This window comes from Pyrus communis, chromosome 8, assembly GCF_041283825.1.
Source record: "Pyrus communis isolate YQ-2024b chromosome 8, ASM4128382v1, whole genome shotgun sequence".
Lineage (NCBI taxonomy): Eukaryota > Viridiplantae > Streptophyta > Magnoliopsida > Rosales > Rosaceae > Pyrus > Pyrus communis.
In genome coordinates this window covers 10,807,959-10,880,047 of record NC_142572.1, presented here as the reverse complement: position 1 = coordinate 10,880,047, position 72,089 = coordinate 10,807,959, and the positions used below count along the sequence as shown (strand labels likewise).

The following is a 72,089-nucleotide window of genomic DNA, read 5'->3' as shown; positions in this document are numbered from 1 at the left end:
ACCCAGAAAGATGTGTTCCACTTGTTTGCTGAGAAGATGAGAGACAATAAGGATTTGGTGGCTTGGTGGGCTGTTTTATAGGAGACACGCGTGGAATATTTCAGGGGAGCTAACCTCTTAATTGCTCTTGTACAAGTAGCTTGTTGCCCTTGCAGTTGCAGGCTCTGCCTTTTAGTTTTTTTGTTTCATCTTGGGAACCACTTAGGCCTCGTTTGGCAGCTCGAATAGTACTGACTATTTCAGTCAGATAGGATAAATAGTCATCGGATAGTACTTACTAAATTAGTCGGACGTTTGGTGCAATATCAGACTAATAACCGTATTATTTATGGGATTGTTATTGGCACTCCAAATTCCTCATTCTACACTCCAAACTTTCTATATTTAGAAAGAAAAATACACTTGTGAGGAGTGTAGAATGAGATTTTTGGAGTGCCAATAACGCTTCCCTTATTTATACTGTGTTCTCGATAATGTGATGGATTATAGAACTTGAAACTATAATTGATGATTAATGGAAACGCTGCTAAACATCACATGTTAAAAAATCAACAAAAACTGTTAATTTAGTTTTTTTTCTCTCAATTATCAAACCCAAATTTCAATCCAACCCAACGAAACTCAATTGCAAGAGAATTGTTGAGGAAGTACACCAAGCCAGTGAGAGCAGCAAACATGGAGGGTAATTCCAAAAGTTCAGCTCCACTCCTAGGTCCCCCACTCGATTACAGTTGTCTAAATGTTGTAGAGGGAATTGGATTGGACAAATAGATAGGAATAAAGAAGTACAATTTTAATATCATTCAACGAAATTGTTCATAATTTTCGTCATCCAGCCAAAACCAAAATTGGGGAAAACGAAAAGGGGTTGGGTTTGGGCGGAGCAAATAGAGAAGAAGAAGAAATTTGCAGGTGGGGTTGGATGGAAAAATTGGGGAAAACGAAAAGGATTGGGTTTGGGCGGAACAGATAGAGAAGAAGAAGAAATTTGCAGGTGGGATTAGATAGCAGAATTGGGGAAAACAAAAGCTCTTCGGTTTGGGTAGAACAAAGAGAGAAGAAAAAATTTGCAGGTGGGGTTGGATAAAGAAATTGGGGAAAATGAAGATGGGTTGGTTTTGGCAGGAGCAGGGAGAGGATGAGGAGGAGGAGAAAAAGACACAGGGCGCAATGCGAGACGAGAAGGAGAGAGCAGAGAAAGCGAAACTGCTCGACTAATAAATACAGAGGATTTTGGGAGGATAATTTAGCGGGCGTACACCGTATAAAACGTGTGGGGCCAGTTTAATTAATCCGGGTACCATTTAGTACAAAATTGCACCAAAACACCTTCATTTGTACTATTTATCCTATCCGGTGTGTTATACGGGCTGCCAAACGAGACCTTAAGGTGACTAAATCTGGCTTTTCTGTTTCAGTATATCTGCATTGCCTATATACTCCTACTCTTTATGATCATACTACGCTTTTTATGTTGACTTTGTATTTGTGTACTGTTTACATGTGGTGATATTATCATACCCATTTGTACTTTTTACTTTAGATTGCAATGTTTTGATTTTATATTTATAGAACATTGAAAACTATGGAGGAAATGGGTGAACTTACTTGAAAGTGTTTTGAAATGCCCCTTTAGTAGGTTTACTTATGTTTAAATCTTTTCTTTCTGTATGCTTTCTTCTCTTTATGTATTTTCTAACCACCACTCACTACATTTGGTAAATGGTTTATTGTTATTTGCAAGACCAAGTATTTTCTGAGAATGATGCCTTCTTTGCATAGACTTTTGTCAAACGAAGGCCTCTCTGGCAAACCCTTCTTTCATTTGTCTAGCCGATGGTTACATTGGCAATATGTTTGTTTCTTGTTCATCCGCATCGGTGCAAGCTACTAATACTCTACTCATGTCTCGGGGTCCTGCTACTTTTTTTTTTTCTCTACTAGTTTGTAAGTTCTGAACTTCTGGTCATTTGTTTTTAGTTTAAAATATCATTAGGAACTTTACATTTTCTTAAGTCTTATTGGTTTACAGTGATGTGGATATTAGAGTATAAATTATGTTCATACCACCTCTATTCAAAATGGTCACTATTTTATTACACTTACTATTGTGTTGGATATAGCGACAATTTTGCACATTAGTGATGTGGTGGACAACAATATGCCTTGCAATTGACAAATCGAATTTCAGGGTATCATAAGGTAGCTAAAGGGAAATCTAATCTCTATGCACTTATTTTTACTCAGGTACTCAATTTCTCTCCCTCTCTCTGTCCCTATTCAATGTTGTCTCTGTAATTTCTTGAACCATTGGTTTTTTAAGTAATCTTGTATTGAAATATCATTGCTCTAATTAAACAAGTTTAGTTATTTTCTAAACATTGTATTTAACTGGGTTAATGGACATGAACTTTTCAAGTAATTTATTAGTGAATTTTGTAAATACTGTGAAGTTCTGGATGTATTTTGTAAGGGATGTTGAATTGGATGAAGGTGTAGCGCAATTTGTAAGTTTGCAGAGCCTGGAGATCCTGAGTATAATCCCCCTGTCCAAAAGGGCGAAACTCCTATAAGTTTTTTACTTGAAGCACTTGTATGAGGACTTAGCGTCATGAAATCTTTGTTTGTATTGACATGTACATGTTTTGCTTTGTGGGATTCAAACACAAAGTAGGGCTCGAATACACCAGTTAAGGCTTTGTAGAAGTTGAATGGTTGTGCAAGCTGTTCTAATTTCTGTTTTAGATATATTTCATGTCATCTGATTTTGTTTCAAGTTTTAAATGTGTTTATGGGTTTGCATGATGCATGCATTATCTGTTTATCTTTCTTTAGCTACATGCTTGCTCGAGAGTTATTAGAGGATGAATTTTGTCTCATATTTGCAATGCGCCTATGTCGTAAGATACACTTTTAGGATTAATAATTGGATTAAGGCAGATTTCCAATATATTGTCAACAATGATGACCTTTTATCCTTTCAAACTTTCTCTCTACCTTAGCTCGCTAGCTATGAACTTGATGATATTGTCATGATTTCAATCAATTTAATCATTGAATTACTACTTTTATTTCAAATGGTAGCTACAAGCCAACCTTATCTTCCATGTACTTAAGCTTTCAATTTGCTTTGAGAACTATTAAATGTAACGAACTTTGGTATTGCCTTTGTTCCCTTAGTCTGTATATTGCTCTGTTTCCTCTATCTTCTCTGCAACCTATTGGAGTCCAAGTGAGAAATGGCTCAATTATTACGTTTTATCACATGGCAACTCATATTTAGAACCAAGAGGGTGTGTGGTTTTGGTGTAGTGATATTTGTATCATAATTAAACTTGTGATTGTGTGGTTTTGGCATAGTGAGATATGATGAATGATGAAGGAGCTATATAAACTGTAGCGAGCTGCATGAAGTAGTGAGATACATGAAGGAGCTATATGAAGGAGTGATGAAGGAGCTTCAAAAGGAAGATGCTTTTATCTGCACGTCTTCGAAAGAATTCAAGTTTGTATTTTTGGAGTTTGAGGAAGTGTGTTAATATATTCAAACACATATCTTAGGTTTGTAATGAATGTATTGACTTTACCGCATCAATTTTATATGCGTTTGTTTTTATTAATGATAATACAAAATATTCATTAAACAATGCATCGTGGAAATTTTACCGAAAAGCATATATTTCTTGCCTTAATTTCCATTGGTTGACTAATTATTGTTTATAATTTAATTACAATATTTATTAAAAATTAAATAAAAAATATTTTTGCCAAAAAACAAAAAAGGGGTTTGCGCGACGCAGGACCTGCATCGTGCAAAGTGGTTTTGCGCGACGTAGGTTACTTCTTCATCACGCAAACCCTACTGTCATTGCCTTGGCGTGATGGTTGGCGCGTGATGAAGGTTCGTTGGGCTAAGTTTTGCGAGACGTTTATTTGACTTTGCGCGACGAAGGACATGTGTCACGCAAAGTGTTTTTTGTACTAGTGTGTATTAGTATTTTGGTTTATTTGAATGTTTCGTTTCCTAGGCTTAGCTCTTTAACATTAGGGTTTTGATTTCTTACCTTTTAGGATTAGGGTTAGTTTTTGATACGTGAATTATACGCACACAAACTAAACCCTATTTGTGACAATTGTAGTAATGATGTAAGTAGGGATCGTTCTAACCGAGGATTAACTAGGGGTGCTAAACACTTGATTCAAATAAATAAAACTAATTTTTTAAAACGCTTAACTTACTTAACAAGAACTCAAAACAAGTACACAAGACTTCAAATACTTGAAAACACAAAAATAAAACAAATACGAATGATTAAGACTTAACAAAAGATCGGGGGGGGGGGGGGGGGTTTGATTTGACGAAATTAACTAAATTGCACAAATTGTAATTAAAGGCAAAACTTAAATATGAATGTGATGAAAATATGGATGATGGAATAGCCAAGGGGTTCTTCTCCACACATGTTACACTTGCATACAAGATTGATTCTCAATTGGTCTTTCGATAAATTATGAAACTCAACACTCCGGGTTAATTAGGTCCGCTTAAATTAACCGTCAAGTTTTCCTTAAGTTAATGAATTGGATGGGTTAGCGCAACGCAATTCACAACATTCTCCAAAAGTCCTTTACGTGAACAGCACAATAAAGATACAATCAAAGATCATTAAGCATTATGAAAACTATAAGTGTTGACGAGGCATTCGTTACTATGATGAGCATGAAACTCGTGCCAAGAATTCATTTAACGTGATTGTTTATAAGCAACCTCCACTACTTGTGAATATAAGTTCATAACGATTAGGTGAAACTCACTTATATTCTAGCGTCATATTTATGCATGAAAATTAAGCCCGCATTCTCAATAAACATACATAAATAAGTTATCAATCAAACGGTTAAACAAATTGAATCCACAACTTATGAAATTCCAACGAAAGTTAATCAATTCATATTGCAAATATAAACATAGTTTCGAATCACCCCCTAGCTAAAGGGGGTTTAGTTCCTCATAACTTTGAAATCAAAGAAACACCTAAACATTCCAACAACTCAAACTTGAATTGTATGAACGTTTAGGCACTCTTCTCTTCCATTCCTCATACGTACAAAACAAAGAGAATTAAATTTAAACTTTGAAATCAAAGAAACACCTAAACATTCCAACAACTCAAACTTGAATTGTATGAACGTTTAGGCACTCTTTTCTTCCTCGTTGTTTTAGCACAAGGTCTAAGGTGAGCTTTGGGGATTATGTGAAGTGTTTTGGAGGGATGGGAAGTGGTTGGATAGTGGCTGCAATGGAGGAGAAAAACTGCACAGAAATGGAAGGATATGCACGGCAAATGGGGAGTGTTTGTGTTGTGAATTGTGTTGTGAATGGAATGAATTTCTGAAATGGAAGAGTGTGAGAGTGAATCGTCTCAATTGAATGAAGTGTGTGTGGTTTTTATAGGGAGAGAAAGGGTGAGAATGGGGCTGCAATGCATGTGAAAAACAGCTAGGAAAGTGGGTGGAAAGCTGGAATTGCACAAGGGGAATGCTGGAAAGTGCAAGGGAACCCACGGCAATGCTTGTTTTGGTGCATGTGTTGGCTGTTTTGTTTGTTGGGAAAGCATGTGTTTGCATGTGAATGTTGTTTGTGTGAGGTGTGTGTGAATGCATGTGAAATGTAAAGGGAAAAGCTGGAAATGCTAGGAATGAAGGCCACGGCAAAGGTTTGTGGATGAGTTGGAAAAGCATGTGAATGCTGAAATGGGAATGAAGGCCACGACAAAGGGTGAAGTTTTTGATGATTTAAAATGTGGATGCATGATGAAGAGTTAATAAATAATGCATGTAGGGTTAGGAAATAAAATCATAACTTAAAAGGGGGATGATTAAAGGATGTGGCTAGGTTGGAAAGGTGTGGAGGATGGATGAAATTAGGGGGAATGCACGGCAATGGTGGGGAATTCTTTGGTGATGAGTGCAATGATGAAGAGTGAATAAATAATGCATGTGTTGATGAAATTGCATTTGGAAAGGTTGGAAAGTGGAAGGGAAAGGCACGGCAACAAGGAAGTGTTTGGGTGCATGTGTGTGAATGGTGGTTTTGCATGTGAATTGATGGATTGTTTGATTGGGCTAGGGGTTTTGCATGGCTCAAAGGATTGTTTGATTGGGCTAGGCCCTTTGTTTTATGTCCTAAAGAGCATGCAAGGCTTCAATTTCGTCCATCTTCTTTGCTCCATGATTAAGCTATCCAATCCATGCCCAAAAATGCTCCAAATAGCCTCAAAATGCACTTTCTTGCTCCCTAAGCCCTTAGAACCTGAAAACACGCAAAAGAAGCATAAAGGACTAAAATAACTAAAGAAACATAACGTAAATGCACGAGAACTAGCCATTTAAGTAGCATGAATATGCTCCTATCAAATTCCCCCACACTTAGCTTTTGCTAGTCCTCGAGCAAAACAAAACAAAAGAAACCAAAAACAAAACAAAACGAACAAAACACAACCTACACCTTCCAACGTTGCCTCAGGGATTTCCAATGCACATGACAAGTTAAAAATCATTATTCTCACAGATTTTAGCCATCTTTACACTTAAGTACATTCTTAATCATAGTCACCACATACTAGTTCACAATTAAGCATTTAAAACACATTTCAAATGTAGTAACATGCTTTAGAGAATTTCCTCAATTCCTTACTAGAATGCACTCTATTTTCACACAGATTTTCTGACTACACACCCTACACTAGTTATATGTGAGAGATTGATGTAAACATGAAAGACTAGTATCTCACATATGTTATAACAAAGAAAGCATTTTCTGGATTTACGATAATGACATGAATATGATCTCATGAATGGAATGCTACTACTTAGAATGAGAACCAGTGATTCCATAAGCTCATATCAATTCCAAACTCCACATTATTGAACACATAACGATCAAGATAGAAGTCAAAGGGGTGTAACGGGGCTAGGGTATTGGCTAACAATGAAAGGTGAAGGATAAACAAACATTCTTAAAGCAATAGTGAGCAAAGTATTGAATTAGGCACTTAGAATTCCCTTTAGAGCGCGGAAAACAACTTTTAGACTAATAGGGGAGATTCAAACAACTCTTATTTTTCTTTTCTTTTTCATTTTTTTTTTTTCAAAATTTTTTTTTTTTTCTTTTTTTTTTTTTTTTTAGCCGTGCCTAGGGCACAACAACTCTCATCAATAATCCTTCCCCCACACTTATTTTCTGCAACATATTAATCAAAAGGAATTCATTTTCCGTCATGCTTACTATGCTTTAAGAACAAAGGCATGGATGGTCCTATTCTAGGCTAGGTAAGGATAATGTGGGTTAACAAAGAATAAAGGCTAAACGAGGCTCAACGGGGTTAAAACTTACAATATATACGAAATATGGGAAGTAAGGCTATTTGGCTATGGTGGCAACTACACAACTTCATCTTGATATATGTTATGCAATTCCAATGTCATGCTTTGAATGAAACGGATATAAGTTCTAGCATTTAGTTCTATCATGATACAATTGCATTCTAAGTAGCAACCAAGCAAGGAATAATGAGATCATGCAACAACTTTAGAAAACAAAGAATCACAGAAAATAACTCTCCAAAGAAGGTAATGGCTCGAGTCTCACAGGGTTGTAGCGTTTGTTTGAGTTCCTTCCTTCAAGCATGTTACAAAAACGAATTTTTCTTTTATGATTGCATGTGAAGTCATACATTATAACCATAACCAAGCATATACCAAGAGTAAATCAAACTTTTCTCCATGTTTATAACTCTTTTTAACAGTCATGCAATTACAAACCAAATCCTTAACATTGTGTTGGAAGGTACCCTAAGACACAAACACACAAAAACGACTCAAAACACTCTTTTTAGGCTTTTCAAAACATGTTTTTTTCAAAATTTTATGTGATTTTCGGAGTTATAAAAACAAAACATACTAAAACACTCTAAAACAACTTAAAAACACCTTAAAACAGCAAGGACCAACATTAGTTACCCCCCCCACACTTAAATGAAACATTGTCCTCAATGTTTTAAGCATAGATTCACACAAAACATAAGTAAACACACAAAAAGCACTTAAACGTACTAAACATGGCAGAATGTAACTAACAAAGAGAAGAGTTTAGGGACGCAAATCTGGTTATGGAGTGTAAATTCCCTATTCTCCTTGGTGATTGCATTGAGGCTTTGATCATGGTGATTCCACAAGCTTACTCTTGAACTGGGCTGGAGGATTCTTTTGGTCTCCTCCAACTCGTTGATTTTCCTTTGTGCTACTCTTGAACTGGGCAGCAGGATTCTTTTGGGTCTCCCCCAAAGGTCTGAGCTTCCTCCTTTTATCTGTTTCTTTGTTCAATCTTTCCAATTCGTATTGAAGAGGGTTAGAGGATAGCTCAGCATTTGCTTGTCTCTGCATGCTTTAATGTATCTTTTTCACTTGCCTTACTCGCTCCCCTTTGCAGAAGTGGTCCCTTCTCTGGAAGTGTATCAACCGTTGAAGATGACTACTCGAGAGCAACGCTAGGTAAGCAATCAGGAATAGATTCTAGGCAGTTGGCTCCAGATCAGAAGACTGACTCCAAGTGCCGGCTGATTGCTTCTTTTACTTTGCCATGCGAGTAAGAACAAGGACAAAGAAAAAGACAGGGAAAGAGCATGATATGAGATACTTTTGCTTTTGACCTTGATGATATGAGATACCTTTGCTTTTGAAGAAGCGGTGAATGAATCAGCACACTTCAATCCGCCGTTTCCTCCTAGGTCATCTGTACTCCAGGCATCTGGTATCATCGTTGGGGAAGAAGAAAGAATTGAGTATTTCGAAAGGCTTTGCTGGGAGTGCGCCCTCAGAGGTGAGGGAGAGTTGGGCATTTTCTTCAGGTTTGTCTTGCCATAAAAGACGAAGGTCGACATATATAGAGATAATATCAAGTGGTGGTACTGTTCTGTTACCATTGTCGACAAACGTTTTGATCCCGCAAATCCGGCTTTTTGAAATAGTGGCGCCTCTTTGATTTCTGAACGACGCCCCTTCGATTTCTGAACGACACGTAGTAGTGCGGATGCGGCTCCTTTTGACAAAGCTGCACGCGTTTTCTGAAAAGCAGAGAAAGCGTCGCCGAACTTTGCGCTTGTCGGCTAAAGATGTGTAGTTGCGATGATGGCCTCCACGTGTTGTCTGAAAAGAAGAAATCTTTTGACAAAGTTGAACGCGTATTCTGAAAAGCCGAGAAAGCGTCGCCTAACTTACACCGGAAATTCCGGCTTTTTGAATCGGTGGACGCGTCGCCTTGGCTTTTTATAGAGGTATCGATCACCGCCAACAAACACACTCTGAAGATTTCCCATTCTTGAAAATCGACTCCTGCCCTTTGAAATTTAACTCCATCCCTTCTCTTTGAACACTTTTGAAAAATGGCAAACCCATCGAACCTTAGCTTGGAATTGAGCCTTAGTAGTGATACGGGCGCGCCGCGTCAAGGTAACGTATGGCGCCCTTCTTTCTTATCTTCTAACGGTCTTCTTACAGGTGAAGACTCCGTGATGCAGGACGCCACAACAGCTACAATAGTAGCTAGGAACCTCCTCACTCCAAAAGATAGTAGGCTGCTGTCAGGACGGTCCGATGAGTTGGCCGTTCAAGAATCCCTCGCTCTTAGTGTTCAGTGTGCGAGCTCTGTGTCCAACATGGGCCAACGCCTGCTTGCCCGCTCCCGTCAGGTGGAATCATTGATGGCAGAGGTGGAAAGTCTTAAGCAAGAGATCCAGCAGCTTAAGAACGAGAATAGAAGTTTGCATGTGCTTGCAAATAACTATTCGTCGGGCATGAAGAGGAAGCTTGATGAGCTGCAAGAATCTGAGGGTCGAATTCAAAGTGACCGTCAAAGGCTTGCGGCTTGTCTCCAGAGGCACCTTTTTCCTGGGTCATCCAGCGCTTGGCCAAGTATTGAGGCCTGGAATGCTCTAGCTCCGATGGCTTCCGCTCCGATGGCTTCCGCTCCTATGCCTCCCGCTTCTATGCCTTCTGCTTCGACGCCTCGTAGTGGGGCTTCACGTAAACATCCTTTGTGAAGGCTCCATCTTTCTCCATGTTTAGTCTTTTTTTTTTTTTTTTTTTTTTTTATTTTTTATAATCAAATCGAAGATCAATGGACAACTTTATTTTATTCAGTGTATTGGGTTGCCTCCCAAGTAGCGCTTTCTTTTACGTCTTGCAGCCGGACGAAACCTTCATTTCTCACTTAGAGCCCACGGCATGCAATGGAATCTCCTCCATAACATGATCCTTCATTTCTTTGCCATTTGTAATGACCGTTTCGCCATGTATTTGATCAATGTGTGCCTGCGCCAAAGAATCAAGAATATCAATAGAGAAACATGAGTGATCATCATTCGGAAATTTCATAGTTTTAGAAATATTAAAATCAATCACTTCCCCATCGAATTCCATTGTTAAAGTGCCTTTAAACACGTCTATCTTAGTTCGGGCCGTCTTCATGAATGGCCTCCCAAGAAGAATCGGCAAGGATGGAGCATGGGTGGTTTCCTCCATTTCAAGGACATAGAAATCCGCCGGGAAGATCAAATTATTCACCTGCACTAAGACATCTTCCAATACGCCCTTTGGATAGGCATTAGATCTATCGGCCAACTGAATAATCACACCATCATTTTTCAATTCACCAAGGTTCATTGAGGCATAAATAGAGTATGGCATGACGTTAATTGAAGCTCCTAAGTCTAACATAGCATGTTCGAACTTAGTTTGACCAATAATACAAGGGATTGTAAAGCTACCTGGATCTTTGCACTTTGGTGGTAACTTTCTTTGTAAAATAGCGGAAACGTTCTCACTTACCCTTACCATCTCCTTGTTTGAAATCCTCTTCCTCGTTGTGCAAAGCTCTTTTAAGAACTTGGCATACTTAGGGACTTGCTTGATTGCATCAAGGAGCGGAATGTTGACTTGAACTTTCCTAAAGGTTTCCAGAATGTCCTTTTCACTCTCCTCCTTCTTTGATTGCCTAAACCTGCTAGGAAAGGGCACGTTTAGTGGAATAGAACTTGACAAATTCGAATTTGGACTTACCTTAGGCGTGTTGGACGGTTTTGGCACAATAGGGGGCTGCGGCAAAGTTTCTTTCACCCTTGCCGTGGCCTTCTTTGCTTGTTCCTCCTCTTCTTGTAGTAACATGTCCTCTTCTTGACTGGATTTTGGTGGTTGTGAGGTAGTTCCAACTTCCTTGCCACTTCTTAAGGTGATTGCATTGGCGGTTTCGAAACCACCCTTTGGATTGACTACCGTAGTGCTTGGTAACTTACCATTTTCACGGAATTGTCCCAAAAATTCGGCCATTTCACCCATTTGCTTTTTTAGCTCATTAACCTCATTTGCTTGGTTCTGCATTCCCTGCACCATTGTGGTTAGTAACTGATATGTTTTATCGTCATTCATAGACGTACCTGAGTTGGTTTGGGATGATTGTGCTTGAGGAGGTGGTTGTGGTGCCATTGGCCTTGGAAAGAAACCTGGGGGTTGTCGGAATCCACTTTGTTGGGCAGGTTGTTGTGCATCTCTCCATCTGAAATTTGGGTGGTCTCTCCAACCTGGATTATATGTGTTAGAATATGGATCGTTCCTCGGTTGGTTTTGATTCCCATAACCCATGGCATTGGCAGATTCCCATCCTCCGTTCTCAATTAATTGAGGGCATTGATCAGATTGGTGTCCTTGAATGAAGCATACACCACAAATTGTAGCTCCTTGCGCTTTGGGGCCCTCCACAAACTGCGACAACATAGATGTAAGGTTAGCCATTTGGGATTGTAACTCAGAAATAGAACTTACCTCATTTACATGATGTGGCCGTGGGGTGTCTCTCTGCCCAACACCTTCATATTGTTGTGCATTGAGTGCTCGATTAGCAATGAGAGTTTTGGCATCCCTAGGTGTCTTGTCCACTAGAGCTCCTCCCGCGGATGCATCCAACATTTGCCGTTCAAGTGGTAGAAGACCTTCGTAAAAGTATTGAAGGAGAAGCTCCTCCTTCATTTGATGTTGAGGACATGATGCAACAAGGGCTTTAAAACGCTCGTAGTATGTCGGAAAAGATTCTCCTTGACTTTGTTGGATTCCGCTAATTTTCTTCCTCAAGAGAATGATTTTTGAAGTAGGGAAGAACTTTTCCAAGAACGCTCTCTTCATGCTTTCCCAAGAAGTAACGGTCCCGGGTGCCAATTCATAAAGCCAATCCTTAGCCTTTTCCACAAGAGAGAATGGAAAAGCTTTTATCATCAGAATGTTCCCATCGACATTTATGGGTGTCATGCTCGAACAAACAACCTCGAACTCCTTGAGATGCTTGTTGGGATCTTCCATGGAAAGCCCATGGTATTTCGGAATGTGGTGCAACAAGCTTGACTTCAACTCGAATTCATCGGTCTTGCCTTGGGCAGCCGCGGGGTATTGAATGCAAAGAGGGGCTGCATTGGCCAAACCCGAGGCAGAAAGCTCTTTGATGGTTCGATTGTCCACGGCCATGGTTGGTACTTCCTCTTTAACCCAATCCGTGGCTTCCTCTTCTACTTCAGGTTCGGGACTAGGAGGATTAGAATCTTGCAATTTCTTGTTCCTTCTCAAAGTCCTCTCGAAATCACCGTCAAAGTCGGAGATATGCTTACGAACAGGTTGTGAGCTACGGGTCATAAACTAGTACCTACACACAAAAGTAAACAAGATAAGTAACCAACTTAATAGACTTGGCACAAGTAAGAAAACAAGTTGCCACACACGGCACAAAAACAAAACATATACACACGGTGCAAAAATTAAAACAAAACAGAAACTAAACAATTTAAACAAGACTCAAGACAAGGGATTAGCAACTTTGCCAATCCCCGGCAACGGCGCCAAAATTTGATACGTGAATTATACGCACACAAACTAAACCCTATTTGTGACAATTGTAGTAATGATGTAAGTAGGGATCGTTCTAACCGGGGATTAACTAGGGGTGCTAAACACTTGATTCAAATAAATAAAACTAATTTTTTAAAACACTTAACTTACTTAACAAGAACTCAAAACAAGTACACAAGACTTCAAATACTTGAAAACACAAAAATAAAACAAATACGAATGATTAAGACTTAACAAAAGATGGGGGGGGTTTGATTTGACGAAATTAACTAAATTGCACAAATTGTAATTAAAGGCAAAACGTAAATATGAATGTGATGAAAATATGGATGATGGAATAGCCAAGGGGTTCTTCTCCACACATGTTACACTTGCATACAAGATTGATTCTCAATTGGTCTTTCGATAAATTATGAAACTCAACACTCCGGGTTAATTAGGTCCGCTTAAATTAACCGTCAAGTTTTCCTTAAGTTAATGAATTGGATGGGTTAGCGCAACGCAATTCACAACATTCTCCAAAAGTCCTTTACGTGAACAGCACAATAAAGATACAATCAAAGATCATTAAGCATTATGAAAACTATAAGTGTTGACGAGGCATTCGTTACTATGATGAGCATGAAACTCGTGCCAAGAATTCATTTAACGCGATTGTTTATAAGCAACCTCCACTACTTGTGAATATAAGTTCATAACGATTAGGTGAAACTCACTTATATTCTAGCGTCATATTTATGCATGAAAATTAAGCGCGCATTCTCAATAAACATACATAAATAAGTTATCAATCAAACGGTTAAACAAATTGAATCCACAACTTATGAAATTCCAACGAAAGTTAATCAATTCATATTGCAAATATAAACATAGTTTCGAATCACCCCCTAGCTAAAGGGGGTTTAGTTCCTCATAACTTTGAAATCAAAGAAACACCTAAACATTCCAACAACTCAAACTTGAATTGTATGAACGTTTAGGCACTCTTCTCTTCCATTCCTCATACGTACAAAACAAAGAGAATTAAATTTAAACTTTGAAATCAAAGAAACACCTAAACATTCCAACAACTCAAACTTGAATTGTATGAACGTTTAGGCACTCTTTTCTTCCTCGTTGTTGTAGCACAAGGTCTAAGGTGAGCTTTGGGGATTATGTGAAGTGTTTTGGAGGGATGGGAAGTGGTTGGATAGTGGCTGCAATGGAGGAGAAAAACTGCACAGAAATGGAAGGATATGCACGGCAAAGGGGGAGTGTTTGTGTTGTGAATTGTGTTGTGAATGGAATGAATTTCTGAAATGGAAGAGTGTGAGAGTGAATGGTCCCAATTGAATGAAGTGTGTGTGGTTTTTATAGGGAGAGAAAGGGTGAGAATGTGGCTGCAATGCATGTGAAAAACAGCTAGGAAAGTGGGTGGAAAGCTGGAATTGCACAAGGGGAATGCTGGAAAGTGCAAGGGAACCCACGGCAATGCTTGTTTTGGTGCATGTGTTGGCTGTTTTGTTTGTTGGGAAAGCATGTGTTTGCATGTGAATGTTGTTTGTGTGAGGTGTGTGTGAATGCATGTGAAATGTAAAGGGAAAAGCTGGAAATGCTAGGAATGAAGGCCACGGCAAAGGCTTGTGGATGAGTTGGAAAAGCATGTGAATGCTGAAATGGGAATGAAGGCCACGACAAAGGGTGAAGTTTTTGATGATTTAAAATGTGGATGCATGATGAAGAGTTAATAAATAATGCATGTAGGGTTAGGAAATAAAATCATAACTTAAAGGGGGGATGATTAAAGGATGTGGCTAGGTTGGAAAGGTGTGGAGGATGGATGGAATTAGGGGGAATGCACGGCAATGGTGGGGAATTCTTTGGTGATGAGTGCAATGATGAAGAGTGAATAAATAATGCATGTGTTGATGAAATTGCATTTGGAAAGGTTGGAAAGTGGAAGGGAAAGGCACGGCAACAAGGAAGTGTTTGGGTGCATGTGTGTGAATGGTGGTTTTGCATGTGAATTGATGGATTGTTTGATTGGGCTAGGGGTTTTGCATGGCTCAAAGGATTGTTTGATTGGGCTAGGGGTTTTGCATGGCTCAAAGGATTGTTTGATTGGGCTAGGCCCTTTGTTTTATGTCCTAAAGAGCATGCAAGGCTTCAATTTCGTCCATCTTCTTTGCTCCATGATTAAGCTATCCAATCCATGCCCAAAAATGCTCCAAATAGCCTCAAAATGCACTTTCTTGCTCCCTAAGCCCTTAGAACCTGAAAACACGCAAAAGAAGCATAAAGGACTAAAATAACTAAAGAAACATAACGTAAATGCACGAGAACTAGCCATTTAAGTAGCATGAATATGCTCCTATCAGTTTTTTTATAAATAGCATGCTTGTTATTCAGTCGATAACAAGTCAGTCACGATGTAGCTTCTTAGGGTTTTGTAGCCGTTTCGGCATTCTTTTATATTAATAATATTCTTATTATTTTGCAGTCTTGTTTCTTCCACACTCTGATATTCAACTTGGTATCAGAGCAGTTTAAATCTTTCGGGAATTAATCTGTTTTGGGGTTGATATTGATTTGTTTGTATTGAGAGTTACCAACCCTATACAGATTATGCAATTGTAGAAATCATGGGTGCAACATGGCTGCATGGCACCTTCTGTGTTTCCTGACAGATTATGTGTAAATCACTCCTTAGTCTTATAGTTGGTTTCTTCCAATTAATAAGTATGGCTGATCTCTAGTGTTTAGTATAATTTCCTTCAATTAAGGAGCATAGCCAGTCTCTAGGGTTTAGTATAATTTCCTTCAATTAAGGAGCATAGCCGGTCTCTAGGGTTTAGTCTAAGGACTTTTTTATATATGTGTATCCTTGTACATTCACAATATTGAGAAATACAAAAAAAACTTAAACCAAAACTGCAACAGTTTGTTTGTTCAGTATTAGTTTTGTTTTAATTAGGGTTTTTTTGTTTGAAAACAAAGAAAAAAAATTGAATATGTTTACTTGGGACTTGGGAGGCACACCGCGCTGAACCCAGAACCCCAAACTCATTACGATCGTTCGCCGTTCATTATTTGCTAGAACCCAAACCTGCACCGAAGTTGCCGTTTGCATCCACTCCACTCCGTTATCGACCTGCAAACCCGTTGTTCCTGTATATCATCTCGCCATCCACCTGAACCACCGTGAAGCCCAGAACAGCACCTGCCTAACCAGATTTGTTAAATCAATCAACCTGCATCAAACCCGCCATCACTGATGCGAGATTTATACGCACACAAATTAAACCCTCTTTTCGTCAAATTGTAGTATATGTATAAGTAGGGATCGTTCTAGACCGGGGATTAGGAAGGATTGTTAACCACTTGGATTTGACTCAAAAACGTAAAATAACAATATGAAACACTATACTAGACTCAAAGAATGCAAAACTAAACTTTAAAACACTAAAACAAACGAAAAGACTCAAACATCACCCAAAACACTCAAAACTGCCTTAAAATCACTTTCTGGGCAGTTTTGAGCACTTTGGTGAATTTGGACGAAATTGGGAAATAAATTTAATCAAAACTCTTAAAAACACAAACTAAGACACTTTCTAACTAAATTAGACAATAAAGTAAAGGGGGATTGAGTTTTGACGAAATTAAAACTAATGCACAGATTCTAATTAAAACAGAATGTAAATATGAAAATGATAAAATGGAATGAATGGATGATGGAATAGCTAAGGGGTTCATCTCCACACATGTTACACTTGCATAATAAAATGATTTCCAATTGCATTTCAATAAACCATGACTTCTCAACGCTCCAAGTTAATTAGGTCCGCTTAAATTAACCGTCAAGTTTTCCTTAAGTTAATGAATTGGATGATTGCATACGACAACCCAAAGCATTCCCCACAAGTTCCCTACATGAATTGCATAATAGAGATACAAGCAAGAATCATTAAGTTCTTTGAAAACTATAAGTGTTGACGAGGCATTCGTTACTATGATTGCATGAAACTTATGCCAAGAATTTATTTAACGCGATTGTTTATAAGCAACCTCCACTACTTGTGAATATAAGTTCATAACTATTAGGTGAAACTCACTTATATTCTAGCGTCATATTCATGCATGAAAATTAAGCGTGCACTCTCAATAAACATACATAAATAGGTTATCAATAAAACAGTTAAACAAATTGAATTCACAACTTATGAAACGTAATTAGAAGTAATCAAATCAAAATGCAAGCATAAACATATATTTCGAATTACCCCCTAGCCAAGGGGGTTTTAGTTCCTCATGGTACAAAACAAAGAGAATCAAAGAAACACCTAAACATTCCAACAACTCAAACTTGAATTGTATGAACGTTTAGGCCCTCTTCTCTTCCATTCCTCATTCGTACAAAACAAAGAGTATTGAAATTAAACATTGAAATCAAAGAAACACCTAAACATTCCAACAACTCAAACTTGAATTGTATGAACGTTTAGGCACTCTTCTCTTCCTCTTCGTTGTAGCACAAGGTCTAAGGATAGTTTGATGGTGTGAATGGTTTGGGGAGTGGTGAAAATGGAAGGATGGTGTTTGGATTGTAAGGGAGACTCACGGCACAAAGGGGGAAGTGTTTGTGGTATGTACAATGGATGAATTTCTGAAATGGAAGAGTGAATGAATGTGTGTGAATGAGTGTGTGTGAATGAGTGTGTGTATGGTGGTAGCTAGGGTGAATTATGATGAATGCATGTGAGTGACAACTAGGTTAGTGGGTGGAAATCTGAAAATGGCATAAGGGAATGGGAGCTCACGGCAATGAGGGAAGTGTTTGGTGATGGGTGCATGTGTTGGTGGTTTTGCATGGCTTTGATGGATTGTTTGATTGGGCTAGAGGTTTTCCATGGCTCAAAGGATTTGTTTGATTGGGCTAGGCCCTTTGTTTTATGTCCCAAAGAGCATACAAGGCTTCAATTTCGTCCATCCTCTTTGCACCATGATTAAGCTATCCAATCCATGCCCAAAAATGCTCCAAATAGCCTCAAAATGCACTTTCTTGCTCCCTAAGCCCTTAGAACCTGAAAACACCCAAAAGAAGCATAAAGGACTAAAATAACTAGAGAAACATAACGTAAATGCACGAGAACAAGCCATTTAAGTCGCATGAATATGCTCCTATCAATCACGCTTACCAGAATCAACATCGCTACTAACTGCCTGACCAACCCTTTACCCTGTAGCCTCTTGATCATCGTACCAGATCATCACCATCTCGTTGCCGCCTGAAACCACTTGCCTAACGAACCCAACCAACGTTGACCACCGTATCTGCTTGAAATCCCGCTGGTGCCCATTCTTACTCGTCGCTGTTGCACCACCAGTTTGACCCGATTACTGCTTGTTTTGTTGGTATTACTGTTTATCTCTACTAATTAATAAAACACTTATTGTTAACCAAAATCCTATGAAATTACCAGTTTAACCCTCTAATTAAAACAAAACATGAATAAGAAATATTGGGTAGAAATGTAATTTCACAAAATCAAATTTTGCTATTTCTTTTTTCAAAGCATCACACCTACATGTAATCCTAACATATCTCTAATTTAAAAAAAAAATGAAAAAAAATAAAAAATAAAAACTCCCCACTTCCACATTCTCTATCACTTTCTTCCTCTCTCCTTCTATTTCAAAAACAAAAATAAAAAATTTTCTCAAGTGTGCCCATATGCTAGTAGAAAATAAAAGAAGGGGAAGGAAGAAAATACCAAAAAAAAGGAAAAGGTTAAGAGGTTTATGTTGGAAGTATGCCCACAAAGCCACTCATTTGATGTAATAGTTTTTTGGAATACTTAATGTATTAAACTTTTATATGTTTAATGGAGGGCAAAGCTTATTGTTAATCACTATTTATTGTATCTTGTGTTTAAGCAATAAGGGAATCCAAGGAATGTATTTGATCTAAGAGATAAGTGATCTAAGTAAGTTAGATTTTCGAGACCTTTCTCTTATGTTCATTCCTAAAACGTTCCTAGCCATAGGGTTGCCAATTGGGCATTGACAATCCGCTAAGGTTAGTATGTTTTATGTCGACTCAAGTATGGATATGACAAGTCTCAAGTCATTTAGTGTTGGACACTAAGACAAACACATAGGTGCTCGAAAGAGTAATCGAGTACACTGAACTATGATCAAAAGAGAGTTCAAACATACATGTCATGTAAGAACTCGATGGTTACAATATGCAAAGTAGTCCTTTGACCTGAGGCATCATAGATGTCTAATGGTTAGGTCCTTGATCTATGATCGTGTCAAATGGCATTCCTTTGGAGTGTCCACGGCATGGTTGGGGTCAAGCTATCTAGTCATGTAGGCATATGAATGCACAACAAGGGATCTCTAACCTTCCATGGTGGAAGGAGAATACTCTAAGATATGATTCGAGAGTCTTTGGCCAAAGCATATGAATATGACTTAGGAAGTTTGTTCCAAATCTTATTCAAGCGAATCATATAGGGAAGTATCACATTGGATAGTAGACATGAAACAAACTATCACTTCAACAATGTGATTAAGAGTATTGTATTAGAGAAGGACCGTATTGCATTGTAGTTGTAACTGGATAGGTTCTCCAACCACTTCTACTTAGCTTGGGTAACCATGACATGCTGCTAGGTGTCACTCATGGTTTGTGGAAGCCCTAAAGATTAGCAAACACTAATCTTAAGGGAGAATTGAAATATGGTTTCAATTCACAATCGATAGTTAAGAGTAACATCGCCCACTGCCTCGCTAATTGGAACCTAATGGATCGTACACCGAGTAAGGATGAAAGTGAAGTAATTAAATGAAATGGATAAGCAATTAAATGGTTAATTGAAGTATGGTCAAAGTTAATTAATTAGTTAATTAATTATACGAAACGTTCGTATTGGACTTCTAAGTTGGTTTTGGGTTTAGGGGCCCAAAAGTGTTTTGGTCCACAAGGCCCATTATGTTTAAGTTGTATGACAACTAAAACAAAATGGGCAATTAGCCCAAACACTTAGAGAGGCCGGCCATGAATAGTGAGGGATACCAAACTTGTGTTAATTACAAGTTTGCCACTCACAAGAAATGAAGTATAAATTCAAAATTATAACTTTATTTCATTAAGGGTTTTTCTTGATGAAATTGGGTAAAATTATTCTCTCTATTTCAACAAGGGAGGCCGGCCACTTAGGGAGGGATATCTAGCAATTTCCTCTCCCCTAAGTCATCCATTTTTATCTTCACAATTAATCTTTGGTGTAGAGACTTGGAGACATCAAGCTTTTGGTGTTTTGGAGAACATATCCTCAAATCCTCAAGGAAGCAAAGGAGGTGACTTGAAGGCCCTCCACTTGGGTGAATCCCTTGTGTAATCAAGGATGAGCTACAAGGGAAATGATTCTCTAAATCCTTTCTTCTCTTTAATGTTGTTAAAGAGTTATGGTTCACCATATACTAGGCTTTGAAAGTCATGGGTTTTATGAATTGTTTTTGGATGCATGCCTACTTTAATTTGTTAATAGTTTGCCTATGTATTCAAATGTTCTTTACATGTTCTTAGCTAGGACATAAATTTTCCTTCAGTTTAGGCCCACATGGACAAAGAAAAAAAAAATATAATATGGTTAAGTTTGTTTTAGGCTCGCATGAATTGTTGGTTGGCCTGTTTGGAATTGGTTTTGTGACCGTCACTCGATTGTTTGGATATGTGACCACTCGAGTGGTATTACTTTGTTTTTGTTTGTTCGTAGTTACAATTGAGATATGAAAATCTCTTCTGTTTAGTGACGAGTTCTTTTTATACTCTCAACACTAGCCAGTCAAAATCAGAATCAGTTCGCCAGCTCGCTAATTCGCAAAGTTTGCCAATCAAGTCAAGTCAAGTCAAGTCCAATTAAGTCAAGACATGTCAAGTCAAGTTTGCATTCCTGCCAGTCCACATCTGCTTGTTTGCAGACCCATGTCGTATACCGCCATGAGTTTGACAGGGGGTGTTGGAAAATATTAGTATTTTGGTTTATTTGAATATTTGGTTTTCTGGGGTTAACTCGTTAGCATTATGGTTTTGATTTCTTACCTTTTAGGATTAGGGTTAGTTTTTTATAAATAGCATGTTTGTTATTTAGTCGATAACAAGTCAATCACAATGTAGCCTCTTAGGGTTTTGTAGCTATTCCGGCATTCTTCTCTATTAATAATATTCTTATTATTTTGTAGTCTTATTTGTTCTGCACTCTGGTATTCAACTAAACATCAGTGACCACGACCCTCGATGTGATATAAAATAGCACACAAACTTAAACCCTTTTTATGTAGTTGTAGTATGAATAAGTAAGGATTGTAATAGGCTGGGGATTAGAAAGGATGCTAATCTCTCTATTTAAACTCTAAAACACTAAACTAGACTCAAAAACAGAAAACTAGACTTTAAAACAGAAAACTATACTCTAATGAGTCAAAACAAAGTAGAAAGACTCAAAACAGCACAAAACAAGCAAATTGACTCAAAACAGAAACTAAGGATGATTTTGGACGAATTTTGACCTAACTTTGACTCAAAACACTAAAAGAAACAAATTTAAACAGGTTCTAACTAAGTAAACACAAAATATTAAAGGGTGATTGGTTTTGACAAATTTAAAACTTAAACAAACAAACTTGCAGAAACTAAATAAATTGATATGGATTTGGGTGAATTAATGGGTGATAGGCTAGTTAGAGGATTCTTCTCCACACATGACACATACACATACAAATCGATTTCCAATTATTATTCCAATAAACTATGAATGACAATGCCCCAAGTTAATCGTGAATTGCAGAAATTAACCACCAGATTTCCCTAATTTCATTGAATTGGACTCAGCGACGCAATCAAATTATTCTTATCAAGTTCCCTATATGAACAACATGATAGAGATACATATCAAAGATCATTAAGTTCTATGGAAATCATAAGCATTGACATGACATTCGTAACTATGAAAAGCATGATACTCTTTCCAGGAATGTACTTAACATGATCGTGACTAGCGACCTCCACTACTTTGCAAATATAATTTCATAACGATTAGGTGAAAATCCCTTATATTTTAGCATCAAATTCATGCATGCAAACTAAGTATGCATCCTTAATCAACATACAAGAATAAGTTATCAATCAAGCAGTTAAGCAAATCACATTCATGTTTTACGAAACAATAATTGGATGAAATCAATTCATATCACATATATGTTCATGGCTTTGAATTCTCCTCTAGCCAAAACAAGTTTAGCTCCTCATGTTCGCACTTAAACAAAGATAACTTAAATTAAACATTGAAAACAAAAGATTGAATACACCTAGAAACGCTCCAACAATCCAAAAGTCTTGAATGGCAGGTATGGCTCCAAGGTCTCCTTTCCTTTCTCCTTGCAAGGCTGCAGCACAAGGTAGTTGTGGCTGAAATTGGGTTATTGTGTATTATGGATGGGTTGTGTGAATTGTGGTGTGGTATGGATGAATGATTTTTGGTTAGGAATCCTTTTTGTGCGGCAAAAAGCATATAAACAAAGTGAAAAAGGACACGGCATTAATTAATGTTTTTAGGAAAGATTTGCACTCCAAATCCTCAAGGAAAAAGGTTAATTAAAATCAGAATCCCAAAGGAAAAAGGGAAAGAGGTTGCAGCATATCCTAGAAGGAAAGGAAAAGGGGTTTGCAGCAAGGAATTGTTGTTCTAGAATGAATAGGTGCGGCATCCCTTAAGGAATAGGATTAAGCCTTCTAGAATCATTTATTTAAATGTCCTACTATAATTAGGGATCCTTCTTGCAGTTGGAACCTAGGTGGTGTAGGATTAGAATAGGGTTACAACAAAATAAGGTGACTTGTGATAGGAGCATATTTAGGTGACTTACTTAGCTTGTTTTCGTGCATTTATATTGTTAATTCCTAGTTGTTTTAGTAGTTTAAGCCATTTTCGTGTGTTTTTAGGTTCATATGGCTAAGGAAGCAAAAAGATGCATTTTGGAGCATTTTGGAGCAAAATTGGGCTTGGAATGGATAGCATATGCTTGGAGCCAAAGTGTTGGACGAATTTGAAGGCCTTGCATGCACTTTGGACATAAAACAAAGGGCCTAGCCCAATTAAACAAGCCTTTGAGCCATGCAAAACCTCTAGCCCAATCAAACAATCCATCAAAGCCATGCAAAACCACCATCCACACACACTTCACACAAACCACAACCCTTAGCCGTACCTTCCCCTTGCATTTCCAGCATTCCACTTCATCATTACACCACATTCTCCCTCTTTAATCCACATGCATTCATCATCATTCACTCTAGTTTCAATTCACATGCAAACACATGCATTTCCAACACCAAACACACCTTGCCGTGCATCCCATTCCATTTTCCAGCTTTTCTCTTTCTCTTTGCAGCCACACTTCCACATGCATTCCCTCTTTTCCTAGCTGTTTTTCCCATTTCATTATTCATTCACTTTGCATTCATTCAATTCAGCCACATGCACTTATTCTTTCATCATTGCACCACCAATTCAACACATGCACCCATCACCTAACACAAACATCCCAATGCCGTGAGTTCCCATCCCATTTCCAGATTTCCACAACTTTTCCTAGCTGTTTTGCACATGCATTCCCTTCACAAATCAGCCACATGCATTCCCCTTTGCATTTCCAGCTTTCCACCAAGTTCCTAGCTGTCATGTTCCCTCTTTTTCACCTATAAATAAGCATCCATTGCAGCCACAATTCACACACTCTTCCATTTCAGAAAACCATCCCTTGGTGCCGTGCCTTAAGGCACCATTCCATCAATTCCCTACTAATCCAAACACCATCTTCATTCACACACCAAAAACTTACCATTGCCGTGGCCTCCCCCTTCCATTTTCACCACTCCCCAAACCATTCACACCATCAAACTATCCTTAGACCTTGTGCTACAACAAAGAGGAAGAGAAGCGGGCCTAAACGTTCATACAATTCAAGTTCAAGTTGTTGGAATGTTTAGGTGTTTCTTTTCCTTTGAATTCAATGTTTAATTTCAATTCTCTTTGTTTTGTACCATGAGGAACTAAGCCCCCCTTGGCTAGGGGGGGATTCGAAATATATGTTTATGCTTGCATTTTGATTTGATTACTTCTAATTGCGTTTCATAAGTTGTGGATTCAATTTGTTTAACTGTTTGATTGATAACTTATTTATGTATGTTTATTGAGAGTGCACGCTTAATTTTCATGCATGAATATGACGCTAGAATATAAGTGAGTTTCACCTAATAGTTACGAACTTATATTCACAAGTAGCGGAGGTTGCTTATAAACAATCGCGTTAAACGAATTCTTGGCATAAGTTTCATGCAATCATAGTAACGATGCCTCGTCAACACTTATAATTTTCATAGAGCGTAATGATTCTTGCTTGTATCTCTATTATGCAATCATGTAGGGAACTTGTGGGGAATGTTTTGGATTGTCGTATGCAATCATCCAATTCAATAACGTTAGGAAGATTTGAAGGTTAATTAGTGCATCACGGTTAACTTGGGGTGTTGAGAATTCATGGTTTATTGAAATGCAATTGGAAATCGTTTTATTATGCAAGTGTAACATGTATGGAGATGAACCCCTTGGCTAGCATCCATCCATTCAATTCTATCACAAATTCATCTTTACATTCTGCAACTTTTGGAGTTCTTTCTTCTTTTGTTTCTGTTTTCATGTTTAATTTAACTTGTTGTTCAATTATGTTAAACATGTGGAACTAATTTCTTTTTAGTTAAAGGCGAATTTGAAGCCATGGACATATGTTGGTTATGATTTGATTTACTCCAGTTATGAATTCATGAACTTTAGATGTGGTTGACTTTTCTGTTTTGATTAAGAACTTGTTTATGTATGTGGGTTGAGGGTCGACACTTAATTTGCATGCCTAAACTTGATGCTAGGATATAAGGGAATTTCACCTAATCGTTATGAACTTATATTCATGAGTAGTAAAAATCGCTAGTCACGATTGTGTTTAGTAAACCCTAGGCTGGATTATCATGCGTATTCCATAGTTATGAATGCCTAGTCGATGTTTATGATTTCCGTTGAACTTAATGATCTTTGTTGAATGTCTCTATCATGCGTATTCCATAGTTAGGGACTTTGATTAGGAATAATTTGGTTGTAATGCGTATTCCATTCAATCCAATGAATCTAGGGAAATCTGAAAGTTAATTTAAGCGGACCTAATTAACTTGGAGCATTGTCATTCATCGTTTATTGAAGTCATAACTGGGAATCAAATTATATGCATATGTTCATGTGTGGATAAGGAACCCTCTAACTAGTTTCTCATCATTCATTAAATCCAATTTCGTTTTACAATCTGTTTTAATTAGAATATGTGCATTTAGTTTAATTTTCGTCAAATCAAAACCCCCCTTTACCTTATTGTTCAATTTAGTGCTTAGAATCTGTTTAGTTTGTGTTTTTAAAGCATTTTGAGTCTTTGGTTTGTCTTAGTGTTTTAAAGTTTAGTTTTGCATTCTTTGAGTCTAGTATAGTGTTTCATATTGTGTTTTTACGTTTTTGAGTCAAATCCAAGTGATTAACAATCCCTCCTAATCCCCAGTCCAGAACGATCCCTACTTACATACTTACTACAATTGTCAAAAAGAGGGTTTAATTTGTGTGCGTATAAATTTCGCATCAACTTGGCTAACATTCCTTCTTTCTTGCTGAGCTTCATATCTTCTTTGTCTTGAATTAATTCTTCCATCTCTTTAGCATATTCTTAGCCCTTCTTGAACTTCAAATTTGTCCATCCACCTTACTTCATACATATGCTGTCCATTCCAAGCCCAAAACTGCTGTAAAATGCTCCAAATTGCCTTTTCTTGCCACTTTAGCCAATTGAACGTACAAACACACGAAAATAGCTTAAATCACTATAATAAATAGAAACTAACCCACTAAATGCAAGGAATTAAACTAACAAAGTCGCATAAATATGCTCCTATCAACCCTAACTGAGTATGTTGATCATTGAATTCAATGTATATATAAAGGTGAGTTCTATCAGCACTAATATTTTTTGACGAGAAATTGATGGTTGATGTGGAGCTTTACAAACTTGAAAATTAAACGGAAAAGAGAGTGGCTCCAGTACTCCACAATTAACTCAACTCAGGCTGAAGATATGTAGGGGGTACTATCAGTGATAGTTGGTGTTTGTTTTGGTGGTGTTGGTGCTTGTTTTGGTGGTGTTGCTGATTTCGGCGAAGGAGTGGCGGGGACTTGTACCTTGGGCCTTGGGGTATAATTTCCAGTGAAACCGGTCTTCATCACAATGAATGAACTTCCAGTGTTTTCTGTACCGAGTAAAGAAGATGCGGGATGGTTGGAAGAACTTTTGTCTGAGCAAGCCAAATAAAAAATTGTTAAGAGCAAGGTTCTATTCAATTCTTTCAATTAATTAATGTTGCTGAAGTTGGTAATTCTAGCTAAGGCATTATAAATATGCTATATGCTGGCCGGAATAGTAAGAAATATACTATGTGGAAGAATATTTAAGCTTCTGACTGCAAGTCGTGCTATTTCTTTGTTGACATATACGTACATTCTCTCCTGCAGGAAGTTGTAATATTTGTCACACTGTGAATGATACAGTTGTGTTCTCTCTGCAGGACATCCTGCCTTTAATTCGTGGACAAAATCTCTCGACACGTAATTGACATGTATAGCGCCCGTAATTGAAAATCCAACCTTGAATAATACACGAATTTCCAGCTTACCAGAAACACATGTTAACCGATTCAATATGTTTGGTGATATAATCACTACTAAATTAAACAGTTTGCGCGATGAGGAAGATTTTGACGCTCAAATCATTATTAGGTCGCACAAAAACTATGGTGACCAGAAAATTGTCGCGCGTATTTTGTCGCGCAAAGGTCGTGAAAAAAGACATTGTGCGACAAACAATTTCAAACTCATCATGAAAAAGAAATGGGGCGACGCTTTACTACTCGTCGTGCTAAAGTTATACGGACGAAGGTTTTCGTCGTACGATATAAAAGGGTACAAGTTCGCTTTGTGACTAGTTCGTCTCGAAAAGTTTGTGCAACGAAAAATGTTAGAGGTGCATGGTAATGCGCAACAAAGTTATAAGTCATGCTTAATTTTGCGCGACGACTGGTTGGCTTCACGCAAGTGTAATTTTTATTAAAAAAATAAACAGAATAAAAGGAAAATTATAAAAAAAAACCAAATTAATGAATAAAAAACAATTTTTATTTATAATATAAATAAAAATGTACGTACAAATACATAGTTTTAAAAGAAAGCAGGAACAAAACTATGAAAAAAAAAGCGGAAAAAATCTATAGGAATGTCGTTCGAAGGATCTTGCTGTTGGTTTGGGACGGGGTCGGAGGTCGACGGGCCTGATTGTTGTGCTTGCTCGGTGTGGAAGAGCTGTGAGGGCAATGGCACAAAAAAACCGGGGAGATGTATTCCGGAGAAACGAAGGGCTTGTACAAGCATCGACATTTGAGACTTGTACAATGCCAGCTCACTCCTTAGGCCACCGTCTTCTTGCATCAAAGTCATAACCTGGCCCTTTGACTGCAAGGATGACGAGGCTCTACTCTCCCGCTGCCTGGCATTTCCCATCCCACAACAATAAGTACCTGGCCTCCAACAGAAAGTTTGGTCCAATGTCTCTGTCATGATGTGAAACCCTGCATCCTTAGGGGGATCCACGGACTCAATCGGCATGTCCGAGGGAAGCTGGGAGGCGGACTCTTGAAGAACCGACTGACTCTTCTCCACCATAGTCGCCTGTGAAAAAAATCATGGATTATTCATAGAAAGCAATTTGAAATAATTAGTATAAATGTCAACTCATCCCCAGGCCGAACATAAACGTCAGCAAAGACGTTGATCTCCGGAAATTTTGAACCCTCCTGAAATGGAAAAAGATAAGGGCAAATGCCAGTAAGAAAAAAAAATTATTAGCGACATTTTAAAATTGGAAACGAAAGATGTAATATATACACTTTCCATCGCGCCTCCATCATATAGAAGAAAGGCTTCGAACCCGAATGGTGGAGAAGAGTCTAGCCTTCGCCTTCTTTTGTTATAAAAAAAAAATAAACGTATTAGTTGTAATGCTTAAAGAAAATTAAAAAACATTAATAATAAACATTAGTAAAAATAAAAACAAAGTAAAATGAAAGAAGTCGTAATTAAAAACGCACCACATAGCTTGGCTCCTGAAAATGACCGCAAAGCCAAACCTAACTATCTTGTCGGTTCGCCAACTCCTTCGGACAACCCTCCTCGAGAGTGACCTGCGGATCATCAAATTGCTGGAAACATTGTTGCAGGTCACTTTTCCACTGCTTGTAGCGTTCGGAGAAGAGCTGATTGAAGTACGCAAACATGTTCTTGTCCATGTCCTCCAAATTGTAGTTTGTCTACAATGTAACAAATATTTTGAAAGTATTAGTAATAAAAGACAATAATAAATATAAATATATAAATGTTACATGAAAAGCATTAATAAGGCAATGCTACATACGGACAATTGGTTGCGCACCGTGTTCTTTGTCTCCTCCGACATCGCCTTCCAAGGCTTCCACCGCATAGGGAAAAAGGTCCGCACGACATACCCAATGTCATGGGCCCATGCACTATGCTGCTCCGTTGTTGGTGCTGCCCGATGTCGCTCATCGTATCGGATTGGGAAACAACCGTTGGTCACCCGGGTGACCAACACCATCTTCAATTGCCAATAAGGAGCCTGGGTGTTTTTATTCACTGCAAAGAGATGAAAAATAAAATCATTAACCCAAAACTAATAACACAATGATCACAACAGTTTAATAAAAGGTTCGGAATGATGACAACTTTTTAATGCTTATATGACATAACTTAACAAATTGAACCTAAAATAACAAAACTGATCAGTTAATATTCGCATACATTTTCTTCCTCTATTTCTCCTTAAAGTTACTTATTGAGCATCATAACTACTTCTTTGTTTGAGACCACTATTTCCTTTCTCCTAATTAGAATATATTTCCAATTCAAGCGTTTATACCTGTTTGGGCCCGAAATATTATTGCTGGGCCGAGCAGCAGGATGTGCTCGGCCCAAGGAGATGATAAATACTATGGGCCGAATAATAAGGCCCGGGCCAGCTGGCAGGGTCGGCCAAATCCCATCAGAGGTAATCCGGATAAATAGAAAGGTCGAGGAAACCTGATGCAATTAGGATTCTCGACCAGCAAGGAATGAAGTCCCGAAAAGAAGGAAAATTCAGAATCCCAGTAGGAGTAGGATTGTTCGAGGAAGAGGCGAATTGGGAAAAGGACTCCCGATCCAAATCGGAGTCAGATTCAAGGAATGGGGGACTATAAATACAAGAAATCATGCAACAGAAAAGGACCTTCAACTCAGCATACAATTGCCCTGCGCAAAACCTCTCAATCACCTTGAGATTTTTCCTTTTCTTTTTCCTGCCGACACACCTTCAGTTTGGATAAACAGCACTGTGGAAGCAACCGGCGAGCACCTTCAGTTTGGATAAACAGCACTGCTGCCGCAGGATCAGCCGACCAAGAAGCATCTTCAGTTTGGATAAACAGCACTGCGTCGAGGCCGACCGATTATCTATCCAAGTCTCGGTCGAGGAAGGTTTTCGAACCTTTGTTGGCAGAGGTCACCTTACTAAGCTTTCTCGGCATAGTTAGGTGTTACGAATTACATTGCTCGGCGTACTGGTTGCCGAGTGGTTTTATGATTGGATACTCACAGGTGAGTTTCAGGGTTCGGCATTCCGACGGCCGAACTACGTTTACCATCAAGACATATATCACGTTCGAGTACCTGTGCCCATACACCTTGGTCTCGATTCGACGTGCTTATACTCTCACGAATATAATCACAGTGACCGAATCGGGCTCCGACGATTATTGAACTCCGCAGAATTGGCAGCCTTGTCTTCAGGCTGTAGAACTCAGAGACCGAGAGCGTTCCTTCCTCGGTCGCAATCGCAAGATACAGAAGTCAACGACGCGCTCCAAGCGATATCAACAAATTGTACTCCTCGGCCGAGCTCGGCCGACGAGTTGGCACGCCCCGCATTCAACCGAAGGACGTAGTTAGCTTACTAGTTGCTCGGCCTGCGCGCCACGTAGGTCTTGTAATTATTAGGGTCAACATTTTGGCACGCCCAGTGGGACCATTTGTGCTAAACCTTCGGAGTTCATGACCATTGAGACACGGTCTACGAAGCAGAAAACAACCATGGGAAAGTCAACGACTGACTTGCCAGTGCAAGGCCTTGGGCAGGATTTGCACTCTACAAAAAATCCGATCATAATTGCGCCGCCCGAGGCCACAAGTGTAACACGCCGAGAGAATGAGGTCTGTCTCGGCGGGCAACCTTACAACCCCGCAGTCCCGAATCAAACAGCTGGGATGTTCATGGAAGGGATTGTGGAAGATTGTGATGACGATGGTGGGGAAGGTTCCGATCCACCAACTAGGACATTCCTTCGGAGACGACTAGATGAACAATATCGTCAGGTCGAGCAGTCGATTGGTCAGAAGATGAATGATTTGCTAGACGCAATACGTAGTAACAGCGATACACAGACCAGAATGCTTGAACTACTGGTTAGTAAAGCCTTCGAAGATGGCCAGGTCGGCCAGCCTCGGCAGCTCCCGACGAATTTGCCCATCCCAGCCGAGAGAGGGTCCGCTCGGCCACAACCAGTCCTCTTGGAAAGAAGAGGACCAGGAAATAGAGCCGAGGGACCAAGCCAGGGAGAAGAAGCCGCTTCCGTAAACATCACCGAAGTCCAGAGAATGATTGACTCGGCCCTGAAGAAAGGGCCGAAGTTTCCAAAATTTATCCATCCATACCCAGCTTATGTAGAAAGGTTTGAATACCCACGAGGATTTAAGATCCCCGATTTCAGCCTCTTCGCCGGAGAATCATCTTTATCCTCACTAGAACATGTGGCTCGGTTCACAGCGCAGTGTCGGGACGTCAATAGCGATTTCTACAAACTACGGTTGTTTAACTTTTCACTGACAGGCTCAGCTTTCGCCTGGTACATTAATCTTCCACCCAACTCCGTGCAAAGTTGGGAAGAGTTGGTAGAAAAGTTCCATGAACAATTTTATCGGCCAGGGATGGAGATGTCCGTATCGTCGTTGGCCAGGATGGCTCAAGCATCTGACGAATCTCCAATGGAATACCTAACAAGGTTTAAGTCGGCCAGGAATTGGTGCCGAGTACCACTCCCGGAGGTGGAGTTCGTCAGGATCGCCCTTAACGGATTAGACGTGGAGTACAAAAAGAAGTTTCTGGGGGCAAATATTCGAGATATGTACGAACTTGCTCAACACGTCGAACAATATGAGTATCTGCTCCGAGAAGAAAAGATATCCAAGTCACCATCCCGGGGGACGTTGTATAAGAACCCCACGGTGAGCTATGCATCGGCCGAAAGTGAAGACCCTCAGTATGTTAGTGTGGATGCGGCCGAGATAATAATAGACAAACCCTATGTTTGCAAGGCCTTGGCGCAAGTAAATACCAAAGACGCCAAAACCCGTTTGGCCACCGAGGAAACGAGTAAGTCATCAAAAGTATACACTTTTGATATCACCAAGGCTGATGCAATTTTCGATCAATTATTGGCAGCAAAAATCATCAAGCTTCGGCCGGGACATACTATCCCTAAGGCCGATGAATTAAAAGGAAAGATATACTGCAAATATCATAATTCTAATAAGCATGCAACCAATAATTGTGTTGTGTTCCGGGACACAATTCAAAGTTGGATCGAAAAAGGAAAGTTGAAATTTCCGGAAAAGATGGCGGTCGATGTTAATCCTTTCCCTTCCACAACGATTGGTATGGTGGATGCTCACCTTCCCAGAAACAAAGGGAAGGCCGAATATGTCCCGGTGCAGCATATCCGTAAAGGGAATGGTCAAACAAGACTAAAGCTTGATATATTTTCAAATGCACCACCAACGGAACAATCGGTGCGACCCGCCGATGAGCCGATGACGAGGTCAAATTCCGACGAAACTTGTGGATCGAAGGTTTTATGTGACCATTGTAAAACAACAGTTGAACCTGGGAAGAAATCTTCAACCCCACCAACGGCCCCTACGGCGTCATCAAAGGGATTAGGTCCACGACGTCAAGTGTTCGACCGACTCGGCCCACAAGTAAAGCCGAAAGAACAGACCTCGGTCAGGCGGCGTCTTGACTTCGCCGCACCCTTCTACAATGAGGATTATTATTCGCGCAATGCCAACAGTTCGGGCTCGCCAGTTGATCGCAAAACTTTCAAACCACCAAGGACATCGGATCAACGCTGGTACAGTTACAATTCTCCGACAGGTTTGTATACGGCGCTATCCAAATCCCAAAAACGTCGTCGTCAACGGATAGATTGCATGGCTCGGCGACGAGAAGCGCAGGCCAGCCCGGCCAACAAATGGCAACCAAAAAAGGCCGTGGAAGATAGTAGCGAACGGCCAAACCCGACTATCATGACCGAGTTAGCCGAAGGCAAGAAAGTAGCGGATGCTAATTTCGAAACCACCATTGAGGAGGCTGAGAAACGTATTAAGATCCTTCTCCGGCCTGGGGAAACGAGAGCTCGTCTAGAGTACTTTACACAAGAGGCCGAAAGGAAACTGTCTCCGTTACCACCGCGCGAGCCGTTTATCAAAATACGGCGCAACTTACACCCTCCATTCCTCGGTGCATCCATGGAATACATGCGAGAATTTCATAAGAAATACTCCGCAAATGATTTGTACGGACTCCCCAAGGCATGTCAGGAAGCCCTCGACTTAGCGCTGACTTGTCCCGATGCCGAGCAAATTATCCAGAAAACTTCTGATCCAGCCATTAAAGCTCGGTTTCAACATATACGGGAGGCTCGGGTCCTGGGTTTTGAGGTCGATCCTTATACAGATATCGACACCGCCGAATTACCCTTCTCGCTTGAAGACCTCCAGCATTTACGTTATCATTTCGAAGTTTTCTCGGCTGTATCGCTTTTCGGCCTCACGGCCGACGAGGAACAACGGATAGCACGGTTGGATACGTATCTAGACACGAGGAACGCCCGTATTGCCTATGAAAAACAAGCCCGTGTAACCAAGGATCAACATGAATCTTCGGCAGTCAACATTGTCGAAGGAAATCGCCCACCCACATTCGATTTGGTTCCTACTTCTCAGATACCGGCTCTTACCGAGGAACTCAAAAGTTTAATTCAGGATGTTCCGCCAACTACTACTGAGGCTAGTTCTGCAGACGACGATGACCACGAGCCAATGGGTCCCTCGGTCCTCGAACATATGGAGATCAGTATGGTTCACGTCCTACCAGCCGAATTCCAGCCAGGTACCCACCAGTCGAATTTCTTGGACGGGGACGTAGTTACCGAGGAAGCAACGCAAGTAGACTTCGTCGCAAACGACGACGATAGAGAAAACCGAAGCGGGGACAACCTTACGGCAGCTTTGGCCGAGCTATTTCCCCGCTCCCCTTCGGTTAATCTCCAACACCTGAAGCCGTTGTATGTCACGGCTCATATCGAAGGATTCCCCATTTCTAAGGTGTTCGTCGACTGCGGCGCCACAGTCAACATTATGCCAATCTCCGTCATGAAGGCTTTACGCCGTTCTGATAGTGAACTCATTCCGTCAGGGATTACTATGAGCAGCTTCGTCGGTGACAAGTCTCAGACCAAAGGCGTACTTCCGTTGGAAGTTAGCATTGCCGGTCGTCAACATATGACAGCTTTCTTTGTCATTGATTCCAAGACCGATTATAACGCATTACTTGGTCGCGACTGGATCCACCAAACCAGTTGCATTCCGTCATCACTATACCAAGTCCTCATCTTTTGGGATGGCAAATCGGTCGTGGTGCACCCAGCCGATAACCAGCCATTTGAAACCAACATGATTCAGGCTCGCTATTACGATGATCACGTCGGCTACATCACCCTCCAAGGCCTTAGTGAGGATGGGCGGCCGACGAGAATTTCGGTACAGAAAGTAATTGAGGTCGGCGCCGAGACTGTCCAACAGGATTCGGCGAGACTTGGCTTGGCAGATCTAGTCACCAACGCCGATGATTGAGCACACCACGCAAGAAAGGCGTCAGGCCGCGGTTTCATCTACAATGGAACGTCTGCTGGCCCATTGGTACGCCATTACCAAGCAACCGCACTCGGGCGTCAATTTAATCGAATTTCTGGCCGAAGCAGATAACGGCCCCGTTCTTTCTTTCGATAAAGTTCAGGCTGCGCCGGCCGAACTCGAAGACCATCGGCCTCAAGTCAAGGACCCGTTGGAGGAAGTTAACGTAGGCACGGCCGAGGATCCTCGAACATTGTTTATTAGCGCGTTACTCCCACCGTCCATGAAGGTCGAACTACGGAAGTTACTCCACGAATTTAAAGATTGCTTTGCGTGGAGCTATCATGAAATGCCCGGCCTCGACCGAAACCTTGTAGAGCATGAGCTACGCATCAAGGAGGGGTGTAAACCTTTTCGACAGCCTCCTCGACGATTTTCGAACGAGGTACAGCTCGGCATTAAGGAAGAATTAGTTCGGCTTCTGAAAGCCGGATTTATTAGGACCGCACGGTATGTCGAATGGTTGGCCAATATCGTCCCCGTGTTAAAGAAAAGCGGTGCCCTTCGCATTTGCATCGATTTCCGTAATCTAAATCTGGCTACTCCCAAGGACGAGTATACAATGCCGATTTCAGATTTATTAATTGATGCCGCAGCTAATCATGAACTGCTCTCTTTTATGGACGGTCATGCGGGTTATAACCAGATTTTCATCGCCGAAGCTGACGTCCACAAGACGGCTTTCCGATGCCCGGGGGCACTTGGTACTTATGAATGGGTCGTCATGCCTTTCGGCCTCAAGAATGCCGGCGCCACATACCAACGAGCCATGAATATGATCTTCCACGACTTAATCGGTACAATCGTCGAAGTTTATATCGATGATGTGGTCGTGAAATCCAAACGTCGTCAAACACATCTGGACGACCTGAGGCAAGCGTTCCTTCGCATGCGCAAGAACAAGCTCAAGATGAACCCGGCCAAGTGTGCTTTCGGTGTTTCGGCCGGTAATTTCCTAGGATTTTTAGTGCACCACCGCGGTATCGAAGTCGACGAAAATAAAGCTCGCGCCATCATTAGCGCCCCACCACCAACGACAAAGAAGCAGCTCCAGTCGTTACTCGGGCAGATAAATTTCCTCCGTCGCTTCATCGCCAATTCGGCGGGTAAGATGAAGGCATTCTCTACGCTCTTGAAACTTAAGGATACCGACAAATTTGAATGGCGCGAAGAACATCAAATGGCATTTACACAAATCAAGGTGGCTCTTTCAACCCCACCCGTGCTCGTTCCACCATGTCGCAACAAACCCTTGAAATTATACATTTCGGCAGCTACTGAATCCATTGGTTGTCTCCTCGCTCAAGACAACAATGGAGGGCGTGAACAAGCGATCTTTTATCTTAGCCGAAATCTGAATTCACCAGAGCTCAATTACTCCCCTGTCGAAAAACTGTGCTTAGCTTTGTTTTTTGCTGCGTCCAAGCTTCGGCATTACATGCTCCCATCAGTAACGCAGGTCATCGCCCAAACAGACGTAATTCGGTACATGCTCACTCGGCCTATTGTCAAAGGCCGAATCGGGAAATGGACGCTCGCGTTATCCGAGTTCAGTCTTCAGTATGTACCCCAAAAGGCCGTCAAGGGGCAAGCTCTCGCCGATTTCTTGGCCCAACACCCTTCTCCTTATGGTTCTGAGGGAGACAACGTCGATATCGGTTTCATCACCACGCGCGATAGTCATTGGACTATGCATTTTGATGGTTCCAGCACTTCGACCTCGGCGGGTGTGGGAATTGCAATTCAATCGCCTGACCACTGCCGATGGTATTTTTCCCTCAAGTTGGATTTCAGCTGCACCAATAATCAGGCCGAATATGAAGCCCTCATTATCGGCCTCCACGTTTTACACGATCTACGGGCCTCCCGCGTTCTCGTCCTCGGTGATTCCGAACTGGTGATTAACCAGATAAACGGCCTGTTTCGTTGCATGAGTTGTACTTTAGCGCCCTATCACATGGTCGCCACCTACCTGGCCGAGTCGTTCGAACGGATCACATTTGAACACATTTCACGCATCCACAACACAGACGCCGACGAACTCGCCCAGATCGCCTCCGGAGCACAACTCAAGGGGGGCAAGCTAGGCCGAATTGCAGTCACAAGTCTGCGCTCATACCCAGCCTTGATTAATCGGCAAACTCTCCAGCGCGCACACGTAATACGCACAAGGGTAATGTCTCTCCCATCCTTACTAGAACGAGGAGATCCCGTGGAAATATGTGCTGTCGAAGTAGAACCAGATGATTGGAGAAGGACGATGTTACGATACCTCGATAACCCCAATGGGAAACATGACCGAAGAACGAAGGTCCACGCCACGAATTACGTGTCGTACCAAAATGAGTTATACCGCAAGGGCGAGGACGGGTTACTACTATTGTGCCTCGGCCCACAAGAGGCCACCCAAGTAATGGCCGAGGTACATGAAGGAATTTGTGGGGCACATCAGTCCGGACGAAAGATGCGTTGGTTGCTCCGACGACACGGTTATTTCTGGCCCAATATATTAAAAGATTGTATCGAATATGCACGGAGATGCGTCCCATGCCAAATTCATGGACCTGTACAGAGAGCCCCGGCCGAATTACTACACTCGGTCACTAAACCTTGGCCGTTCAGGGGTTGGGCAATGGACGTAATTGGCAAAATCACGCCATCATCAGGGGCAGCGAAACACGCGTGGATAATGGTAGCAACTGACTATTTCACCAAGTGGGTCGAGGCAAGGTCATACGCCGAATTAACTGCTAAAGAAGTATGCAACTTCGTAGAAGAGAATATTGTGACCAGATTCGGCGTGCCAGAAACGATCATAACTGATAATGGCACTATATTTACGGCCGATAGGTTTAGGGAATACGCGGCAAGTTTGAATATCCGACTGGAGCAATCTACGCCGTATTACCCACAGGCAAACGGGCAGGCCGAGGCAAGCAATAAAGTGTTGATCGGCATCCTTGAAAAAATGGTAAAAGAGAAACCAGGGTTGTGGCATTTGAAGTTAAATGAAGCATTATGGGCATACCGAACTTCACCCCGGTCGGCTACTGGAACCACTCCCTACGCGTTGACTTATGGACACGACGCTATGTTACCAGTCGAATTGAGTATAAGCTCGTTGCGAGTAATTGAGCAGAATGATTTGTGCAGTATTGAATATAGTCAAGCGATGCGACAAGAGTTAGAAGACTTGGAAGAAAGTCGAATCGACGCGGGTAACTTGTTGATAGCACAAAAGAAAATTGCCGAGCGAGCATATAATCAGCGTGTAAGACAAAAAACGTTCGGCGAGGGAGAACTGGTTTGGCAAACTGTGTTGCCTGTTGGAATAAAAGACCCCAGATTTGGCAAGTGGTCGCCAAATTGGGAAGGGCCATTCATCGTTCACAAAGTCCTCGGCAAGGGGGCATATCATCTAAGAGATCGGACGGGTTCAGTTCACAAATTACCGATTAATGGAAAGTTTTTAAAGAAGTACTATCCAATTACATGGGAAATGCAAGAGTAAGACCATTGTATTGAGAGCAAGACGACCATTGTATAGCAAAACGACCATTGTATTGATAACAGAAAATCATTACAAGTACAAATACAATGATGAACTCCTAAGGGGTCGAGGGGAGGTAAGTCTCAAGGGCAGCTTTCAGCTCCAGCCACTTCGCCTCGCTCAAAATTATCTCAGCCTGCCGCGTTTTCTTGTTGCACTGCAGTTGCTGGATACGCCGTGCACCGGCAGCGAAGGCCGTCAGCCGAGACTTGTTAGCCTCGAAATCCTTCTCAAGCTCGGAAGCAGCAGCCGACCTTTGACGTTGAAGGTCAGAAATCTGACGCTGGAGGTCAGAGATCTGGAGATCAAACTCGGTCAGCTTTGCTTTCTTTGCTTTGAAAGCCTCCATCTCTACTCGGCCAGCCTCATGCGCAACCTTGGCCACCTTCAAATCGTCCTCGGCCTGTAGGGCACGCTCAAAGATAAGAAAGTGTTGCCGAGTCCGCTCCAGGAGGTCGGTCAGGAAAGAGATGCCCTCCGGGCTCAGGTGACCACCGCTGGCAAGGTCATTAAGACACTCCCCAACAGAGTCAAGGCCCTTGCTCCGGAGAGCTTGGGAAGCAGTCAGAGATAGGACTTCGTGCAGCTTCACGAAGACTTCGACGGGCGTGTCTTCTGCCGATTCGGCCGGAGCTGCAGAGGAGCCGACCTCCCCGGTCGTGCTTTGAAGCAGAGCGTCAAGTTCCACTTCCCACGATGGCTGTGCGCATAAAAGGAAAATGTGAGGGAAAGTAAGGCGTGATATGGTGCATAAAGAAAAAGGGGATTGTTTTAGACCTGCTGAGAGGAGACTTCGGCCATGCCCTCTGGGTCATTGCTCGAACCCAGGGAGCTTAATGGCCGAGCCCAGTGCCTTAGACCGCTACGCAATTCACGCGGCCGATGGAGTTTATCTACATTTGATGGCCACGACGGCGGCCAGGAAATATAGACAACGCCCCTCGGCGCGTAAAATTGCCGGTGAAATGAATGTTCAGGCACCTGACATTTAATATCGTTTCAAAAACAATGTCACAAAAACTCAAAACACAAAAGAAACAATACTTACAAAGGCCGAAGAGACTTCCTGTGGAGGAATGGGAGGGTCTTCGTCCTGCGGGTGGATCGGTGACTCAGCCGTGGCCTCAGGATCGACCATGGGTCTCTTGCCAAGTTCCGCCGCAGTAGGACGTGGTCGAGCGGTCACCTCGACTACAGGAGGAGGATGGACAGGAGGAGAGTTGACTGGTCGACGGCGGCGTTGCAGCGGGACTTCGTCACTCTCGCTCTCGACATCCTGAACAAAAAGAGAACAGTTAGCATTACGATCAGAAACCTAAGGAAGCAAGTGAAAACAGAATTATACCTCCAAAACGACCGGTGGAGACAAGGGTGCCTCAGGTGCCGCGACCGACTCCGAAGCTAGAGCGGGTGCGGCGTTTGGATCTGCCGGGGAAACGGCTGGAGGATTCGAGGTTGGGGAGGCCGCGGCTGCCGGCACAGATGGAGAGCCGGCGGGAGCAGGCGTCCCAGTAGTATCACTGGGAACGACATGAATTTCCCGGTCGCCCTTCTTCGCCAATTTCTTGACACGTTTAGAAGGGCGAGGGGTCTCCTCCGCAGGCTCGGCCTCTCGGTGGGGGCGCTTGGAAGGCACCGATCGCTTGGTGACAAGGATTGCCTTCTTGGGCACTAGCTTCTTCGCCTTTGGCACCGCAGCGACTACTTCGACCGCCTTCGACCCACGACCCCCTGGAGCAAAGTAATTAATAACAGGGACGAGAAATAGAACAAAAGGAGGAAAGAAACGGAAATACTACCTTGGGCCGACTCCTTAGGGTGAGTCGAGGATGCTGATCTGGGCCGATCGCCGAAGATTTTCTTTACCAGATCTTCGGCCGGGGCGCCGAAGAAGTCTCCGGTATATTCCTCCCACCAATCCCCGAAGGTGTCAGTTCCCAAAGACTCAGGAACCGTCGGCCGAAGCCGAAATTTCTTGCACTTCTCCTGGAACTCCTGGTCTGACGTCTTGCATTCCCTTTCAGAGGAACCAGTAAGACGTCCCCGACTTAGGAGCGACCGAGAGGCGAGCAGGGGGACTGGACAGCCTTGAAGATAGCCGAGCTGCCGGGCGAGAAAATGAGGGTGATAAACCTCCCAGCTGGCTCGGCGAGCATCGCAACCAAGAGGAAGGTCGCGAGCCAAGACAAACGACCCCCAGCGCTGGCGGATGCCCGCATCCTCAGATTCGGCCCATGCTGCCGTAGGGAGTCTAAGCGAGGATGGGTACTCCTGGCGCCGACACACCAAGAACTCGTCATCCGAGAGGACGTCGAGGCTGAGGAAGTGTTTGAAAACCTCGGCTGCCCGGTGAGGTGGCGCTGGTCGAGAGGCCAGTTGAAGGCCGAGGGCGGCCGTTCGCTGGAAGGCAGGAACCTCCGGTCGAAGGGTGGAGAAGTAGACCTGCAACCAGAGTTGGAACACCCAGAGGGGTCCGTTCTGGTGCGGGTCGATCTTGCCAATGGTCGCCTCGGCCAGGCAGCGGTAGAGGTTGGCAAGGATGGCTGGACTGAGCGCCAGCAAGCGACCATTAGCCAGTGCCTGGGCCACCGGCATATTCTCCACCAGGCATTTATTTGACCTGGTACAACAGATGAATTTGTTGTACCAGTAGAAGAGGAAGGCCTCGTGCTCTCCCTTCCTAAGACCTTCTTCGCCTCGGCCGGCGAAATGAAGAATGAGCGTGTTATAGTTGAAGAAATTCTTGTGCAGCTTCTGAACTTCTTCCCTTGAGGGCTCCCGGTCGTCCCGGCTTAGCGTCTCGACGGCCCTTTCGTCGAATAGTGCCTTCAGGTCGAGAGGAGAAGGGTATCCGGAAAGGGCAGCGTCAATAGGAAGGCCGGTCGGGGAAGTCCCAAGGATGGCCGAGACGTCAAGGATTGTGGGGCCGAGTGGGCCGAAAGGCAGGATCATGGTGTTGGTGGCCGAACACCATAGACTCAGGGCCGCCATAAGCAGCTCCTTATCCATGGCGACCTCCATGGTCGACAGGATGATGGCATCATAAATACCCAAAGCCTTCCATTCCTTGGAGAAGAATGTGCTCATCCGGTCGACCCAGGCAGCCCAAGCCGCAGTAGTCGACGGCCAGGCTCCCTGAGGCCGCGCCAGAGTCCATTTCGACCAGTCGAACCCCTGCAGCAGGGGTGTTAGGCACTGTTCCTTGAGCAGGTTAGTGACAGACGACGGCACTGTGTCTCTGAAAAGGGGACCCAGAATTTGGTGGGTCGTGGCCATGTCTTCTTCAAATCGTAGCGTCTTGACGGCGCTCCGGTCGACGAAATCTTTGCACTTGTTGATCTCATCAGAGAACTTTGAAATGAAGGAGGCCATTTGTGGAGAAGTGATGTTTCTGGAAAAAGAAGGTATTGCAGAAGAACTGGAAGGTTTGATTTGAACGAACAAGGATGAGGAATTTGAGATTTTAGAATTTCTGAAAGCGTAAAAGGCAAATGGCAGAAATATGGGTATTTATAGGCCTTTCAGGATGAATATCAAACGTCTGGGATTCAAAAGGCACTGGTTCAAATTGGGGGGAAATTTAACCGGGAAAGGCTCAATCATTTCGGATATTTTGGGAAACTGCGAAGAGGGGATCGAGGAGTCGAAAATCCAGGATGCACGATTGCGTGCGACGCCAGTTTTAAGGCATTAATAAGGATGAGACGTTTCAGTTAGCGCACGGTTTCGAGGCCCACGATTGAAAGTTTTAAGAGCGGCGGAGAATCGACACGTGGCCACGCTTTGGGGGCAGCAAGAAAAGTGCAATCATGCTTCATAAATGCACAGGAATAACGGTCATTAAGTTCAAAAAAGCAATAAACGTTTTCGCTTCTTCAAGGTCGAGGCCCGACCAAGAGCTAACAGTCGGCGACCTCAGAAGCGAGGGGGCAATGTTTGGGCCCGAAATATTATTGCTGGGCCGAGCAGCAGGATGTGCTCGGCCCAAGGAGATGATAAATACTATGGGCCGAATAATAAGGCCCGGGCCAGCTGGCAGGGTCGGCCAAATCCCATCAGAGGTAATCCGGATAAATAGAAAGGTCGAGGAAACCTGATGCAATTAGGATTCTCGACCAGCAAGGAATGAAGTCCCGAAAAGAAGGAAAATTCAGAATCCCAGTAGGAGTAGGATTGTTCGAGGAAGAGGCGAATTGGGAAAAGGACTCCCGATCCAAATCGGAGTCAGATTCAAGGAATGGGGGACTATAAATACAAGAAATCATGCAACAGAAAAGGACCTTCAACTCAGCATACAATTGCCCTGCGCAAAACCTCTCAATCACCTTGAGATTTTTCCTTTTCTTTTTCCTGCCGACACACCTTCAGTTTGGATAAACAGCACTGTGGAAGCAACCGGCGAGCACCTTCAGTTTGGATAAACAGCACTGCTGCCGCAGGATCAGCCGACCAAGAAGCATCTTCAGTTTGGATAAACAGCACTGCGTCGAGGCCGACCGATTATCTATCCAAGTCTCGGTCGAGGAAGGTTTTCGAACCTTTGTTGGCAGAGGTCACCTTACTAAGCTTTCTCGGCATAGTTAGGTGTTACGAATTACATTGCTCGGCGTACTGGTTGCCGAGTGGTTTTATGATTGGATACTCACAGGTGAGTTTCAGGGTTCGGCATTCCGACGGCCGAACTACGTTTACCATCAAGACATATATCACGTTCGAGTACCTGTGCCCATACACCTTGGTCTCGATTCGACGTGCTTATACTCTCACGAATATAATCACAGTGACCGAATCGGGCTCCGACGATTATTGAACTCCGCAGAATTGGCAGCCTTGTCTTCAGGCTGTAGAACTCAGAGACCGAGAGCGTTCCTTCCTCGGTCGCAATCGCAAGATACAGAAGTCAACGACGCGCTCCAAGCGATATCAACAAATTGTACTCCTCGGCCGAGCTCGGCCGACGAGTTGGCACGCCCCGCATTCAACCGAAGGACGTAGTTAGCTTACTAGTTGCTCGGCCTGCGCGCCACGTAGGTCTTGTAATTATTAGGGTCAACAATACCACAACAAACTTCTAAAAATGGTGACAACTGCCATCCAAGACGGCCAATTTTTGAGCTTGTATACATAGGCACTTGACATTGTTGGCAACAGGCTTGGCAATGAATTCTAAACTGCCATAGCAAACAATTTCATATAACCTCATCCACATTGACATTTGTAAGACTCTAACAGTCACAACCAAAACTTCTATGACTCTAAATACTTTGCTTCATGATAATTACCAAGGTTTTCATTTCCCAGTTAAACATCGCCATTTCCTCAGCATCAAATCTCTTCCACAACACTACCATTTCAATTCCCTAAGAAACCCATTTCAGTAACTAAGAGATGACACATAAATTAACAAAAAAATTGCAAAAACATAAAAATTAACAGACATGAATTATGGAATACACACAATTTCGATTTCAAGACAAAACCATTTCTGAAATCGAAGAAATTGCGAACAAAAAAGAGAAAACAATGGAAACTTTTTAATCCTTACATGACTTGACATAACAAATTGCACCTAAAATAACAAAATTCATTTAACATAGGAATGAGGGAGTGACTTAGGATTGTATACCTGGCCGTGTACATGAGGCATCGGTTTTGGATCTCGATGGTGACATCTAGTCTGTAGTGTGAGGGCGCCGGTGAGTACGTCGGGCGCTAACAGGTAACGCCACTGAAAAAGTCGACGATGCCTGCAACTGTGAGACTGGAGGAACAACTGGGTTAACCGGATTAACCGGCCTATGGTCCATCTCTGCCGGAGCAATGGCAGCAGCAGTAGGTGCAGTCGTCGGACTAGGTGTAGCCGTCGAACTAGGTGTAGAATTCATCGCCCTCTGGGTTCTAATGAGGTGTGACATCTACGAAATTGGAAATCAATTTCTTTCGTACACAAAGATTTAACTTACCGTACACATGCTAATAATTTCAACTTAAATTTAAAAGGAAATTTAAAAACCCTAATTCTAAACCCAATTCAAGTTTGGCAGAAACAAAACTTTAAACTAATATACTATACATTAACTAATATTCAGATAGGATATAAACCCAGCAATTATAACTTATAAGAAGAAACTAGCATAAAGGAGTAGTTGTAGGCAAAATCTGTATGTATGTGCTCTATGTGTGTCAGGGAATTCAAGTGACAAATAAGCCACAAGCTAGCAATTTGGCTCCTCAAGTGTAGGCAGAAACCAAGAACATGCACCCAAGTTAATGGATGGAAATAAAAAAGTATGGCACATATTCAACAATAACCAAGGATACAAGCATCATAGCTAGAAAAAGAAAGCATTAGACATCTTAGGAGTTACAAAGTCCAATATATCATGCCAATACACACAACATGTGCTATAACACAATTAAAACAAAGGGAAGCACAGGATAATTGATAACCTTCTTTGCATCTCCCTAGAAGCAGAGATGATAACCTTCAATTTTCAAAAATTGAAGCACAATATTGGTCAATGAATACAATCAAAAAACCAATGAAAAGAGAGTAACCAAAACATCTAATTTTGATATGTAAGCTCTCATCAAAGGAACCTTAAAAAAGCAAGTCAACCACAACAATATCAAAATCCATGGGACTACTTTCGAGCAGACCACTTGAACTTGAAGTCAAACAACAATACTAGAAAGCAATGGAAGGTAACAAAGTTATGGACATAGTAATTAAAATTACCATAAAGTAATGTAGGTGACCAAAGTGTACGTCCAAAAGCTAGTGGATTTTTCTCCTAAAAATTGAAAAATCAAGAATGACAATCTTATCATATGAAAGTATTTTCGTTAAAGAATGACATTATTAGCAATGAAAGTATTTGTTGACAAAAAACCTCACCCGGTATCCAAAAAAGGTAAACAAATTTCTTCAAGAAAGCAAATAAATACCCATCTAGAATATAAGAACTTACAACACAATATCAGTCTCCAGGAAACACAAATTTGGATAAAAAAAAATCCCTGATGAACCCTTTCTCCAGAAAATGAAATTTTGAAATATGAAAAATGCCAACTTGCTCAACCCATGTGCTAGATGTGTTCATGTTTGCATATTTTATGAATAGAGCAACATGCAATCACAGAGAAAGCAAAAACAAAGGGAAGCACATGGAAGTTTACAAAACTAACCTCCGCATGTGCACTTTCCATCCTCAAACCTATGAAACCTATTGTTATCCCTCACTATGATAACCCTTCCTGAGCACTTGGACATAAACTTGATTGCAGTATGACAATCGCCACCAATTTAAAAACCCCTAATTTAAGAACCCTAAATCTAACGTCCAATTTAAGAAAACCTAATCTAACTTCACTGCCCAAAATCGTCCCCCTAATTTAAGACCTAAATCTAACCCCAATTAAGAACCCTAAAAACTCTAATTTATGAACCTAAATGTAACCCCCAATTTACGAACCCTAAATCTAACCCGACTGCCCTAATTCTAACCCCCAATTTGAAAAAGAAAAAAAAATAAACCAAAAAACCCTAATTCTAACCCCCAATTTGTAAATAAAGAAAATTGAAAATAAAAACTAAAGAGGAAATTACCTCTTAGAGATGAAGTCGCGACGGCCAGAGAGAGGGACGGAGAGAAATATGGAGATATAGAGGAATAAGAGAGAGGGTATCGCACTGGGAAAAAGGAAGAAGAAGGAAGTGAGGGGAAGAACGAGAGACGGGGTTAAAATATAGAATCTTGCGTGACAGAGTCTTTGTCTCGCAAGGCTAAACAATTGTCACGAAAGCTTTTTAAAATTTCTACAAAAAAAAAAACCCCTTAATTGAAATTTCAGACACTTGTGCGATGAATACATATATTTCGTCGCACAAAGTATATTTGCACGACGAAATATATGTATTCGTCGTGCAATATTCCTGCGTAAATTTAAAATAACCGTAAATCGTGATTTTTTGTTCATAACCGTCAAAAGTTTTGTTCCGTTACTTGATCTCTGAATGTTTGTTTTCTACGATTTTTGGCGTATACGATCTCGAATCATATACAAACAAGCTTGACAGTTGAATCGTTGAAATTAGTTTCATACAATGCGTATCCCATTAAAAAGATAGATTCATTAACACTTTAGAGTTTATTTATACTTTCATTAAGTATAACATAAGATTTTGTGGTATCCACTAGTGTAAATAGTTTAAATTGAAGATCGAATTCATTCATTGTATTCATATAGGGTTAAGTAGTGTAGTTGTAAAAAATTATCAAAATCGGAGTTAAAATAACTGTTTAGGCCGATCCAATGGTCACCAATTTTTTTAATTTAATTTAATATATATAAATAATTTTTATAGTTTTTAGAGGTATAAAATTGTTAAATTAATATATATATAATTATTATAGTAATTTCTTTTAGGGTTATAAAATTATAAAATTAATATTTTGCTTGTCGTGTCGGGTTATCGGATCGTGTCAGAAATTGTCAGGCCTAACTTTCGCGACCAAAAATTGTTATACATAATTGAACCAATTTTTTAACTAAAAAACTGAAAAGTTAATACTCGGGAGTACCACAGAATAATAAAATGTAGCTAACTGCACTAAATCTGTAAATCATATTACGTCATCCAAGTGAAGTTCACACTAAATTCATTGCACATGCCTCCTAAATTTCGGAAATTATTCTCAACTTCTCCATTGCTAATACATTATATTTAGAAAACAAAGCCATCTTTACCCAGCAAGATGGAAAAGTAAGATAAATATTTGGCAGCATTTGGTGATAGGGACTGAGGAGGACCTACCATTTGCCCTCCAAAACCGTAGGGTGGCTGCCATGAGCAGCCCCTTTCCCACTGTCACCACCACTTATTTAAGCCTTTAAAACTACCTATCTAGGTCTATATATTAGAAGGTGAAAAGAGGGAGGCAAGCTACGCATTGACATAAATATGAATTGAGGCAGTACTATCTCTCAAAAACCAAACTTTTCATTCATGATATCAAATGACAAAGATTCAAGCTTTTGATGAGCATAACCAACCATTATATAAATTACACAAAACTACCTCATCTAGTGGGTCATTAACAGTTTCATACCTCGTCTTTAAAAAGTTTCAATGTCATATTGTATCTTTGAATTTGTTGCAAAGTCATACCTTCCGTCAATTGTCTGTCAATTCATCTGTTAAATGTTGACATGGCTTGAGACAGAGCCCACTTTCTATTAAAAAATTAATAAAAAATTTAAAAAAAAATAATTTACCATTAAAAATAAATTAATTAATAAAAACCTAATCATCTTCCCCGACCCCTTCCCCTTCCCTGCAACCCAAATCCAAAACCACTCCCACCTACCCTTCATCCCTTTACTTCAGAACCCCACCCACCTTCTTCCTATCCCATCCATGCCCTCCCTTCCTCCCTTCACTCCAGAACCTCACCACCGCCCTCTCTTCCTCCATCTTCTCCTCCTCCTCCTCCTCCTCCAGCCATCAGCCCTCAAAATCACCATCAGAACCAAACCACTCCATCCCATCATCAGAACCAAACTATCTCTTTCCTCATTCATCAGCCGTTTTACAGCACCAATCCCATCAGACCTCAAACAAAAAAAGCAAACCCAATCCAAAATCAAATCTCATCATCCCACCCCCAGAACCCCCAAAAATCAAATCCAAAACCAAAATTTCATCACCTCCAAACCCATCAAGAATCAAATTACATCCCACCTTCCCGAGCCGTTGCCGTTCTGGGTTGTGAACAAATCACATTATGGGTCGTCAACGCCAACCGAGAGAGAAAATGGGAAAGGTATGGGGAGGTTAGTGGAGAACAAATTGCGTTCTCGCTCTTCCATTCTTTGCTCTGGGTGTGAAGAGTTGAAGAAGACAGAGAAGATTGGAAGAGAATAGGGAGAGACTGGGCGGTGGGGTTCTAGTGTGAAGGGAGTAAGAAGGTGGATGGGGTTCTGGAGTGAAGGGAGGAAGGGTAAATTATTATTTTATTAATATTTTATTAATTTTTTAATAGAAAATGGGCCCCGTCTTAAGCCACGTCAGCATTTACACAGAGGAATTGACAGACAACTGACGGAAGGCATGACATTGAAACTTTTTAAAGATGAGGTATGAAACTGTTAATGACCCAATAGTTGAGGTATAGTTCTGTGTAATTTACCCATTATTTATTCCACATTATGAGAGGAGGGACCTTGCATGTGCTTATAAGTAGTTGGGCTATTCCCCATATAGGCAACCCCAACTTTCTTCATAGTATTAGAGCAGGTTGTCCCATGTGTGAAGCCTAACGGCCACACATGCTTCACATCACCTGAGTCGTGTTGTCTACGTGCTAGTCATGAAAATTCGCCACACATGAGGGGTCGTGTTGAGAATGAATCTTTGATTGTGCATGAGAGGAGGGTCTTGCATGTGCTTATAAGTAGTTGAGCTACTCCTCATATTGCCAATTGGTTTTGTGGTGGAACCCAACTTCTTCACTAAACCTGTTACAGAATCTTTGATCGTCCTCTTATTGTGTATGTGAAACGCGCATTTTAAATGATTAGTAGCAGCAAGTTGTATTACAGATTTAGATTGAACTTAATCCTTTTCTTTAAGAGAACTCTAGCAGATGCTAGAGTTGGTGATAAATGATATAACATATGGAACACGTGGGACTCGCAGTTTAATTCATAATTGTGTGATATATGTAAAAGGACTGCCTTGTTAAGATATCTGGATCATTGCAGCAACTATGGACAATTAGACCTTTTTATGAATACACCAATGTAGGAGGGAAATTGGCTAAAACGACAAGAATTCAAACCTCAATTGTCGCAAAGTTAAATCTTAATGGTTGAATTGATCGAAATCAAATTGACTATATATCGAAATCAAATCGACCACATATTAAAAAACGAATCACTTTAACAATTGAGATTTCAAAAAATGATTTATTTCGGTCAATTTTGAAAATTTGAATAACAAGAAAGGCTGATGAGGAAAACACTCGGGAATCCTTTCATACATATGGATAGTTTCTCATATTGTTAATTTCACTTATTACTATCTAGTCTAGGACCATTTTAGTCTTCTTCATATTAGATCGAATATGCCGTGAGTTCAGATCTCATAGACAACATTTGTTTGAATAAAAAAGAATGTGAGAGAAATTATTCTCATATAATTGAGGTGGCTACTATAAATGGATGCCAATGCATAGATGTGAAAGCTGAATCTTTAGCGTTTAGTACTCAGTGCAGTTGGTTGTCGCAACACAATCCCATATCTTGGATCTTCCTGGAAATCATAGACGTCACCTTCCCCAACAGAAGCATTAAATCATCGACCATGGTCAATCACTCCATGACAGATGCTTCACATTTGCCATGTTCAACTCTTTCTCTGTCAGTGGGGTTTTAAGAACTTGCACCTTCAATGGTACTTATGAGAAGTGCCATTTCAAATTTCTGCACATGAAATATGGGACCTAGAAATATTCTATTCAAGAAACTAAAATTCAATAAGCTTTTGTTCTCCCTCTACTCATATCGAATTCTTTTATTTGTTGTTTAGATTCTTCTGGTCGATTTAATTAGAATATCTTTCCAATGAAACAAATTAAAGAAAAGATTTTGCTAGAATTTTTGCAATGGGAAACAAGGGAAGTTAATTAGGGAATTGGAAGTACTCATGATTTGATTTCAGATAAATACATACATGGCACCGCCTTTTCTTCCTTTGAAGACAGTAGAAACCAACACAAAGACACCAAACACTAACATCAACAACACCACCACCAATTGAAGATTTTGTTATATGAACATGAACAAGAACTGACCACAATGAACAATTCTCTTTCCTTCCTTGATTAGGAGAAATGCTAAAGTAAATGGAACTTGTTAATTCAAATTCTGCTAGATCTCAATAGCTGGCAGTGAATGGCTTGTAGACTTTGAGATCACTAACCACACCGGCAATTGATCCGGCGGCAGCTGCAATGGTTATTATAAGGCAAGCAACACTTAGGGTTTGGAGGCAAAGCCATCGTGTGCTCCACTTTGGAATCCTCTTTTGCACAATGTACATCTCCACCGGGAAGTAAACCGTGAGTGGCCAAAACCCAAAAGCCCCAAGAAGTCCAACCACGTCGTTGAAGAACGGGAGGATCATGGATATCACAGTGGTTATGATCACAAATGCTGTCCTCCAGATCATTCTGAAGAGGTTAAGGTTGTAGGGTCCGATTCCTGGGATCCGGTGTTTGATGTCTTTCGTTATGAATTCGCTGTCTGGGAACTTTTGCGCCGCAGTTTTCTCAACAAAGGCGAAAAGGGGTTGTGCGTAGACTTGGTATGCACCAACAAGGTGGATGACAATGGCAGCGTTGGCAATGTCAAGGAGCCAATAGGGGTTGTAGAAACCGAAACCAGTGAGGAGGTTTCCGGGGGACAAGTCTCCGAAAGCAGCATATCCCATGCAGCCACAAAGCATGTAGAAAAGGGTTGTGACTGCCACACTGATTTGAGTGGCCTTTTTCATTGTCTTGGATTCAGATGGCGGGGATCTAATTGTGTCCTGAATTTCGATTAGGATGAGAGAGTATGAGTAGGCGAAAGCTATGTCACCGAGTGCTTGGAAGCTCCTCCACATCTTTTCGGTTGCAGTCACTGTCCCAATGCTTATTCCGGTCATGCTTCCCATGATTTTTCCATTTTCTGGTAATTGACAAGCAGGAAAACAAGCTCAAGTCAGTGCTGCTAGAACCGATTAAATTAGTCCGAAATACTCAGTTCGGATTTAAAGTCATCAACATAGCTTTAAAGCTAGCTATTTTTGTACCTGCAACTTGAGCAATTCCAAGGCCTAGTCCAATGGTTGAGTAAGTGAAAGACATGACTGCAGCAACAATGGAGAGCCACCACAGCTGATCGAAGTCCGGAATCTGAGAAAATATGATCTCTGTGACGCCGAAAGCGATCATATAAGGGTTGCTGTTAATACGGCATGGATTTTTCCCACCACTCTTGTGGAAGCAATTAGACCTATTTATTGCCCTGTTTATTCAATATCAAAAGAACCTCGTTAGCGCAAATAATCTTTAAATCCCTCAACTAAAATCACCAAGTTTTTTATTTTCGAAAGGAAATGATTTCCGCAAATACCAGTTTATTTGTCCTTTGATTTATATTTAGGCTGTGAGGAAATCACTCCCCTTTTCAAACTTCAAACACTCAAAACTTACATCATACTTATGGATGAAGCAATTGTGTAACCAATGGAAACCCCGAAAAGGTTCAAGTACTGAACATATCCACAAATTTTAACCTTAGCTCCACCTACAAAAAACGAAACACGAAACAGAACAAAGTTTGAGCTTTTAGAACATCTAAAAAAGATTCTGACTTTTTTACTTGGCCAACAAGTTTAAAATATATTTTAGCAAAATTTACCAAGATTGGATCTAACAGCATCCATGTACGTATAGTTTCTCGTCCCAGTGACCGAATCTCCGGAACGATAGCATGCAGACAGGAGAGTTGAAGTGTAGTAGGTCACGAAAGAGAACAAGAGCATCACAGAAGGGCCAGCAACCCATCCTAGCTGAGCTGTGGCCCAAGCCAAGGACAGAACCCCAGAACCAATCACAGCAGTAATTATGTGAGCACTCGAAGTCCAAACAGTTCCTGGTGAATTAGACAACGCAAGAATGAATCACTAATCATGTTTTAGAATACTATTGTGTCAAAGATTAAAAGTTTCAAATAGTTGACTGACCTAACTCATGTCTGCATTATGTTATGAAAGAGAATTTTACCCGTTCGTTTGAGACGGCCATCTTCATCAAAGCACTTGGAGCCTCCTTGTGGAGGAACATGAACTGAGATATCAAAAACTTGGTGGTGGTGGAGCTGCTGATTTTTTGTGGCAGCGTCGTCTCCCATCTTTTGTCAAAAAGAGAGCAAAACACTAGCCTTTTAATTTCGACCTGGCTTCTCTGCACTCCTACTTTCCATATACTCTAATCCTTCTTATTTGTGCGATCATGATTAAGTCACGTCAATATTTTATATTACTATTGTTTTTTGTCTTATTATCTTTATAAAAAAATTAATATAAAATATTATCGTGGTTTAACTGTGATCGTATAAAATAGAAGAGAATAAAAATGTATGAAAAGTGGAAGAGCAGAAAAACCGAATTCTTTTAATTTTTCGGATAAGAATATATATATATATATATATATATATATATAAGGACAAGTCTTTACTATTGTGTGAGAATTTGTGCAGCTTAAAGTAAACAAATTCTCTATAAATATGATAACTAAAGAGATGGGTTTTGCTTTCCCGATGATGTATGAGGTTGTTCAACTCTCTGACACACAAAACGTACCCAAAGAATTGCTAGAGAAACCCAAGTGAAATTTTGCTCCAAATGACAGAGAGAGTGACTGACGACTGAGAGAGGTTGACTGATTTTATGAGTACTTGTCAACGAATTGGTGTCGGTATACAAAGTTGGAGTTGGGGGCGGTCGGGGTATGTATAGCACTTCGGTGGCAAGATTGTAAAAGCCCACGTTGTTTAGAAGACTAAAAGAAGACTCATACGATCAACCCACCACTGCAATATTTGTGCTAATTTTCATGCCAACTTGGAGCTTGACTCTTCGAAGATTTTCAAAGATCTTCTCCCAACCTTTGATTTTCCTAGTGACCATCCAAAAGCACTTTTCTCTTACCTCTCTCTCTCTCTCTCTCTCTCTCTTTTTCTGCTTTTTCAAGTGTCAACTCTAATACGCAACTTCTATTTCATTCCAACTGGCAGAAGGCCCGGATCGATTGGAGCCATTGATTTGAGTCACTGAATTTTGGGATGTAGTAATGGCGCTTGAAGTAACAGTTGTAGAGCTCTTTTCTTTTTATACTACTAGCCTTTATATGTTACGCTCGACTTATACATTTTAAAGGTATTTATATATGTGAATTAATAAAATAAAAGTTAAATATTTGAAGTGAATGAATAATCTTAGTTCATGCTAGAAAAAATCTTTCACAAACCAATGACATTTAAGATGTTTTGAACGTGTTTAAAAATAGAGAAAATAATATTTAATGAACAACTGATTGAATTACATTATTACTAGTCTATTATGAGGTACTAATTAAAAAAATGTAAAAAAAGAATTAATTATTAAAAAAACACTGTTAAAATGACAAAAATACCACTGCATTATTTTGGGTTGCTTTTGAAATTTTTTGTTTTGAAGGGCATTTTTGACCAAAAAATTTTTGGGAAAGCTTGTGATCCCGCATTTTGTTCATATCGGCTCGCATCAACCAAATGTACTAGACTGAGTAAAGTAACTAGCTATAACAGAACTTTTAAAATTTGAGCGTTCAACGCAAAACTTAGAATTTTTTAGTACCCTATTGCAAGGGTTAGGTTTTTATTGCGTGTCGTGTTCATGTGCGTCAACCGACTTCGATGCATAAATAACTACTCTGATGCTACCTTAAAATTAATCCTCCATCAGGAAAAATAATTAGCAATGAGTGAAAAGGCATGAGATGTTTTAACCATTAACCCAAAGGTTGCATAATTTTTATTCTTCAATAATTATATATGATACTTGTATGTATAGTTGTATACGTATGCGTGTGTATGAAGGTCAATTAGTGATGGATTTGACATAAAGCATTGCAAAAACGACTAGTTTATGCAGCAAGAAAGTTTCTACTAAAATGTGTGGCAAACAGTGCTAATAGTAGCTGAAACTGAGAAACAAAAGCTTCAAAAAACCCTTACCGTCATTCGTTGGTAGCCTCCCTTTTGGATGAATTTCAAATATGCAAATATGCAGGAAACCCGACAACACAATCACTCTAATATCACAAGAAATATTAGAGAGATGGGTATTATTTGTTTTGTGTTGTGCCTCTCTTGTATCAACCAACGTTCCTTATATAGCAGAACTCGTAGCTAGCTACTAATTAAATATAAAATTTAATTCCATCTCTTTAAAAGACAACCCTAGAAAACAGAATCAAAAATTTATTTCCACGTGTAAGGCTTATCATCCATCCCTAGCTGAAAAAGAAGAATAATGAATATGGTTCTCCAGTAAATGTTATTCATTCCAACAAACATCATAGAGAAAGAGATAAGAGTATACAAAACCATTTCAAAGCATAAATATTAACAATTATTTATCAGTCAAACGTTTCCTTCTTTAGAAACTTTAACGAAAAACTACATTTTTACACTAAAAAGTCAATCCTGATACTATTCACTTTACCCTTTATTTTGTCATTATCATTAAAACTCAAAATTTTCAAATCCTTTTAATTAGTTTTCCTTTCTTTTTTTAAGTGATAGTAATGCTAAAATAATCAGAAACAATTGTGCACCAGAAGAGAAGACCCACTCACTTGCTTTTGCACTCGATCGAATTTTAACATCTTTTTACTGGGATACTCGAGCAATACAAACATTTTGTTGGACAGCTGTTATAGAACTCACCAACAAAAAATTAGGATAAATCCAGATAATTATAAAGTTATGGAATATTTATTAGTTCTTGATATTGAAAATAGTGAATTCATCCAATTTCAGTCAAGTAATCACTTGGAATAACTGTGCAGCAGACCAAGCTGAGGCTCCAACATGTAAGATTCCTGAGAGAAAAAAAAAATTGAATAAAGCTGAAGAAATAAATGTACATGGATAATAGGAACTATTCCTTCCTTACTCAACAATGATAATTGGTCTTACCAAGCCTGCAAACACATCGGAAATGGAACAAGTTGTTGATCCTTTTTACTCAAAAGTGAGAATTGCTTTTGAGTTGAATACTTGTATTCTAAGGGTATGTTTGGATGAGGCTTTTACAAGGATTCAAGGGATTGAATTGATGTCAAGTTATGAAGAAATCAACCATAAAATGTACGTAACATGAAAGGAATTAGAGAAACCCTCCATGAGCATTATGAAAGCAAGGGTTTTGTAGATGACATCTCCTCATATGCCTTTGTAATACTCATGGAGGATTTTTCAAATCCTCTCTATGCTACATTTTGTAATCCATTCCTTGAATTAATTTCTCAAGCCTTATAAATACCTCATCCATACCCTGCGGTATGTATTTGAGCATGTGCTTCTCACATGCTGAGTCTAATAGCGACACATGCTTTTATCATCACCTTGTATACATGTGTTGTCCGCTTATGTAGCTTAAGTAATAATAAATATACTGGGACATGTCGTATTAATCTCACATTGAGACGGTATTAGTAATTTAAAAGGATCTTGGCATGTCCACCTACTGCATGCCAATTGATTTTGAATAAGGACATTTAAGAAGCATATCACAGAGCCTAGTTACTAAATGAGTACGCTTAGAGGCTGGAACATTTTAATCTGTGTGCTATGCATATTGCATATAAGCATCCCCCTCCTGCTGAGAATATTTTCTCTATCCAAATTGTTTCTTATTTTGGACCAACCAAAACAACTCAGGAGGGAAAAAAAAAAAAAAAAACAGTTCAATGTTGCTTAGCATCTCCAAGGAGTGAGGTTTTAGAACTTACTACAAGCAAGAAAAAGCCAACTTGGAAAGCTAAGGTTGTGCACAATTTTTAATATAAAAGGACCTTTATGGATTAATATATTTTTTTTTTTTTGATAATTCATTACCAACAAAGCACACAATATACAACATAAAACAGAGGCCCAATTACAATTAAAGCACAAAACTAAAATATGGGCCTCAAAGCAAAAACCCAACACAAAGGTTGAGCCCAAAACAACAACACAGAAAACAAAATAACCCTAGCACCTTTGTGGTCGTCAGATCTTCTGACCTTGAACGAACACCTCTTGTAGCCACCAGAACGTCAACCAAACAAAGCCTCCAAAATGGAAAAGAAGAAGGCTCCACCCACCATCAAACCGCAAAATGTAAATCCACAGCCATCAAAGAAAGGAAATCAGTAGGAAAGATATCCCACAGACAAAAATGCTGAAATCGGCACATAACTGGAAGGAGATGGTGCGAGCACCCAAGCTTACACACCTGTCGCGAAACGCGGTGGCAAGAAACAGGTGCAGACTAGGAAAACTGCGGGATCGAGAGAGGTCGAAACCATTGGGGATAAATAAAAAATGGGGTGAGTAAATCCATGGATGGATGGCAATGTTCAATTGAAATCAAAGGTAAGAGAATAAAGAAAATCAGGCCGGAAAACATGGAAGAAAACACTGATGGACACAGGAGGAAAAGGAAGGAAAAAGAAAAGAAGGAAGGAAAGGAAAAGAGAAGAAATGGCTGCCACCGACCCAGGCTTGAGTCGACGACTGAAACGGAACACAGAAACGAAGATCACTCACAGAAAGTGAGAAGTATTCTCAGTGCAAGAAAAAAGCTCTCACCGAATGTAATGACCTATTTCGAAAATTACGTTTTAATTAATTGGAATTACTAAAATAACCCTAACTATGAAAGGGTTGACTTTTGTTGACCTTCGTTGATAGGAGCATATTTATGCGACTTAGTTAGCTTGTCTTCTTGCATTTACATAGTTAGTTTCTATTTATTATAGTGTTTTAAGCCATTTTCGTGTGTTTGTAGGTCCAATTGACAAAGTTGGCAAGAAAGTGCATTTTGGTGCATTTTAGAGCAGTTTTGGGCTTGGAATGGATAGCTTGCATATGGAGCAAGGTGGATGGACGAATTTGAAGTTAAAAGAGGCTACGAACATGCTACAAATTTGGAGAAACAAGTTCAAGACAAAGACGATAAGGAAATAGCAAGAAACATGAAACATTATCTAAACAACCTTATCTTATCCAAACCTTATCTTATCCTATCCTATCCTAACCAACCTTATCCTTTCCTAAATCTAGCATTATCCCATCTTATCTTATCCAAATCAGTTTGTGCCTTAATTCTAGCTATTTAAAATGGATTAATTATACATTTGAATACATAATTCAGATTCTAGAAGCTTTATCCATTGTGTGCCTCATATATGCCATTCCTTGGTGGATTAGGAGTTGTAATTCCTCTCCTACACCCTTGCCGGATGTGTTGGTAATTTTGAGTCAGAAATATGTTCTAAAACATCTCTTCTAGAAGTTTTAATGTCTACCGCACCTTTCTACCCTAATTCCCCTTGGTTTCTGGTTGTTTTAACCCATTCCACTTGGGTTTTGGTTGCACAATTCTATTCCTATTCAGCTTATGTCGTGCCCTATCCTTGTTCTCCAAGGCTTTGCCGTGAAACCCTAGCATATATATACATGTTATGCCGTAGAAAACCACCATCCATTCATTCAATCATTCATTTAGCCATCAAACACCATAATTCACACCACAAACACCTAAATCACCCTAGTGCCGTAGCAAGGAAGGAAGGAGAGAAGGACTTGTGTCGTGCAATCTGCCATCCAAGGGAGTGCCGTGCATGCCATTGGAGTGTGGAGCGTTTCTGGGTTCTTTCTATCTTTAGTTTTAGTTCAATGTTTGTTTTAATTTGGTTTTCAATTATGATGAACATGAGGAACTAATTTCTTTATAGTTGGAGGTGAATTCAAAGCCATGATTATATGTTTTATATGAAATGATTACATCCAGTTATTGTTTCTTGAGTCTTGAATGTGATTTGCTTATCTGGGTTATCGAAACTTGTTTATGTATGTTGATTGATGGTTGACACTTAATTTGCATGCATGAGTTTGATGCTAGAGTATAATGGAGTTTGATGCGAGAATTACTTGACACTCAAATTAAACCCTCGTTTCACAATTGTAGTAGAATGGATAAGTGAGGGATCGTTCTAGACCGGGGATTAGGAGGGCTTGCTAAAACCTTCTAAATTGACTTAAAAACATAAAAACACAATATAAAACACTATTTAATGCTCGAAGAAAGCAAAACTAAAAATAAGAAAGATTAAGACTAAGACTTCAACGAAATAGGGGGGAATTGGATTTGGACGAATTTAAACTAAAATGGATAGATTGTAAAGAAAACAAATTGTAAATATGAAATTGACGGAAATGAATGGATGGTATGGCTAGCTAAGGGGTTCATCTCCATACATGTTACATTTGCATAATAAAATGATTTCCAATTGCATTTCAACAAACCATGAATTCTCAACACCCCGGGTTAATTAGGTCCGCTTAAATTAACCGTCAAGTTTTCCTTAAGTTAATGAATTGGATGATTGCATACGACAACCCAAAGCATTCCTCACAAGTTCCCTACATGAATTGCATAATAGAGATACAAGCAAGAATCATTAAGCATCATGAAAACTATAAGTGTTGACGAGGCATTCGTTACTATGATTGCATGAAACTTATGCCAAGAATTTGTTTAACGCGATTGTTTATAAGCAACCTCCACTACTTGTGAATATAAGTTCATAACTATTACGTGAAACTCACTTATATTCTAGCGTCAAATTCATGCATGAAAATTAAGCGTTCATTCTTAATAAACATACATAAATAGGTTATCAATCAAACAGTTAAACAAATTGAATTCACAATTTATGAAACGTAATTAAAAGTAATCAAATCATATTACAAACATAAACATAATTTCGAATCACCCCCTAGCTAAAGGGGGGTTTAGTTCCTCATACAAAACAAAGAGAATTGAAATTAAACATTGAAATCAAAGAAACGCCTAAACATTCCAACAACTCAAACTTGAATTGTATGAACGTTTAGGCCCTCCTCTCTTCCTCTTCGTTGTAGCACAAGGTCTAAAGATAGTTGGTTTGGGGGGATGGAAGTGTGGAATGGAGTGGGGAATTATGGAAATAGGTGAGGAGTGGTGGAGAAAAATGGTGCAGAAAATGGAGAGAAACTCACGGCTAGAGAAGGAATGGAGTGTTTGTGTTGTGGTATCTACAATGGAATGAGATGATCTTGAATGATGGGAATGCAAGGGTATTTATAGGAGGAGTGGAGATGTATATGGCTGTTTGTTTAAGATGCAAGTGGCTAATTAATGATGGAAAATCAGTTAGGAAAACATGTGAAAACTGGAATTGCATGTGAAGGTGTTGGAATGTGCTGAAATGGTGAAGGGGATACACGGCATTGAGAAGCTTTCTTGCTCATTTTCTGAATGCAATGATGAAGAGTTTAATAATTAATGCATGTAGGTGGCTGAAATGATGAAGAATGAGTGGTGGAAATGAAAGGGAAAGCTAGAAGACATGTGAAGATGCTGGAATTGATGAAGGGGATACACGGCAATGTGTTTTCAGGATGGTTCTTTGTGGTTGTGATGCATGTGATTGTAATGTTTGTTGGTTAAAGATGCATGTGGATGTATTATACAATGGGAAAGTATGTGATTGAATTAAAGGATGCAAAGTGAATGAATCATGAATCATTGTGGATGAAAGGTGGAAGTGCATGTGTTGATGACTAGGTCAGTGGGTGGAAATCTGAAAATGGCATAAAGGAATGGGAGCTCACGGTTTAGGGTTGTTTGTTTGATGATAATGCATGTGATGGGTGGGAACAAAGGGGGAAACATGGCACAAGGGTGCTTGAGTGAATGATTGAATGTGCATGTGGAATTAGAGAATGAGTGGTGTGTAATGATGAAGTGAATGCATGTGGAAATGCAAGGTGGAAAGCTGGAAATGTGAGTGAAGGCCACGGCAAAGGGGGTGAGAAATGATGGCATGAAAATGAAGGGATTAGTGGTGCATGTGCATGTGTTTTAGGTTGTTGTTGTGATAAGTGATAAATGAATGATATGTTAAGTGATAAATGAATGATATGTGGTGAGTGATAAGTGAATGGAAGTGATAAGTGAATGGTTTGATAATTGATAAATGAATGATATGCTAAGTGATAAATGAATGATATGTTAAGTGATAAATGAATGATATGTGGTGAGTGATAAGTGAATGGTTTGATAAGTGATAAATGAACTAGTTTAAAGGGCTAGGGTTTAAGTACATAGAATGGGCCTAAAATAGGTTGGTTTGTATGGCATAATGTGTTAAGCCCATGGCAAGGTGTTATGTGATTGGGTTAGGGCCATTGTTTTGTGTCTTCAAGTGCATACAAGGCCTTCAAATTCGTCCATCCTCTTGGCTCCATGGATAAGCTATCCAATCCATGCCCAAAAATGCTCCAAATGGCCTCAAAATGCACTTTCTTGCTCCCTAGGCCCTTAGAACCTGAAAACACACAAAAGAAGCATAAAGGACTAAAATAACGAGAGAAACATAATGTAAATGCACGAGAACAAGCCATTTAAGTCGCATGAATATGCTCCTATCAAATACCCCCACACTTAGCTTTTGCTAGTCCTCGAGCAAAACAGAATAAAAACAAATAAACAAAACGACACTAAACACGTAAAACACAACCTAAACCTTCCAACAACCGTCTTTAGGGATTTCCAATGCACATGACAAGTTAAAAATCATCATTCTCACAGATTTTAGTCATCTTCACACTTAAGTACATTCTTAATCATAGTCACCATATACTAGTTCACAATTAAGCATTTAAAACCATGTTTTGAATGTAGTAACATGCCTTAGAGAATTTGCTCAATTCCTTACAAGATATGCACTCGATTTTCTCTCAGAATTTCTAACTACACACCCTAATCTAGTCATATGTGAGAAGATTGATGTAACATGAAAACGAACACTCACAAATAAGTATCACAAAGAACGCAATTTCTGGAGTTAATAAGCATGTTTAGATATGATCTCATGAATGGAATGCTACTACTTAGACGCGAGAACCAGTGACACCATAAGCTCATACCAAGTTCAAACTCCACAAATTGAAATACACAACACTCAAGATAGAAGTCAAGGGTTGTAACGGGGCTTGGGGTATGTGGATAACAAAGAAGGGATATGGAAAACAAAGGTTCTTAAAGAAATAGTGAGCAAAGCATTTGAATCAACTTAGAATTCACTTTTGAATGAAAACTCAACTTTTGAACAAAAAGGGAGAATTTAGACAATTTACGCCCAGAATTGGTGTTTTGGAACCTTTCTTCAATCACTTATTCTTTTCTCTTTTTTTTTTTTTTTTTTTTTTTTTTTTTTTTTTTCTTTTCTTTTGAATCTCAAAACATAAACACTTAAACATTCTCTCCCCCACACTTATTTTCTTTCATAATGTAACTCAAAAGGAATTTATTTAAGTCATGCTCACTATCTTTTAAGAACAAGGGTAAGGACGGTCATATTCTAGGTTAGGTGAAGATAAAGTGGGTTAACAAAGAACATGGGTTAACATGGCTCAACGGGGGTAAAACTTACAACATATACGAAATATGGGAAGCGAGGCTATTTGGCTATGGTGGCAACTACACAACTTCATCTTGATATATGTTATGCAAATCAATAACATGCTTTGAATGAAATGGGCATGAGTTCTAGCATTTGGAACTATATGATGAAACGCCTTCTAAGTAGTAACCAAGCAAAGAATAATGAGATCATGCAACGACTTTAGAAAACAAGAAATCACAGATTATACTCTCCAAAGAACATTATAGGCTCAAGTCTCTCAGGGTTGTAGCATTTGTTTGAGTTCCTTCCTTCAGGCATGTTACAAAAACTAAATTTTCTTTTATGATTGCATGTGAAGTCATACATTATAACCATAACCAAGCATATACCAAGAGTAAATCAAACTTTTCTCTATGTTATAACTCTTTCTAACCGTCATGCAATTATAAACCAAATCCTAATCATAACGTTGGAAGGTTCCCTAAGACACAAAAACAACTCAAAACACTCTTTTTAGGCTTTTCAAAAAAAATGTTTTTCAAATTTTTATGTGATTTTCGGAGTTATAAAACAAAACATGCTAAAACAGTTTAAAAACACCTTAAAAACATTTAAAACAGCAAGGAACAACACTTGAAGTTATGGGTGATAAAATTCAACGAATTTGCATCAACATACTTAGTTATCCCACCACACTTAAATCAAACATTGTCCTCAATGTTTTAAGCATAGATTCACACAAAGCATAAGTAAATACACAAAAAGCACTTTAAACATACTAAACATGGCATAATGTAATTAACAAAGAGAAGAGTTTAGAGACGCAAATCTGGTTATAGAGTGTAAATTCCATCTTCTCCTTGGTAATTGCATTGAGGCTTTTGATCTTTGTGATTCCACAGGCTTACTCTTGAACTGGTTTCTGCCCATCGTTGATTTTCCTTTGTGCTACTTCTTGAACTGGGCAGCAGGATGGTTCTTTTGGTCTCCCCCGAAGGTCTGAGCTTACTCCTTTGGTCTGTTTCTTTGTTCAATCTGTCCAATTCGTATTGAAAAGGGTTGGAGGAAAACTCAGCCTATGTTTGTCTCCACATGCTTCAATGCCCTACTTTCACTTGCCTTACTTACTCCCCGTTGCAGAAGTGGTCCCTTCTCTGGAAGTGTATCAACCGTTGAAGATGACTACTCGAGAGCAACGCTAGGTAAGCAATCAGGAATAGATTCCAGGCAGTTGGCTCCAGATCGGAAGACTGACTCCAAGTGCCGGCTGATTGCTTCTTTTACTTTGCCATGCGAGTAAGAACAAGGACAAAGAAAAAGACAGGGAAAGAGCATGATATGAGATACTTTTGCTTTTGACCTTGATGATATGAGATACCTTTGCTTTTGAAGAAGCGGTGAATGAATCGGCACATGTATTTGTTGTGCTGTTTCCTCCTGGGTCATCTGTACTCCAGGCATCTGGTATCATCTTTGGGGAAGAAGAAAGAATTGAGTATTTCGAAAGGCTTTGCTGGGAGTGCGCCCTCAGAGGTGAGGGAGAGGTGGGCATTTTCTTCAGGTTTGCCCTGCCATAAAAGACGAAGGTCGACATATATAGAGATAATATCAAGTGGTGGTACTTTTTACCCTTGTCGACAAACGTTTTGATCCCGCAAATCCGGCTTTTTGAAATAGTGGCGCCTCTTCGATTTCTGAACGACGCCTCTTCGATTTCTGAGCAGGCGCCCCTTCGATTTCTGAACGACGCCCCTTCGCTTTCTGAACGACACGTGGTAGTGCAGATGCGGCTCCTTTTGACAAAGCTGCACGCGTCTTCTGAAAAGCAGAGAAAGCGTCGCCGAACTTTGCGCTTGTCGGCTAAAGAGGTGTAGTTGCGATGATGGCCTCCACGTGCGTCTTCTGAAAAGCCGAGAAAACGTCGCCTAAATTACGCCAGAAATTCCGGCTTTTTGAATCGGTGGACGCGTCGCCTTGGCTTCTTATTGAGGTATCGATCACCGCCACAAACACACTCTGAAGATCTCCCATTCTTGATAATCGTCTCCGGCCCTTCGAAATTTAACTCCATCCACCCCTTCTCTTTGAACACTTTTGAAAGAAAATGGCAAACTCATCGAACCTTAGCTTAGATTTGAGTCTCAGCAGCGATCCGGTTGCGCCCCGTCAAGGTAATGTATGGCGCCCTTCTTTTTTATCTTCTAACGGTCCTCTTTCAGGTGAAGACTCTGTGATGCAGGACGCCACAACAGCTACAATAGTAGCTAGGAACCTCCTCACTCCAAAAGATAGTAGGCTGCTGTCAGGACGGTCCGATGAGTTGGCCGTTCAAGAGTCCCTCGCACTTAGTGTTCAGTGTGCGAGCTCTGTGTCCAACATGGGTCTACGCCTGCTTGCTCGGTCCCGCCAAGTGGAATCGTTGATGGCAGAGGTGGAAAGTCTTAAGCAGGAAATCAAACAGCTTAAGTACGAGAATAGAAGTTTGCATGTGCTTGCAAATAACTATTCGGCGGGCATGAAGAGGAAGCTTGATGAGCTGCAAGAATCTGAGGGTCGAATTCACAATGACCGTCAAAGGCTTGCGTCTTATCTCCAGAGGCACATTTTTCCTGGGTCATCCAGCGTTTGCCCAAGTATTGAGGCCTGGAATGCTCTAGCTCCGATGACTTCCGCTCCGATGCCTTCCGCTTCTATGCCTCCTGCTTCCATGCCTTCTGCTCCTATGCCTTCCGCTTCTATTCCTTCTGCTTCGACGCCTCGTAGTGGGGCTTCACGTAAACATCCTCTGTGAAGGCTCCATCTTTTTCCATGTTTAGTATCACAACTTTTTTTTTTTTTTTTTTTTTTTTTTTTTTTTTTGATTAACATAAATAAAATCAAACGGCATGGAATTTATCTTTGAATGGGCAGTGATACTTGAAATGATCCGGTAATAGTTTAAATTCCAGATTGGGTGCCTGAATCATTAACCACATGTTAGTATAAAAGAAAATTGAAATTCGGGGAGGCGGCTTACCTGTGTGCTCCAAAATGAACTCCAGAATAAACACCCCTTCGAAAGTTATGACTTGTCCCGTGTCATAAAATCCAACTTCCTTGGGAATTGTGGTTTCAATTATGTCCTCTTTGATGCCTTCTACATCTTCTCCAGCCACTACCTTCTCTTGAATCATTCTTCTTGGTGTACAAAGTCCTTTGAAAATTTCAACACCATCTAAAACTTGCTGTGTTGCACCAAGAATTGGAATAGCATTTTGCACCTTTGGGAAGGCTTCCACGATGTCCTTTTTACTCTCTTCTTGGTTGGGAATCAAAAACCTGCTAGGAAAAGGGACATTGGGTGGAATAACATCAGAATAACATGGAATTGGGACGTCCTTACTTGTGGTGGGTGGTTTAGAGGGCTTAGGGGGCTGCGGCAAGGGTTGTTCTACCCTTGCCGTTTGCATGTCTTCTTCCTCCTCCTCAATTAGCAGCTCCTCATCCACTTCTAGGCTATGTTTGGACATTTTTAGGTCAGCTCCAACCTCCATAGCACTTCCCAAAGTGATATCATTATGGATTTCAAAATCTTCCTTCGAGTTTTCAATAGTTGAGTTGGAGAGTTCACTTTGCTCTTGAATTTATTTCATGAACTCCATAATCTGCCCAAATTGCTCGTCCAATTTACCCAACTTCTTGTCTTGATTTTGTTCATCCTGCGTCAAAGAGGTTAGTAATTGAAAATCATTATCCATGGACGTACTTGAACTTGATTGGAATTGTTGTGGGGGAGGTTGTGGTGGCTGCATAGGTGTTGTAGTGAACTCCTCATATGGTTGCCAATATGCTTCTTGTTGGGCCTCCTTGGCTTGATTTTGTGACCCCTGCGCCAAAGAATTTATTTCATTAAGAATTTGATTATAATCTATTTGTGAACTTGAATTTAATTGAGCATATTGCATATGAAGTTGTGGTGGCTGCATAGGTCTTGAATTGAACTCCTCATATGGTTGCCAATATGCTTCACGTTGAACTTGTTGATCTTCCCACCACATAGAGTTTGAATGATCCCTCCAATCTCTTTGTGGACATTGATTGGCTTGAAATCCTTGCCTATATACGCTTAAATTAACCGTCAAGTTTTCCTTAAGTTAATGAATTGGATGATTGCATACGACAACCCAAAGCATTCCTCACAAGTTCCCTACATGAATTGCATAATAGAGATACAAGCAAGAATCATTAAGCATCATGAAAACTATAAGTGTTGACGAGGCATTCGTTACTATGATTGCATGAAACTTATGCCAAGAATTTGTTTAACGCGATTGTTTATAAGCAACCTCCACTACTTATGAATATAAGTTCATAACTATTACGTGAAACTCACTTATATTCTAGCGTCAAATTCATGCATGAAAATTAAGCGTTCATTCTTAATAAACATACATAAATAGGTTATCAATCAAACAGTTAAACAAATTGAATTCACAATTTATGAAACGTAATTAAAAGTAATCAAATCATATTACAAACATAAACATAATTTCGAATCACCCCCTAGCTAAAGGGGGGTTTAGTTCCTCATACAAAACAAAGAGAATTGAAATTAAACATTGAAATCAAAGAAACGCCTAAACATTCCAACAACTCAAACTTGAATTGTATGAACGTTTAGGCCCTCTTCTCTTCCTCTTCGTTGTAGCACAAGGTCTAAAGATAGTTGGTTTGGGGGGATGGAAGTGTGGAATGGAGTGGGGAATTATGGAAATAGGTTAGGAGTGGTGGAGAAAAATGGTGCAGAAAATGGAGAGAAACTCACGGCTAGAGAAGGAATGGAGTGTTTGTGTTGTGGTATCTACAATGGAATGAGATGATCTTGAATGATGGGAATGCAAGGGTATTTATAGGAGGAGTGGAGATGTATATGGCTGTTTGTTTAAGATGCAAGTGGCTAATTAATGATGGAAAATCAGTTAGGAAAACATGTGAAAACTGGAATTGCATGTGAAGGTGTTGGAATGTGCTGAAATGGTGAAGGGGATACACGGCATTGAGAAGCTTTCTTGCTCATTTTCTGAATGCAATGATGAAGAGTTTAATAATTAATGCATGTAGGTGGCTGAAATGATGAAGAATGAGTGGTGGAAATGAAAGGGAAAGCTAGAAGACATGTGAAGATGCTGGAATTGATGAAGGGGATACACGGCAATGTGTTTTCAGGATGGTTCTTTGTGGTTGTGATGCATGTGATTGTAATGTTTGTTGGTTAAAGATGCATGTGGATGTATTATACAATGGGAAAGTATGTGATTGAATTAAAGGATGCAAAGTGAATGAATCATGAATCATTGTGGATGAAAGGTGGAAGTGCATGTGTTGATGACTAGGTTAGTGGGTGGAAATCTGAAAATGGCATAAAGGAATGGGAGCTCACGGTTTAGGGTTGTTTGTTTGATGATAATGCATGTGATGGGTGGGAACAAAGGGGGAAACATGGCACAAGGGTGCTTGAGTGAATGATTGAATGTGCATGTGGAATTAGAGAATGAGTGGTGTGTAATGATGAAGTGAATGCATGTGGAAATGCAAGGTGGAAAGCTGGAAATGTGAGTGAAGGCCACGGCAAAGGGGGTGAGAAATGATGGCATGAAAATGAAGGGATTAGTGGTGCATGTGCATGTGTTTTAGGTTGTTGTTGTGATAAGTGATAAATGAATGATATGTTAAGTGATAAATGAATGATATGTGGTGAGTGATAAGTGAATGGTTTGATAATTGATAAATGAATGATATGCTAAGTGATAAATGAATGATATGTTAAGTGATAAATGAATGATATGTGGTGAGTGATAAGTGAATGGTTTGATAAGTGATAAATGAACTAGTTTAAAGGGCTAGGGTTTAAGTACATAGAATGGGCCTAAAATAGGTTGGTTTGTATGGCATAATGTGTTAAGCCCATGGCAAGGTGTTATGTGATTGGGTTAGGGCCATTGTTTTGTGTCTTCAAGTGCATACAAGGCCTTCAAATTCGTCCATCCTCTTGGCTCCATGGATAAGCTATCCAATCCATGCCCAAAAATGCTCCAAATGGCCTCAAAATGCACTTTCTTGCTCCCTAGGCCCTTAGAACCTGAAAACACACAAAAGAAGCATAAAGGACTAAAATAACGAGAGAAACATAACGTAAATGCACGAGAACAAGCCATTTAAGTCGCATGAATATGCTCCTATTAGAGTTTCACCTAATCGTTATGAACTTATATTCACAAGTAGTGGAAGTCACTAGTCATGATTGTGTTAAGTAAATCCTTGGTATGAGTATCATGCTTTTCATAGTTACGAATACCTTGTCAATGCTTATGGTTTTCAAAGAACTTAATGACCTTTGATATGTCTTTCTATCATGCTTTTCATAGTTAGGGAACTTAAAAAGGATAATTTGGTTGTGATGCGTATTCCATCCAATTCAACGAGTTAAGAAAAATCTGAAAGTTAATTTGTGCTTTTCACGGTTAATTTGGGTGTGACATCTCACATCGCCCAGGGGAGTGATCCTTATATGTATATTCCCATCCTTACCTAGCACGAGGCCTTTTAGGAGCTCACTGGCTTTGGGTTCCGTAGGAACTCCGAAGTTAAGCGAGAAGGGGGCTAGAGCAATCCCATGATGGGTGACCCACTGGGAAGTTGCTTGTGAGTTCCCAAAAACAAAACCGTGAGGGAATGGTAAGCCCAAAGCGGACAATATCGTGCTACAGTGGTGGAGCGGGCCCGGGAAGTGATCCGCCCTAGGTCGGGATGTGACAGTTTGGTATCAGAGCCTAACCCTGGTCGCGTGTGTGCCGACGAGGACGTCAGGCCCCTAAGGGGGGTGGATTGTGACATCCTACATCGCCCAAGAGAGTGATCCTTATATGTATATTCCCATCCTTACCTAGCACGAGGCCTTTTGGGAACTCACGAGTAACTTCCCAGTGGGTCACCCATCATGGGATTGCTCTAGCCCCCTTCTCGCTTAACTTCGGAGTAGGCCCGGGGTGAATCACTTCCCGGGCCCGCTCCATCACCGTAGCACGATATTGTCCGCTTTGGGCTTACCATTCCCTGACGGTTTTGTTTTTGGGAACTCACGAGCAACTTCTCAGTGGGTTACCCATCATGAGATTGCTCTAGCCCCTTTCTCGCTTAACTTCGGAGTTCCTACGGAACCCAAAGCCAGTGAGCTCCCAAAAGGCCTTGTGCTAGGTAAGGATGGGAATATACATATAAGGATCACTTCCTTGGACGATGTGGGATGTTACAATCCACCCCCCTTAGGGGCCCGACATCCTCGTCGGCACACACGCAACCAGGGTTAAGCTCTGATACCAATTGTCACATCCCGGCCCGGGGCGGATCACTTCCCGAGCCCGCTCCACCACCGTAGCACGATATTGTCCGCTTTGGGCTTACCATTCCCTCACGGTTTTGTTTTTGCGAACTCACGAGCAACTTCCCAGTAGGTCACCCATCATGGGATTGCTCTAGCCCCCTTCTCGCTTAACTTCGGAGTTCCTACGGAACCCAAAGCCAGTGAGCTCCCAAAAGGCCTCGTGCTAGGTAAGGATGGGAATATATATATAAGGATCACTCCCCTGGGCGATGTGGGATGTCACATTGGGGTCATTGTCATTCAAGTCAAAAGGAATAATAACTGGAAATTGGTTTGTATGCATATGTCATGTGTGGAGAATGACCCTCTAACTAGTCTTTCACCCTTTTCAATTCACCAAATTCGTTTTTATAAAGTGTTTTATGCAAAGTTTCTGTTTTAATTTTAAATTCGTCAAAAACATTCCCCCTTTCATTGAGTCTTGTTCTTTCAGTCAAAATCTGTTTTCTTTTAGTCTTTTGAGTCAAGTTAAGTTTTATTTTCGTTAAAATCACTTGTTAGGTCTATAATTGAGTCTTTTTGATTGTTTGTTGCTGTTTTGAGTGTTTTAAGTTAGTTTTGAATCTATAGAGTCTAGTTTAGTGTTTTTAAGTTTTATTTATGTTGATTAGCATCCCTAGTTAATCCCCGGTCTAGAATGATCCCCCTACTTGCATATACACTAAAATTGTCAAAAATAGGGTTTAATTTGTGTGTCAAGTTAATTTTCACATCACTCTGAAATTGGGTTATTGTGTGTGATGGATGAGTGGTATGAATTGTGTTGAGAGATGGATGATAGGAGCATATTTATGCGACTTAATGAGCTTGTTTTCTTGCATTTATGTTGTTAGTTTCTATTTATTATAGTGATTTAAGCTATTTTCATGTGTTTGTAGGTCCAATTAGCTACAGAGGCAAGAAAGTGTATTTTGGAGGAGTTTTGGGCTTGGAATGGATAGCCATGCTTGGAGTAAGGTGGATGGACGAAATTGAAGTTCAAGAAGGGCTAGGAATGTGCTAAAGAGTTGAAGCAATTAATTCAAGACTTGGAAGAAAAGGAATTAGCTACAAAGAAAGAAACATGAGTCAAACTTCCTTATTTTGACTTAGTCAATCCTAATCTTTTCCTACCTAAGTTCCAGCTGCTAAAGAGGCTCCCTAAAGATATTAGGACACTTAATTACAAGATTCTAGAAGCCTAATCCCACTCCTAAGGGGATGCCGCACCACCTTACCCTTTTCCTTTCCCTTGCCGTGCAAGGAAGTCCCTTTCCTTTTCCTAATTCCTTGCCGCACCCTTCTTCCCTTTTCTCTCTTGGATTCTGACTTTAATTACCTTTGTCCTTGAGGATTTGGGGTCTAAATCTTTCCCAAAACATTTAATTAAAGCCATGATCCTTTCCCTAAAATATAAAAAATCTACCGCATAAAATATAATCAGAGATTCATTCAGCAATCATCCATCTTTCACATACAATTCCGCAACCTCCCATTCATTCAGCCATTCATCCCTTCCACACCCACATCCGCACCATACATTCATCCATCCTTCAACCCAATTCCTTACCACCCTTCCATAACACACCACAACCTAATTTCATACACAACTTCCTTGTGACGTAGCCTTACAAGGAAAAAGGAGAGGAAAACCCCTTGGAGCCGTGCCTGCCATTCAAAGTTTGGATTGTTGGAATGTTCTTAGGTGTAATCTATCTTAGTTCTCAATGTTTAATTTAAGTTTGCTTTGTTTTGTTGTGGACATGAGAAGCTAAACTCGTTTTGGCTAGAGGAGACTTTGAAACCATGATTATATTTGCAATATGAATTGATTACTTCCAGTTGTGATTTCATAAATCGTGGATGCAATTTGCTTAACTGTTTGATTCAGAACTTATTCTTGTATGTTGATTGAGGGTGCACACTTAGTTTGCATGCATGAATTTGATGCTAGAATATAATGAAGTTTCACATAATCGTTATGAACTTATATAATTGTTATGAATTTGGGAAAGCATGAAGAGAGCATTCTTAGAGAAATTCTTCCCTACTTCAAGAGTCATTCTTTTGAGGAAGAAAATTAGTGGCATTCAACAAAACCAAGCCGAGTCATTTCCAACATATTATGAGCATTTCAAGACTCTAGTTGCATCATGTCCTCAACATCAAATGAAAGAAGAGCTTCTAATTCAGTATTTCTACGTAGGACTTCTTCCAATTGAAAGACAAATGCTAGATGCCTCGGCAGGAGGAGCTTTGGTTGACAAAACACCAATTCATCTCCACACATGTTACACTTGCATAATAAAACGATTTCCAAATGCATTTCAATAAACCATGAATTCTCAATGCTCCAAGTTAATTAGATCCGCTTAAATTAACTTTCAGATTTCCCTAGATTCATTGGATTGAATGGAATACGCATTACAACCAACTTATTCCTAATCAAAGTCCCTAACTATGGAATACGCATGATAGAGACATTCAACAAGGATCATTAAGTTCAACGGAAATCATAAACATCGACGAGGCATTCATAACTATGGAATACGCATGAAACTTATGCCAAGGATTCGTTTAACGCGATTGTTTATAAGCAACCTCCACTACTTGTGAATATAAGTTCATAACTATTAGGTGAAACTCACTTATATTCTAGCGTCATATTCATGCATGAAAATTAAGCATGCACTCTCAATAAACATACATAAATAAGTTATCAATCAAACGGTTAAACAAATTGAATCCACAACTTATGAAACGCAATTAGAAGTAATCAAATCAAAATGCAAGCATAAACATATATTTCGAATTCCCCCCTAGCCAAGGGGGGTTTAGTTCCTCATACGTACAAAACAAAGAGAATCAAAGAAACACCTAAACATTCCAACAACTCAAACTTGAATTGTATGAACGTTTAGGCCCTCTTCTCTTCCATTCCTCATTCGTACAAAACAAAGAGTATTGAAATTAAACATTGAAATCAAAGAAACACCTAAACATTCCAACAACTCAAACTTGAATTGTATGAACGTTTAGGCCCTCTTATCTTCTTCTTCGTTGTAGCACAAGGTCTAAGGATAGTTTGATGGTGTGAATGGTTTGGGGAGTGGTGGAGGAATGAAAGAGGAGTGGTGGAAATGGAAGGATGGTGTTTGGATTGTAAGGGAGACTCACGGCACAAAGGGGGAAGTGTTTGTGGTATGTACAATGGATGAATTTCTGAAATGGAAGTGTGGGATGAATTGAATGCAATGGATGCTTATTTATAGGTGAAATGGGGGGAACATGACAGCTAGGAGGGAATGTGGCTGCATGTTTGAATGATTAAAGGATGCATGTGGGTTGGAAATGCATGTGCAATGAATATGTGGCTGCATGTGCAAGGGGACAATCTGGAAATGAAGGTGAATGTGCACGACAATGATGGTGTTTTGTATGAATGATGGCAGATTGTGTTTGCATGTGAATTAGGTTGTGAAATGATGAAGGAAATGCATGTGCACGGCAAGGGGAGTGCATGTGGCTTAGGTTGTGTATTGTGATGCATGTGGCTGATTTAATTGAAGATGCATGTGCAATGAAGTGGAATGACAGCTAGGTTATGA

At 40.3% G+C, this 72,089-nt stretch overlaps 3 protein-coding genes across 8 annotated transcripts; all 3 read right to left on the bottom strand.

Moving 5' to 3' along the window:
• Positions 1–37,797: 37,797 nt before the first annotated feature.
• Positions 37,798–38,754, bottom strand: LOC148695077 (uncharacterized). Its single transcript, XM_088698302.1, has 3 exons — positions 38,545–38,754; positions 37,908–38,467; positions 37,798–37,825 (listed from the first exon to the last, which is right to left on the bottom strand). Exons 1-3 carry the CDS (start codon positions 38,566–38,568, stop codon positions 37,798–37,800), a joined length of 612 nt encoding a protein of 203 aa, XP_088554428.1. The 5' UTR covers positions 38,569–38,754.
• Positions 38,755–38,788: 34 nt separating this feature from the next.
• On the bottom strand, positions 38,789–40,719 carry LOC148695076 (uncharacterized). The gene is made up of 3 exons (XM_088698301.1): positions 39,567–40,719; positions 39,113–39,498; positions 38,789–39,043 (listed from the first exon to the last, which is right to left on the bottom strand). The coding sequence occupies exons 1-3, from the start codon at positions 40,717–40,719 to the stop codon at positions 38,789–38,791; spliced, it is 1,794 nt and encodes a 597-aa protein (XP_088554427.1).
• An 8,738-nt stretch (positions 40,720–49,457) lies between these two features.
• Positions 49,458–53,751, bottom strand: LOC137718643 (amino acid permease 3-like). 6 transcript variants are annotated; one of them, XM_068458192.2, is made up of 6 exons: positions 53,596–53,751; positions 51,603–51,729; positions 51,238–51,471; positions 51,030–51,123; positions 50,627–50,841; positions 49,458–50,502 (listed from the first exon to the last, which is right to left on the bottom strand). In XM_068458192.2, the coding sequence occupies exons 1-6, from the start codon at positions 53,599–53,601 to the stop codon at positions 49,709–49,711; spliced, it is 1,470 nt and encodes a 489-aa protein (XP_068314293.2). In that variant the 5' UTR covers positions 53,602–53,751; the 3' UTR covers positions 49,458–49,708. The 6 variants fall into 6 exon arrangements, with proteins under 6 accessions (XP_068314293.2, XP_088555166.1, XP_088555164.1 ...); XM_088699040.1 differs by having other exon boundaries at positions 51,603–51,922; positions 53,596–53,726; XM_088699038.1 differs by having other exon boundaries at positions 51,603–51,815; positions 53,596–53,726.
• Positions 53,752–72,089: the final 18,338 nt, after the last annotated feature.

Excerpts from the sequence above, each read along its gene's own strand:
- LOC148695077 (XM_088698302.1), bottom strand. The coding sequence starts at position 38,568 with ATGGCCGAAGTCTCCTCTCAGCAG. Across the intron at positions 38,468-38,544 it reads CCGAAGTCTCCTCTCAGCAG|CCATCGTGGGAAGTGGAACT; the intron begins GTCTAAAACAAT and ends TTATGCGCACAG. Across the intron at positions 37,826-37,907 it reads CAGTGCAACAAGAAAACGCG|GAGTTCATCATTGTATTTGT; the intron begins GCAGGCTGAGAT and ends TCGACCCCTTAG.
- LOC148695076 (XM_088698301.1), bottom strand. The coding sequence starts at position 40,719 with ATGATCCTGCCTTTCGGCCCACTCGGCCCCACAATCCTTGACGTCTCG. Across the intron at positions 39,499-39,566 it reads CCCTAAGGAGTCGGCCCAAG|GGGGTCGTGGGTCGAAGGCG; the intron begins GTAGTATTTCCG and ends ACTTTGCTCCAG. Across the intron at positions 39,044-39,112 it reads CTCCACCGGTCGTTTTGGAG|GATGTCGAGAGCGAGAGTGA; the intron begins GTATAATTCTGT and ends CTTTTTGTTCAG.
- LOC137718643 (XM_068458192.2), bottom strand. Across the intron at positions 51,472-51,602 it reads TGGCCGTCTCAAACGAACGG|GAACTGTTTGGACTTCGAGT; the intron begins GTAAAATTCTCT and ends CTAATTCACCAG. Across the intron at positions 50,503-50,626 it reads TGGAATTGCTCAAGTTGCAG|AAAATGGAAAAATCATGGGA; the intron begins GTACAAAAATAG and ends GTCAATTACCAG.